The 60,948-nt window shown below is 41.9% G+C and overlaps 1 protein-coding gene across 1 annotated transcript; it reads left to right on the plus strand.

Annotated features, from left to right (window-relative positions):
- The first annotated feature begins 4,149 nt into the window (after positions 1-4,149).
- adcy1a (adenylate cyclase 1a) lies at positions 4,150-60,440 on the plus strand. Its single transcript, XM_079574616.1, has 20 exons — positions 4,150-5,379; positions 8,215-8,364; positions 10,808-10,926; positions 15,733-15,844; positions 30,514-30,641; positions 33,194-33,352; positions 35,450-35,591; positions 36,654-36,809; positions 44,580-44,774; positions 46,859-46,956; positions 47,102-47,186; positions 47,996-48,085; positions 49,125-49,405; positions 49,477-49,603; positions 50,568-50,684; positions 55,287-55,433; positions 55,916-56,014; positions 56,394-56,508; positions 57,747-57,871; positions 57,979-60,440. Exons 1-20 carry the CDS (start codon positions 4,789-4,791, stop codon positions 58,312-58,314), a joined length of 3,372 nt encoding a protein of 1,123 aa, XP_079430742.1. The 5' UTR covers positions 4,150-4,788; the 3' UTR covers positions 58,315-60,440.
- The last annotated feature ends 508 nt before the right edge of the window (positions 60,441-60,948 follow it).

Raw genomic sequence — 60,948 nt, forward strand, 5'->3', positions numbered from 1 at the left:
CTAAACGAGAAGCATGAAGCTAATTGTGTTTGTATGAATGGGAGCAGGCAGGTTTATTCATGAATGCTAACCACACTGCCACAGCCGCAACGGCAGAGGCAGCCGTCTGCTCAGCCCCAGCGGAAAGCTTCTATTCATGAATGTCCCGAGGAGCCCAGCCCGCTCTCTTATTTATCCGTGTCTCTGTGCCAGTTGGCTCACGCCAACAGGCTTTTCAAACAGGAAACCGCGTACAACCGCTGTCCACCTGAGCTGACCTTTACTGACTGTACACTGTCCTCAGCACGTTTTAGATGCTATTTTTAACATGGCAGTTCCTCATTTAAACAAAGCTGCTTGCTAGTCTGTTTGCTCTATTTGTGTTTGTTATGCTGTGCTTTTTGTTTGGTCATTCTGTTGACTCAGCAGACTCCATGTCATTGTTTAAGCTAACACCATTTTGGAAAAACATTGGATAACTTTTTTTTTCTGACAAGTACCGCAATTGTGATTAGATTTGCCATGTAGAATCAAGACTCAGCTCACATTCAGATCAGATGCAGTTTGAGTGCTGAAATAACCAGTCCGGTGAAACTGTTTAGGCATAAGAATGAAAACAGAAAAACTTATAGAGGATATTTCATACACGAATGAATGAAACTCTCTCCAGTAAGCTCTCTCCAAGGGGTATTGCCAAATTCGTTTTTTTTCCGTTTTTAGAGTTAACTAGAAAATTAAACTAGTAGAACTCCCACTTTTTTACATCGTGCCCCATGCCTCTCCCGCCCAAACGTCACCCGTGTATGTTGTCAAGATGAAAGAGCTGGAGAGGCAAGGCTTGCGTAGTTTTTGTCACCTCTGGGGCTTCCATCGGCACCACCCCGCTCCTTCATGTCAGAGCCTCAATTTGGAAAGAAATGTCAGTGAGCACAATGAGGCGGTAGGGCAGGGCAAACGATACAAACACATCAGCGCCGCTCATCATCTCCAAACCACCTGAAAGGCAAAAAAAAAAAAAAAAAGAAGAAGTCAGGCGGCAGCCAGACAAAAGAGCCCCGAATGGAAGCGCCATGGGTGTCGGATTGGGAAACACCTCGGCGGCATATCACTCACAACTGCTGGGCCTTTACTGCCTCTGTTGCCATGGCTACACTGTGGTGGTTTGGAAAGAGGGGTGGGGATAGGTTGGAGGGGTACTGTCTTGCATCCTAGAGGAAGGGATGGTCCAAAAAAAAGGAAAAAAGAAAAAATCTCCAACTGTCACTTGTAGCTTAGGAGCCGGTGCTGAGTGCTGCACATCAGCTCAGTTGGTTTCACTTCACAGCTGTGCTCCTAAAGAGTACAGAGGCGCAATTTATAGGTTTGACGCAATTTTATTTAGAGTCCCCACCAACTACAGACCTAAGTTGCAAAGTTGACCGTCAACTCACTTCACAAAAAAGATCAATTCTCCCTCATGGATGATCCTGGATTGTAGGAGGCCTAAAAGCTCACAGTAACGTAAAGAGGACTTGATGACCCCACTCCAGTGTCAATTTCGTCGACTAATATATTTAGTCTTAATTTTAGTCAAAGTGATATTTTTGACGACTAAAATTGGATTAAAACTGAATTAAAAGTTTTTCATGAGACTAAAACTGTGACTAAAATGTCCAGATATTTTAGACGACTAAAATAAGACTAAATAAAAATGAAAAAGAGAGACTAAAATCATCCAAACTTCTAGTGAGAGTTTGAAAGAGCCTCATATCATTTAAATTCACTGCCAAATGAACAGGTCTGAGCTTTATTCATGTGGAAGCAGCTCCATGAAGTCAAGGACCTTGATTAAATATGATTATAATGAATATTATAAATTCAAAGTCGACCAAATTAGTCTTAAATTTAGTCAACTAAATTGACATGCAATTTTAGTCGACTTAAGCTAGACTAAAATTGAAAAGCTTTTTTTGACTAAATCTCGACTAAAATTAAAGTACATTTTAGTCAAAAAACTAAAACTAAAATAAAATATGTTGTCAAAATTAACACTGCCCCACTCAGACTGAGTTAACACAAAGATGATCCTCAACCCGATTGCTGAAAGGTACAATCACCGCTCTTCCTCAGTATTGCTCTCTACATTCAGTAGATGCATTTGGACGTTAGAAATGTGTTCAGAAACTGCTCCTTAGATTGTTTACAAGTCAACAACCATTAAAAAAACAAGTTCTGAACCTTTAAAGATATGTTTTTTACAAACCGTATTCACCGCACCTAAAGAATTCTGTTGTTGCTTAACTTTTTTTTAAATGTTTCTTCACAGTCATCGGGACTGAACTTTATGACCATTGGTAAGCAACTTCAGAATCTCACACACGCTCTATACATATCTCGGAGAGCGGGAGTGTGAGGCACACGTCATCCACAGTTAATCGCATTCCAATTGAAAGAGCGATTTGCATGGTTGTAATGAGCAAATTTCTAAGACTGCAATTCAACCTGGATAGACTCAAACAGACAAAAGCAGTGATTAGGAAGATTTATTGACATTTATATTAGTTTTGGCGTTCAGACCCCGGCGTAGACATCGCTGTATGTATGAAAGTCAGTATGGATGAACAGTTTGGGGTTAGGGGATGTCTTCCCCTGGAGCCTGGACACTGGAGGTGGCATAGGAGACCCGTGAAGGATGCAGCAGCCGTGGGCAGAAGAGGTGGAGAGGGGGCGGAGGTGGGTCGCGGCGCAGCTGGGAAGTGAAAGAACAATGATTGCCGGGGCTTAAAAGCGGGACCGAGGGCGATGATTGGCTGCTACTGAGGTGCGGCTCTCACGCTGATGGGCTGAGGTGGAGGTGTGGCCCTCCCGGAAGCGATCATCGGCTGGAGGTCGGTGATGCTGAAATTAGTCTCCATCCATCCATCCATTTTCTTCCGCTTTATCCGGGGCAGGGTCGCGGGGGCAGCAGTCTCAGCAGAAATTAGTCTACCAGGTTGAATTACCGCATAGGCTTCATTTATCAAGGCAGCACAAAACCTTTTGCAGACAACTAAACATCCCATCCCCATGAGGTTTCCTTCAAACTCTATAGTTTAATTAGTCCAGCGTGAATGAAACTACAATAAGGTCCTTACAATAAATCGTATTAGTCTCCCCTCACACGGGTCAGAATGGTGTGAAGTTGACCAAGCAGCCTATTGATTTAAAACACACTGGACGCAAGTGGATATTGAGCACTAGTAATTGACTGTGTGCATGCAGACGCTTTTTCGTTAGGACGGCCCAGAGTGCTTCACATCGACTGGCTCATTGATGGGCTCCTCCATCGACTTGAAGAGATCGCAGCAAATAGCAGGCGTAAGAGTGACAAAGGCATGGTCATCATTCACACTACGGAAACAGCAGCGCAAGAGGCGCGCACTACAGGCAGACTGCTCCGGCGCAAAGGGTTCATCAATTAGAACAGGTAAAAAGGGAAATGATAAAGATCTTAAGTCCCTCCATCTTCAGATCAGCGGAAAGAGATACATTTGCCTGGGTCTGTCACTCACATTAGAAAGACTGCTGTAGTAGGCCTAATGAAACAAGTAATCCAAAGACAGGGAAAAAGTCACATATACAGTACGTAAATGCATAAACCTAAAACTTCGAAAGCCTTAGTGCCCCAAAAAGATCCTCTAGTAAAGATTAGGACTTTGTTAAGATGAAAGTCTTTATCAACAGAATCAAAAGACACAAAAACACAAGACATTCTCTGGTTAAAATGCCATACGGACTTTGTAAGCACAACAACTGAGAAAATGTGGTATGTATTTCAAACCAAGCATAGGGTTAAGATTGCTTTGTACTATCTGTCTGCCAGGTTTCAGATTTGTCCCAAGTTGATTACAGTCAAGTTGTTCTTTTCAAGACTCTCATTCTCAATCACCTGCTGTTGTGTTTTGTCACTTGGACAAGGTGATCACACGAGGATAGCTTAATTAATTGATTTTATGCATAAATCAGAAGCTAATTTGAAGCAATTACACCAAAATGTGTTTGTGATCAATTACCCTTTACCTGATTGGTGCATTTGATTAGGACACTTGACACGGGCTAAATGCATGCAAATAAGACAGACGCTGCCCTATACTGACAAAACAATGGTGCACCACGTCATCGTTCAACTGTTAGTTTGCTAAAGAGGCTGTTTGAGCTCGACTGTTGCCTCCACCTGTCCTCAATGTTTACATGTATTGCTGGGGAGACTGAGGAAGGCGTAACCTGCAGTGACACACACGAGGAAGCGAAAAGAGGGAAAGACCAAATTGTTGCTATATTGGACCATGCTTCGATGCAGCTGCGCTATTTTTAGCCGGGAACTACATCAGCTCTGACTGCAGACGCTACGGGGAAATCACCAGCCGCCGCTGTTCCGCCGCTGTCTCCGCCGCCGCGCGCATCTCTCTCTCATCTCTCACATCGCTCTGAGGCAGCGGTCACTGTTGACAGTGTCGCGGGGCGCGTGACACCGGGAGACAAAGGCACGCTATGGCTTTGGACGGAGCCTCGTAGTGGGTGTTTTGACGAGCATGCCATGCGGGCGGGATGCTGTTTGAGCGCATACGGGGGATCAGCGTTGATGGCGCGCGCCACTCGGCGGGTGGTCGCGCTCTTCTGAAAACAGCCCCTTGACAAGAGGCACCAGCCTTGTCCTGTGGCCACCCTCTCCCCTCCTCACACCAGTGCCGTGAGCGCGTGGATATCCAGGACGTGCACCCCGGGAGAGGGTGCCGGTTCAAGTGGGACACGCGTTAAAAAGTTGTGCCGTGTCCGTGCGCCCCCAGCTTTATGCATGGCCCGGACATGGAGCCGCATGACAGAGTTAAGAGCCATGGCACGAAGGGTCACTGCCCGGCCGGCTCGTGCGAGGACGAGTTCAACAGCCACGAGCTCGAGGCTTTGTTCCAGAACTACAACTTGAAGCTCGAGCAGACCGCCACGCTCAAGGCTCTTGCAGTGCTCATCGTAGCGGCGTCCTCGTTGTCCCTACTAGAGCTGTTGTCCAGCCCGCGCCTCACTTTGTCCAAGGGCTCGTGCCCCGTGCACTGTGTGATCTTCCTTTCGCTTTTCATTGTCACCAACGTCAAGTACCTTCACGTGACGCAGCTACAACAGATCGCCAAGCTCGCTCTACTCTTCAGCTTCACCTTCGCTTTGTTGTGTTGCCCTTTCCCACCTGCACTCAGCGGTGAGGGCCCCCTGAGCGCCGTGGGGCCCGAACAAGGCGTGTGGCAACTCATGCTGGTCACCCTCGTGGCCTATGTTCTGCTGCCTGTGCGCACGCTTTTGGCAGTTCTGTTCGGGGTCATGCTCGCTGCGTCCCACTTCATCGTCATCGCTACTTCTTTCAACTTCAAGAAGCAAAAGCTTTGGAGACCGGTAAGTCACGTGAGCGCGTGTCTGCTTGTTGTGCTACAGTTTTGGACAGTTTCTTAAGACGCTTGTGCAAGTCTTCTTAGCGACGCTCTGTGCAAAATCAGATAACTCAGTGTCAACAAGTTTAAACTCCCTGGCAGTCACGTCACCACTTCAAAAGACACTTGATTTATGCTAATACTACAGTTTCTCCAAGTGTAAACAATAATGTGATGCGCCTACAAAACGGCGCACTTCTCCAATCGACCTCTCCGCTGAGAAAAGGAAAGGTTGAAAACACAGTCAGCGATTGATTTTAGCCCTAGGATTCTGTGGTTGGAGGAGTGAAAACAAGTGCAACTTTTACCTGAAGCTGTAATGAAGCAACAGAGGAGCTGTCCGGTGCTGAAACTCACAGAGGTCAATGGAGCTTTTTAGCTTTGAGTTCTTTCTTTATGAGGTTCAGTACAATAACTTCAGTGTAAGCTGTCCCAAGAACTGATAGGGCTTGTAATGCAAAAGAAAAAAGAGAAAAAACATTAAAAAACAAAAAACTATTATATTATTATTACATTATCTATAGAGTAATGGTATTCCTAAAATGTTTACATAATGTGTGTGTGATCTCTGTGGAGTTGTCTTTGCTTCCACTGTCTTCTTTTATATCTCTTTGAGGAGAGTCAATAATAGAACACATGGCTATTGATTGCCTGGAATCATGGTTTACGCCGGAAGGACACTTCTCTGTCAGTGTGTGGATGTCAATCATCCTGTGTGCTTTGGAAATGTTGAATCACTCGGGATTGTTTAAAGTATATTGACTGATTTCAGTGCGTACACAGTCTGATCTCTTAGGTACTGTGCTAAAAAATCGAACGGGCAAAAACCCTTTCACTCAGTTGAAGTTTGAATAAATGAATACTGCATTACTTACTGTACTGTATAGGGTCTATTTGTAAACATATTACTTTTCAAAGCTGTACCATTTCTGTTGAGCAGTTTGGTTATTCCAGTGGGACTGGTGGTGTACGGAGGGGCCAATGGCAAATGGGCAGCCTCTCTTCCCTTAGTCTACTAGTATGCAGTGGATGAATAACGAGCGCTTTGAAAAACTTGTCAACCTAAGCTTGTAAAGTGCAGATTTAATTCATATAGTTTCTTTGTGTTGAAATATCATCTTGAGACTAGCTGGACTGAAGTTACTCAAGAGCCTGCAAAGACTAAGAAACTCTTTGTGATTTTTATTTCAGAAGTACTTCATGGGGGAGAGGTTGGACACCAATGATTCATTGCGTTCATTTATACTTTATGTGTCTCCCTTGGGGAAAAAAGTGGTCTCAGCCAGGGGATTGGCTGCACATTAAGACACCACAAATTAGGGCTGCACCTAACAATTATTTTGGTAATGGATTAATCTACAGATTTATTTGTTTTTGTTTGCTTGTCAAAGGCGCATGAAAGTTGTATTTTTGAAATCTTTTTCCCACATAAAGCTGCAGTGATGCTGCTTGAGGGCATGTTGATGGAGTAAATGTAAAATGAATGTTCGTAGGAGGCTCTTAGTGTTTTTAACAAACAAAATGAACTTGGTTTGCTAAAAGTTAAAGTGCTAAAACATAAACACAAGCACAAGTTTGTTTGAACCTCCAGAGTTCAGCCACTGAGCTTTAACGACTGGAGGCTGCGCTGGCACTTATTAGGACTTTATCGTGGGATTTAGGAAGTTTATTTCCAGACTAGTTTAAACTAGGATCTGGCAACAATACGATTGGAGCTTTTGCTTTCTGATTGGATAATGGTCTGAGATGCAGACAAATCATATTCATGATACTTACAATGTCCAACACACTCAACTTAACTTAACAGTTGAAACCCTAACTGTAAAAACAACGTTTTTTTCATCAAAAATACTACATTTTAATGTCATTTTTCAGCCCTAACACAAATACAGCGGCACAAAAGAAGAAACATGCAGTCCTCATGAATAGCAAAAAACCCTCAAAGTGCAGTACATTTACTCTGTGTAGTATGTTATGTACAAATAACATAAAAAGATGTGACTTTTATAAGCTGAGGTATGTTCACGGGTTGATGGCGATGATTGAATGGCCATGTGCCCATTAGAACTACACACTGCAATATACCTTGAATCAGGCACACTGCCGTTTTCACACAGAGTCAAAGGTCATGAAACCCCTTTTACTGAAGTGATCTCTTGAGTAAAGATCTCAGCTTTTCTTCACTAACAGCCACTGTGGGAGCTTTTTATAATACGTTTTTGCTTATCGTCTGCTCCAACACAGTACATAGCATCACCCATCTGGCCCTGTGATGGATTAACGTGTTTTATTGACCTTTGCACCCTAACCTTTGTGGAGAATTGTCAGCATAGTGTGTTTACAGAGTCCACCCTTAAATGAACCACTTAAATGAACGGCCTCTGATCATAAATCAATGGTGCATTTTGTTGGCCTTTCACAGTGGGCTTTGCTGTTCTTTAAGTCTCACCTATGGACTCGGTTCATGTCATAATAATCCACGTGTCGGCCCTGGCGACTGCCATTCAATCCGTCATATTTGGATTAAAGCGTGGATTGTAAAGTCTAATCTGTGCAGATACTTTGCTTGATATACCCATATGGATGTTTGTATCCCTTGTGTTCATATGCCACAAAAGAAAACAGACATAAATGAGAATTGATGGACAGTTTACCTGTTATCCTGAGCCCCATTCCAATCAGGAACTGAAACACCACAAAGGTTTCGGTTTTAACTGACCCCCGAGACATTCCTCTTTAGCAGTATAGCGCATAGGGCTCCTGCGTAACAACATGTCTGCTCTTGTTTGTCTGTGTGCAGCTGGTGGCCAACGCCGTGCTGTTCACCAGTGTCAACCTGTCGGGGGTGTTCGTGCGCATCCTCACCGAGCGCACTCAGAGGAAAGTCTTCTTGCAGGCGCGCAACTGCATCGAGGAGCGGCTCCGGCTGGAGGATGAGAATGAGAAGCAGGTGAGGCGCGAGAGCAACAAACTCTGCCGCTAGAGGCGAAGAAAACAGGAGTGTAAAAGCTGCCGCCCCCACCTTTCCATCCTCATAATATCCTCACAGCCCCCTGGGAAGAAGCTGTGTTATTTTTTTATTTTTTTATAAAGGTTTCAGGTGCCAATGTATTCTAACAACCTGCCCACAGGCACGCAGTAACTATGACAGCAGCTATTTCGGGAAAGAACAATTACTGTAGCACATGCACTGGCGCTCCCTCCCTCCTCCACTCCTACAGTACATGCAGCGATTTAACTAAAAGTGCATAACACAACTTTACACACTTGGTCCTGACTCCGCCCACTTCACCCTGGAGCCCATCTATGCCCAGCAGAAACGGAGTATTATTCCACGTATTTTTGCTTGTACACAAAAGACACTTAACACCTGTGCTTATAGATTAGATGTTGATATGCTGTGTTTTCCCAAGCAGTTCCAAGCTCCCGTCTGACAGGTAATTACGCAAGCAGATTGGTTTCATGGCCTCCATATTCCAGTAAAGGTCACGGTTTATCTGGGGGAAAGGAACACATGCAGGCCTCTGATTGGGATCTATCAACAGGCAGTCAACGGTCTGCACCCACGTCACAAATGTCCCAGGTTTGAATTTCAGCCTTCAAAGGGGCCTTCTCTTATCACTGTGGCATAGCTTTGAGTCACATCCTGCAGTCCGTTGATCAATGAACATGGGTATGCAACACGCAGTATTGCTGTTCAACTAATGTCACGTTTTATTTATAAAAGTTTTGTTTTAGTGACAGATTCCAAGTCTCTTCAGAAGTTGGTCATTCCTTGGTTATAAGTTACACTACTGATAAGATAATGGATAATTATTACGTCACTATTAGAGGAGCTGCAATCAAGCAGCACACAGTGAATTAAGCCTGGGACAGATCAGAGAAATGGGAATCATTACTGCACGATTATAAGACGCTTCCAGAGTGAACGTAGAGAGATTAATAACTCAGATAAATGGATTATCTCATTAAGCTCAGAGCACCTTCGCACTTAGCTGATTTACATAGGGCCTCAACACATACAACACTTTGAGTGCAGGCCCATATGGATGAGCATACATTTTCTCAGCCTACGTTGGAGGGTGTGAAGATGGTTCTAAATCCTGTGAGCAGTATTTTTTTTTATTGGCAGGTGAGGAGCAGCTGTGTGAATGGACGAAAATATGAGGAAGACACAGGAGAGCCCTCTCTGTTTTCATAACCTGCTTCTCAACAGATATTCAGCTGAGCCGCTGATGATTCATTGTGCATTCACAATCACTGGGCTTCCCACTAGTGGAAGGAGACTGTTCAAGCAGGCAAACAAAACACGCTGATGTGTGTGTAAATACTACTGCTATAATGAGTCCTCTTCAAATACATTTAACTGAAAATCACCCTCTTCTTATGAGACTCCCAAGTGAGTAACATCCAAAACTGCAAGTGCAGACAGTAGTGTCTTTTTATGCAATCGAGCAGAGAGAAAGGTTATCCAGCACACAGATGAAGATATCTCTGCTCAGACTTTATATAGGAAAGACCAAGGCTTCATCCTGTCACATGCCAAAGCCATCTCCACAAAGCTTTTTATAACCTCATGACCACGCTGCAGCAGCAGGTAATGGTTTATTGGAGGCAGAATGCTGCGCACATTACTTTTAATGTCAGTGTAAAACCTTCTAATCACGGCAGTTTCACTTGCCACAAATGATGATCATGCACATAAAAATAAATGGGCCGCATACGGGCTTTGGTTGTGACAGTGTGGATTTAACTTTACATGCAGAGCTATCGATGCAATTGGAGTATTAGTATTCTTGTGCATTGGCAAAGCATTCTATTTATTCTAAAAAATGACATTTCACAACAAATAATTTAGTGTAGCAAATTGACCAGTCCCCTCCTGGAACCGCCACCTTAACGTGGTGGAGGGGTTTGAGCACCCGAATGATCCTGGGGGCTCTGTTGTCGGGGGTTTCGTGCCCCTGGTAGGCTCTCTCATGGCAAACAGGTCCTAGGTGACGGGTCAGACAAAGAGCGGTTCAGAAGCCCCTTAAGAGAGACCAACAGGCCCGGTTAGAACCATGAGGCCGTCCTTCTGTGGACCCACCACCTGCAAGAGGAGCCATAAGGGGCTGGTGCAATGTGATTTGGGCAGATCCAACAGCTGCCCCCACGACCCGGCAACGGACAAGTGGAAGAAAATGGATAGATGGATGGAAATTGACCAGTATGTGGCACAGTGTGTGTCATCCGTGACTCCTTTTAACGGGCTGTAAGTTTGTAGTGGGCTGCTGATCAACTTTTTTTTTCTGGGATAATGTAGTGTATCTATTGGATTGGAAGAGAACACAACTCTTACTGTATGTCTTATGTCAATATCTTACTATTTAAAGTCCTGTGCCCCCTTTCAGGAGCGTCTGCTAATGAGCCTACTGCCCAGGAATGTTGCCATGGAGATGAAGGAGGACTTCCTGAAGCCGCCGGAGAGGATCTTTCATAAGATCTACATCCAACGTCATGACAATGTCAGGTATGGGGGTGTCATGACAACTGTGCCATTCCAAGGTGTGCGCATGGACCCGCTCTCTTTTGATTCAGGTGTCACTCGCAGTGACGTCAAGGTCAAGAATAGACGGGCCACAATTAAGATTAGCCAATAGCACCAGATAAAGGTGAGACGACAAGAACACGCTATAGGCCTTCTGTCAGGAGCTGATGTTGTTTTTGTGGCTTGTTTTGGCGTGCACCCCACTTTCGCAGAAATGTGCACAGACAGCCACCACTTTCTGGTAACTGTTAATTACATCAGCAACACAGCAGGGGCATCTTCTTTCTGCAACTTCCAAGATTTGTACATTTCCCCCAAGGGTTTCACTTAGCTCTCCAAACAGGAGTTAAGCTGGAAGCCATTATTCCTGACAGATATTAGAGCAAACGAGCCTCTCTCCTTCTTCAATATTTAAATTCCCTCATGCATACACTGTTGGAACTGAGTACAGTGCAGCTGTTTGTTTTGTCAGGAAACCAAGGAGTCTTTCTGACGTTTCATTTCCTTTTAAAAAATTAATGCCTTATACCAAAACAGTGGTGTTGCAGCAAACAGCTTGCATCATAGACAGAGTAACTCTGCATATGCGAACCATTCTGAAAAAGATACTTTGAATAAAATAAAATAAAATGAAAGAAATTCACTTGATGTGTAATGTTAGCTCTAGGAGGTATTTGCTTTGCCTTTATATGTCCATCAGACATTTTGCAAAACTGTTGTAACTTAAGAAATAAATAGCAATTTTCTGGATACAGAATTGTGGAGTCAATTCATAAGAGAGATGTATCAAAAGTAGGGTTTTAAAGTTCTGCAATTTTCCGAGGGAATTTATGGGAATTAATGTAGTCTTACACAATTAAAATTACTTACAAAATTAAGAATACTCAGGTAACTAACAGTACTGAAGGTTGCGTTGTTACAGATAGATATAAACTGCAGCATAAAAATCTGATTTGAAAGGTATACACTATCAAAGAAAAAAGGTTTAAAGAGGACAGTGTTTTAGCTGTGTGGCAAATACAGACAAGGGCGTGTATGCACCAAGTGTGTGCAGTGTTACAATGTTTTTTGTTTTAAGAGTTGGTGCCCTGTGTCAGTCTGTAGCGATTGTTTTATACAGCTTTATGTTAGACACAGCATCGGTCACTGTTTGTCATGGTATGAATTAGAGACAGGTGAATGTAACCAATCACAGTGTGATGAAACAAAAGCCCTTGCCTTCTCTCCCACCACTTATTAAAAAGAGAATTATGCAGAATTTAGGTTTAGCAAAGTTGTGTTCTGTTTTGGAGCCTCACATTCCGTGTATGGGTATGACATCACATGTATGCTTTATGGATCAAAAACATAATTAATGAGTAATGCCAATGATTTATTCACCAATTATAATGCTTATTTCATTGTTTTGAGAGTTTATAATTTTTTTAAATTCCCACATTTTCCAGGCTAATATTGAGCGTTTCTGGACATTTTCCAGAAATGTATTAAAAAATTGTCCTCCCCCTTGTAAACCTAAACAAAAGTGAAATTTGCCTTGTTTGTGTGACAGAAAACACGATTAGTCTTTTTGCCAGTGAGAGGGGGCACATTGCTGCTGAGTGTGAGAGTGTGATTAGCTTCCAACAAGGCAGTAAAGAGAAGAGAAGAGCTTTTGGCTGGTGGAGTGTGGGAGTGGAGGACCAGGTACCGTGTCAACAGCACTCGTGTCAAGAGACGATCCTCTCTCCACTCGCTCTCTGTCTGCTCTGCTCTTCGCTAAACATGCACTCTGTAAACGCTACCAAGAACAGAGTAGTCACATACATGACACTCTATAGTCCAGTGGTTCCCAAAGTGGGTTATGTGGCCCCTTAGAGGGCTTCAGAGGCACTACAGCCTCTGAAGCCCTCCCCCCCAAAAGCTTTAGCTGTGAAATAAAAATTACAAAGTTGCTTTGAATAGAGTCAACCTTTATTATTGGAGTCCCTGAGAGATTTTTGGATCGATATGGGGGCCAGGACTTTGGGAATGGCTGCTCTATACAAATCTGCAAATTTTTCATTGCAGAGGTATTTTTTGGAAAACATACCTCTGTTTCTGAATTCAATTTAACTCGTAATAAAAACAGCAGTCTGACATTGTTATAATATGTAAAATACAACAAAAATGAAATAGGTGAACTGTCACAAACTGGAAATGATCCCACAACCCACTTTGTTGTCCCAACCCCTGATGAGGACCATTTTCTCAACACTGCGGTCAATTAACTATACTATAACAGCCATTGGATAGAAATGGTAAAAGTGTGTTGTATGCAAAGGTTTTGTGTAATGAGTTGTGTTACCGTTAGTAATCGCATATTTGTAGCAATAGGAGTAGTAACGTTCCAATACTTTGATTCTTCATGGTGTTCATTTCTTGCAGCAGGCTCTTGATTGTGGTCTTTTCTATTAGCGTTTCTGTTATTAAGTTTCAAAAACAGTTCTCTTCAAAGCAACTTATTCTTTGCATCTGTTCTTTGTGTCAGTTGCTCTGGGGTTATCCTTTTTGCAAACATTTAAACAAATAAAACCGTAGCCTCGCAGAATAATAAAGAAACTTCAAAAAGGGGTTTCGCTTGGGAAGCTAACAATGTGTCCCCTTTCGTGTGAAAAGCCAAATACAAAATGCATGAAGCGCGTGAGAAGCTCGGGATGCCCCACATATGCGCGTGTTTAATATATTTATTTGGGTTTGCTTGGGAACATTTTGGCAAATGCATCACCATCTTAATGCAATAAAAATAAATCTCAAACTCTGTCACCAAACAAGGGCGGGACTTCTCCCTCCTCTGACCCTTTTTGAAGTGAGCTCCTCTACTATAAACTCCCCCCTGCGCTGCCCCCACCAACCCTGCATGCGCCCACTCACCGCGCACACCGCCAGCACGACCCATTCAAAGACAAATCACACAACAGAGCACAACTCTTCTGTCGAGCAGCAGTCGTGATCCCAGCTTTGCATACATAAGGCTTCTGAGCAGGCTATACTGCACTGCCAAAAAAAGAGCAACTCCGTCACGAAGCACAGGCTGGCTATTGAAGCACTTGCAGTTGGTGAAAAATAAGAAGCATTTGGGAAACAATTGCTCCGGGGCTGAAAGACAAAGACTGACATTGCTTTCAATGACGACAGTATAGCATGTGGGACGCTATGAAGTGCACTGTTGGTTACAAAACGTGAGACACATGAGGATGTTTGTAAAGTATGCAACTAATGCGATAAACAACAAGGTTTTATTGTCTGATCATCTATGCATTTGACTCCAGTTGTCAATGTTACTGGGGCAGTTGTCATGAGCTGCACCGGTCTACAGTGGGCAGGTGCAGTATAGTAGTGCAATTTCTTATAGATCTAGGTCAGAAGTATCAATGAGTCAATTTTACCTCGTATTAGCCACAGGTATCTGGAGAGAACCCTCCCAAATATGGGCGAGAAATGGCAGAAGATACAGTATGGGAATGGGAGCGCTTCACTGGGTCAGACAGTGTGATGAAAAAGTTTCCTGTTTCTTGATAGGTGTAAGTTTATAAGTCTGTTTCACAACTTCTAGGGGGCAAAGCGAGCTGTGCTATTGCATAAGATAACAACAACAACAACAACAACAGTACATGCAACTTCCAGATTTGTGATTGCTAAAAATAATTCCGAATACTACATAATGATAGGCACAGGCCTTTTAATCATATTTGTTTTGGAAATTGATTGATCATATTTTGGCTTTTCCATTACAATAAACACCACCTTTTAAAGTTACACATTCATCACAGTGAATTCTGCTGATGCACAAACACAAACACTGGAGTGAGGAGCAGCTGGTGCTGGATGTCACTGAGATCCATAACACCTTGTTTGTACCATGTGGCCTGCCTTAGAGCAAATAAGTAAGGAGCTAAGTGTCTTTCAACACCTTCCTCAACACCCCATGATAACTGCCCAGCAGTGGGCAATTTAGCTCTGTAATTGATTTAGTGCCTGGACTAAAGATGTTCTTTCCTTCGAGGCAAGGCATTAGTACACTTGTTGAGTTCCATTATTTAGTTTTGCAAGTTCAAGTTGCTTTTCCTACAACTTTAATTCTAAAATATGCTTTAGAAACACTTTATAATAAGGGTACATCAATGAATCAGTACATCATGCCTTAATCTCCTAATCCTCACCTGAAACGATCACATTTTCTCCAGTTTGGCATTACCCAAATCTATAAGCTTCTTGAAAAAAGCATCATAATAACGACACAATAACATGGCAATAAAAGCAACAAAACCATGACAAAAAAGCGATGAAAAAGTGACAAAAATGCAACGATAAAGTGACATAAACGTGACAAAAACATTACAAAAAAGCAATAAAAAAAAAGTGATGAAAGCGCAACAAAAAACAAAACAGAGTGATGATAAGAAAAAGTTTTTTAAAAAAAGTGACAGCAACATGAGGCGTTACTCTGGCCCAAAGGCTGCAAGCTTTTAGATTTGGGTAAAGCAGGGGGTAAGGGGTTAATTAACTGTGTTCATTCATGAGAAAGTTTAAGAAAAAATATCATGAACTCCAGTTAATACATGATGAAGCCAAAATGAGTTCAGACTGTGTAGTTGTAGCAGTAGAAAAAATGAACTGCAACAATTTAAGCAGTTTTATCAACCAATGTGTTTTTTTGTTGAGCATTTCTTTGTTTTTGTAGGGGTTATTGATTTGTATTTGGAGGCATCGTCGAAATGAATAGTTCATTCACGTTTCTGTTTTGTGCCTTCCCTGTGTGCTCCCTCGCAGCATCCTTTTCGCTGATATCGTGGGATTCACCAGCTTGGCTTCGCAGTGCACCGCTCAGGAACTGGTCAAACTGCTCAACGAACTCTTCGGGAAGTTTGATGAGCTGGCAACAGTAAGTATGCAACTCCACTCCCACACTGCATGCTGTCAAGTTCACATTCTCGCTTGTTTAATGAAAAAGAAGAATAAATCACAGCCCAATATCCTCCTACCACTTTCTGTAGGCTGCTCAAATGATCTCCTCTGCTGTGAGCTTTCTGGTTTCCTTAGACCTCCTGCACAACACACTAGGCTTAACCAGAGATTGGTAATTAGCTTTAAATAACATCATTTGATCAGGAATTGGCTTCTCGAGCATATTTGTACCTGGTGTTCACACAGACAAGCCCTCTTTGACAACAGGCGAGAGTTTGAATCTGATTACAAAATGGTTTTACATCTTGATAATGATTTTTCCTGTGCTGCTTGTGTTCCATAATTGTGTCTGATAAAGTATTAATACAGTTACATGAGCTCTTAATCTTCTCCTCCATGTTGCACCGCGCTCGCCTACTGACGCAGTCGACAAAGTTCTGCCTCGGCTGCACACTTTTCTTTATCAAACTCTGGAGTCCCAAAAGTCTCAATGCACCACTCTATCCGCCCGCGCTTATCTCGGCTCTGTCAAAAAAATCGCTTCTCTCGGCTTCCCCAATCTCCCGCACCCACTTCCTCCTCTGTCCTGACCTTCGCCCATCTCCCTTCTCTTTATCAGCCTGCCTCCAGCTTTAGTTACACACTCTCCGATCGATACATTGCTTGGGCATAATAAATCAGCTCACAAATAATGCAAATTCGGAGGCGTTCTGCGGTGGTGAGATCCCACAGGCTGTAACATGAACTGGCCAACTGTTCCGCCACTCGCGCTGTTTCATAACATGCATCTTGTATTTTTAACCAAGGGCTGTGGAGCTTTCTATAACGAAGAAGTGGAAAAATGAATCTGTTGTTTATTTAGTGTACTTGTAGTAATATTTGTCTCCTTTGGGGTGTTTTTAACTTTTTAGCCCTGTGGTCTGACATGCACGTCATACTCAAATGTTTTTGCTCCTGGATGTGTGTAAAATCTGCTTCGCGATCAGAATTTGGATTTTAAACCATAAAACATGAATCCAGTCTTGTCAGAAAGATCGCACTTAGATGTTATTTTGAGATCATTCGCCCCAACCACGAGCTGTTGGTAAATGATCAAAGCATTCATTTGTGTGAAGGCCAACTAAACAGTTGTTCTCAACTGGTGGGTCGCAAGTCTTTTCTAGAGAGGCTTTCTTTTCATATTTCACGACTGAAAAAGTATGAAAACGCTACTTAGGTCCGTTGAAATGACTGTGCCAAGTTATTTTGATCACGATGTCAGCTTTATACTTTGATTCAATGCAAAAATCGAAGACGGATACAGTTTTTGCATTCTATTTTACTGATTCAAAAGCCACCGCTTGTCCGACTGAAATTGTGTTCTTACCTGAGCTTAGACGAGTTCATACGTACCTGTCTGGTCTTTGTGCGTGCGTTCAGTCACGCAAAAAGACCAGAGATGTTGTTAGCATTTAGCCTCTCCTCCTCTCCTCTATGGACCCAAACGGGGTGAAGTTCTTCCATGTTTTCATTAAGATATTTCGTGAGTAGTTACACAATCCAACTTTAATATATACGTGTTTTTGCTGTGAGTGGCTCAGCTCTCCTACGACATGATCCTCACTTTGCCGGGAGAGGGGACGTCTCCAGCTCGTCTCTATGGAGATGTGGCTAAAGTCAGCAGCATTTGAGATTCCAATAGGTTAAGTTCTCATCCAAATCCATTCTTTGATTACCCACTGCAGTAATGTCCCGAGCTGGACATTAGGAGCTTTTCATTTAAATATTCTGGGAGGTTTTGTCCCTTGAAGAGCACCTGATCCTCATTTTAACGGGATCCACTGATGCACTCGTTGTATGGATATAAAACATGTTTTAAAGGGGGGGTGTTATGCAAAATTGACTTTTTCAAGCTTTCCATCATGTTATTATGTCATTCCCTCATTAAAAACATGCCTGAAGTGTTGCCCATTTGTTTTTTGAATGTACACACTCTAGAGATATGTGGTCCAAATTGGAAACACTAGTACTACAGAAAACATCCTTTAAAATTCACTTCAATTGTGGCGACATAATAACTTACTTCAAACATCGGAATAGGAATTCAGAATACATCGTAGGCCTGCTTATATTGGTAGGGAAAAGCCATATCCATAAATTAAAGTTTGGAAATGGGAAGCCTCGTTTAAATTCAGTGATAATGGAAATTAAAAGTTACTTAACTTGTTTAAAAAATGTCTCAAATAAGAAATCTGCCAAAACACTTAATTTACTACAATCACTCAACTTGTCTGTGTAATCATAATACATGATAAAGATATAACCATAAAAAAAAAAAAAATCCCCCCTATTTTCCCCCTATGTTTATGTTGTCAGCGGGGAGGACATACAGGCAATTTCCATGCCTGCCTGTCCATTCGGCTTGTGACAATACCTGTGTGTGCCCATGGGCTCCGCCGCACCTCGGTGCCGGTCCCATGGGTGTGTGCACAATAAGGTTCTCTGTATGAGGTAGAACTATGTATGCATTCGATGCCCTATATTTTATATATATATATATATATATATATATATATATATATATATATATATATATATATAGAGAGAGAGAGAGAGAGAGAGACTAGAGAAATACCAGGGGCTCAGAGAAGAGCTGGAGAAAACCTGGAGGGTGAAGGCATCAGTGGTGCCCGTGGTCGTTGGGGCACTCGGGGCAGTGACCCCCAAACTGGAGGAGTGGCTCCAGCAGATCCCAGGAAATACATCAGACATCTCGGTCCAGGAAAGTGCAGCAAAAGATACTTTGCTGTTCCTAGATATATATATATATATATATATATATATATATATATATATATATATATATATATATATATATATATATATATATATATATAAAAAAAAACTCTTCCTCACCCTCCGCGGGCGGTCTCTTTTTCCTCCTGCTCGGGTCCTCTACCAGAGGCCTGGGAGCTTGAGGGTTCTGCGCAGTATCTTTGCTGTTCCTAGAACTGCACTTTTCTGGACCGAGATGTCTGATGTATTTCCTGGGATCTGCTGGAGCCACTCCTCCAGTTTGGGGGTCACTGACTCGAGTGCCCCAACGACCACGGGCTCCACTGATGCCTTGATGATATATTTATATTTATATATATTTTTTTTGTGTGTAATAGAACCTCTGTAAAGGAATTGTTTTCTATGCTTCGTTAGAAAAAAAAACGCCTATGTAAACCAATTTTCAGCATGTGTGCCGTACGGCTTGTTTTCTTTCTTTAAATCGGAGAAAGCTATATTCGTTGTAATCATGAACAAAGATTTCATAAGAAAAAAAAAAAGAAGTGTTGCCTTGGCACATTCACGTATTTTTGAGTAATCTGTAAGAACTCTGATTACTCTGGCCATTTTAGGGATAGGTTTGCCTGGGTCCTCCTAGGAACGCCCCCACCTCCTGGAGACGCCTCCGAGCTTTCGTCACCAGCCGAGTAACCAACCACTGCTCCTCAGCAGAACCCCCTCCCCGCTGATGCCACAGACAGCGTGTGGAGGGGGCGTGTCGGAAAGAGTCAGAGGTTCTTAAAGAGACAGAGGCCTATTTCAAGACATTCGCTACAGCCATTTTGAGAGAGACATTTTATACAAGGCAGTTATTCAAATTGACTGCATTTACAGACCAACAGAAGGTTTGGTCATCATTGTAGTGTGATATAGACTGGTGCTATGTGACTGAAAAAGGCACAATACCCCCTCTTTAACCTCTTGACCCCACCATACCTGAGTGCATGCTCCTCTTACAGCTATTATGGGAGATGGATGTGAAGGGGCATGACGATACTTCAGACCCGAATTAACAACTTTTTGAGTGACCGAAAAATAGCCAACTCCTATTTCTACTGTCCCGTGTTAGTGAACAAATGACACAGGATGGCGATGCTTGCGACATCTGGGGTGATTGTTAGCTCACAACAGAACTGCATCTTTCAGCAGCGTGTTTCCAAATCTCCGCCAAAACGTCATCTTTAGACCTTTATTTTTGGAGCAATAAAAAGAACAGGCATCAAAACAGTGTCTGGTTACAAAAAATCTGCCAGAAAAGCAACAATAATACAAGAAAAGGGTGACTGAAGAGCGACAAAACCACGACAAAAAAAGGCACAAAAAATGACGAAAAAGGGACAAAAACACGGCAACAACAAAAAAGTGACAAAAACATGAAAAATAAAAAAAGCGCGCACGTGAATGCTACTTTTAGTGAGTCCACGTCGGAGAGCCACAGTCTGGAGTGTCTGGAGTGATGTCATCATTGTGAAATGTGCGCTCAAGTTTGAAATGCTTTATTTAAACCACAAACAGAGACAATCCTGCAATCAATATCAAAGGTGTAGCGGTCAGTCTTCAGTGCTCTTTAACTGAAACTATTGTGTCCACACTATTCACGTGTATTTATTGATTTTATTTACTTTTGAAATATTTTAATGATTGTAATTTTACCTAGCCCATTTTTAAATTGGGCTACGCGACAAAAATGTGCCAGAAAAGCAACAGAAAATGACAAAAAAGCCACAAAAAAATGATGAAAAAGGGACAAAAACACGAGAAGAAAAACAACAAAAAAGTGACAAAAACATGAATAGAAAAAGAAAAGAAAAGAGCACAAGAGCAAGTGAATGCTAAGTGTTTATTGGCCGTAGCCTGGTCATGTGACTCTATCTCCTGCGATTTCCCTTTTGGCGCCTTGTCCGCGCCTGCTGACGGCGGGGGCGGCGGCGGTTGCCGCCGGGGGCCTTGCCTTCGGGGTTGTGCTTCGCGGCGCCGCGCCTGCGCCTCTTTGGGCGCTTGCGTCTGCCTGCGGATCCACGTTGGGGAGTCATAGTAACCAGTGCCATGGCAACGGCACATGACAACGCTAGCTGTATCTGGAGTGATGTCATCATCGTGAAATGTGCGCTCAAGTTTGAAACACTTTATTTAAACCACAAACAAACAGAGACAATCCTGCAATCAATGTCAAAGGTGTAGCGGTCAGTCTTCAGTGCTTTAACTGAAACTATTGTGTCAATAAATACAGTGCCTCTCGAAAGTATTCATACACCTTGGACTTTTAAAGATTTTATTTAGATTTTTTTACTGAACGTTCACACACAAGTAACAGACAACTGTGAAGTGAAAGCAAAATGATACATGAGTCCGTTATTTAAAAAAAAATAGAAAAGTGAAAAGTGGGGCGTGCATAAGTATTCATACAGCATTTTCTGAGTGCATTAAATTGCCTTTAGAACATTCCTCATGACTCCAGAATGTTCACACCTTGGTCTAACCATTAAATAGAGGTCACCTGTGTGTAATCTACTCTCATTTCAGCTGTTCTTTAAGGCCCTCAGAGCTATGGTCGGAGTGTATTGGTCACTAAACAACATCATGAAGGCCAAGGAGAACACCAGAGAGGTCAGGGATAAAGTTCTGGAGAGAAGTTTAAAGCAGCATTAAGCTATACAAAGATGTCCCAAGATTTAAACATCTCCCGGAGCACTGTTCAATCCATCATTCAGAAATGGAAAGAGTAAAGCACCACTGCAGACATACCAAGACACGGTCGTTCACCTAAACTAACAAACTGAACAAGGAGAGCACTGGTAAGAAATACAACCAAGTGCCCCAAGATAACTCTGGAGGAGCTGTGAAGTCCTGCCGCTGAGCTGGGGGAATCTGTACATGGGACAACTATAAGTCGTATCTACACAAATCTGGCCTTCATGGATGAGTGGAAGAAGAAAGCCATTATTGAAAGGAGGCCATAAGAAATCCCGTTTGAAGTTTGCTAGAAGTCAAATGGAGGACACAGCTCCATGTGGAAGAAGGAGCTTTGGTCAGATGAGACAAAGATGTAACTTTTTGGCCCAAATGCAAAACGTTATGTATGGAGCAAACCTGACACTGCCCATCGTCCTGAGTGCACCATCCCCAGTGTCAAATATACGAGGGGGTGCATCATGCTGTGGGGCTGCTTTTCCTCAGCAGGGACTGGGGAGATTGTAAGAATAGTTGGGAACATAGATGGAGCCAAATATGGGAAAAGTTTGGAGGAAAACCTGCTGGAGTCAGCAAGAGAACTGAGGCTGGGGCAGAGATTCACCTTCCAGCAGGACAATGACCCGGAGCACAAAGCTAAATGGAATGGTTCAATAAAAACCTATTAATGTGTTAGAATGGCCCAGTCACAGTCCTGACCTAAATCCTATTGAAAATCTGTGGAATAATCTGAAAACTGCTGTTCACAAACGTTCTCCTTCTAATGTGACAGAGCTAGAGGAATGGGCTAAAACGTCAGTCTCTACATGTGCAAATCTTGTAGAGTCAAACCCCAAAAGACTTTCAGCTGTTATTGCAGTAAAAGGGGGTTCCACAAAGTATTCATTCATGCTGTATGAATACTTATGCACGCCCCACTTTTCACTTTTCTATTTTTTGAAAAATAACGGAATCATGTATCATTTTGCTTTCACTTCACAGTTGTCGGTTACTTGTGTGTGAACGTTCAGTAAAAAAAGTAAAAAATTAAATCTTTATGTTTTGGGTTGTAAATATGACAAAATGTGCAAACGTTCAAGGTGCATGAATACTTTCGAGAGGCACTTGTTTATGACATTTTTTTACATTGAGGAGGTGGACAGTTTCAAGTACCTGGGTGTTTACCTCAACAATAAACTGGACTGGTCCCACAACACCAACTCCCTGTACAAGAAGGGCCAAAGTGGTCTCCACCTTCTGAGGAGACTGAGGTCCTTCGGAGTGAGCAGGCCTCTGCTCAGGACTTTTTATGACTGTGTAGTAGCCTCTGCTCTCCACTACGCTGCCGTGTGCTGGGCCCCGAGCAGCACAGAGCGGGACAAGAACAGACTAAACAAGCTGGTCTGGAGGGCCAGCTCCGTCCTGGGCTGCCCCCTGGACTCTGTGGAGGAGGTGAGGGACAGGAGGGTGTTAGCCAAGCTCACCTCCATCATGGACAACACCTCCCACCCACTGCACGGGACTGTAGAAGAGCTGAGCAGCTCTCTCAGTGGCAGACTGAGACACCCTCAGTGCAGGACGGAGCGCTACCGCAAAGCCTTCATCCCCACTGCTGTCAGACTGTACAATAAGACTGTAAAGTAACATGTGCAATAATCTCTGTATCAGCTGCACTTTATTAACTCTGAGTGATCTTCTTGAACGCCGACTGTAACAAGTGAATTTCTCCTTTGTGAGATCAATAAAGGTTTATCTTATCTTATCTTATCTTATCTTATCTTATCTTATCTTATCTTATCTTATCTTATCTTATCTTATCTTATCTTATCTTATCTTATCTTATCTTATCTTATCTTATCTTATCTTATCTTATCTTATCTTATCTTATCTTATCTTATCTTATTTATTTCAGGATATAAACATCATGTTATAGCCATGTGGTAAATGGTCAGTCTGCCCCAGGGCGGCTGTGGCTACAACACTAACTTACTGAGTGTGGAGTGAATGAAAAATGGCTTTATAGCACTTTGAGAAACATGTTCCACAGGCTGATAAAGCACAATAAGTGTTAACTGTTGTTCTTTATGAGGCCACAGTCCTATAGACGAGTGCAGTGCCACATTTGAAAGCTAAGACCTTGTAGTTTCTGAAAAAACGTGTAAGATTTGTGTGAGTAAAACACAGCTTACAGGTGGTGGACGGCAGGTAACTGGTTAAATAATCAGTTTCAAATGGATTATTATGAGAGCGCTCTAGAGGAGTGCGCAGAACGAAGATCCCCCCTTGTAGTGTGATATAGACTGGTGCTATGTGATTGAAAAAAGCATAATACCCTCTCTTTAAAGCCACACTGTGTAGAATTTAATCCAATAAATAAAATTGAAATTCTAGCATTTATTTTATGACTGATATTTTCATCATTGAAAACTACTATCCAATGTTTAATTTTGTGTGACTATACTTGGATCGTGTAACTACTCATGTAACCGTATGTAAATCGGAACCCCCATTTGGGTCCATAGGAATATCCTGGGAGAGGCTAAATGCTAGCAACATTGTTGGTCTTTTTGCGTGACTGAGCGCACGCACAAAGACCAGACAGGTACTCATCAACTCGTCAAAGCTCAGGTAAGAACATATCTCAGCATGGAAAAACGGTGGTCTGTTCCTTTAAGGATTGGAATTTTTGTCATCTCATTATGGCTGATTGTGGATCTAGTTGAACTCAATTATAGGAATAGGCCTGAACTAGAAGCTGCCTTGTTCCTAACTCCAACAAGTCACACAGCTACTGCATATCAACACATGTTGCATATCTCCCGTTGCAACAAAGGCTAATGCCTTCGCTGTGATCGGAACTCATAAGAGAGCATGTAATGTATCTCAGAACTGTAAACTTGTTCTCGAAACCTCGAAGTGACTCTGTAAGTGATAGCAACACCTTTTCTATTATCTCACAATCTCTTCTAAATATATCTACTTGAACAAAGCTTGTTTCTGAGGCAGATCAGAGTCGGTTCAGGACAAAATGTACTGTACATGTTAAAGGAATTGTTAAAGGTATTATTAAACGTCACAAAATAGTGCCCCTTTTTATCCACTTAGAAAATCGATGTAGTGTTTAATTTTTTAAAACTATACTTAGATTGTGTAACTCTTCATGTAACCATATTTTAATAGGGAAAACGTGGAAGAGCTTGGTTGCTTCTAACTTCACCCCTGTTTGGAGCTATAGGAATACGCTGGTAGAGGCTAAATGCTAACAACATCTTTGGTCTGTTCGCATGCACAAAGACCAGACAGGTACGCATCAACTTGTCTAAGGTAAGAACAGATCTCAGTCTGTAAAAGCGGTGGCCTATTCCTTTAATGTTGTCTCAACAAGACTTGGCAACATGTCCAGACTGCAGTGCACACAGTAAACAAACGTAACAAATTGCCAAGGAGGGCATTGCGCGTGAGCACACTCGCGTACACAATCCTTGTAAAGTCATTGTTTATACACCGTGCACTCCTGTCATTTTTATTCAATGCAACAATTACGCAGCGATTTATTGTAAAGCATTTGTGTCCACTATAATGAGACGTTCAATTAGATGCTGCTTGCCGTCCCCCTTCCTTGTCCATGCGGTGGAATCTTGACCCCTTCTCCCAGGCGTCCAGGGAGATCTCCTCAGGCAGTTCACTCTTGCGTTCTTTTTGCTCCCGCACTCAGTCACACACATACACACATGCACACTGAAAAGTCACATGATCAGCCGGATTATCCCTTTCTGCATCTCAGCAATCAGTCATGGCTTAACGCGGAAGAGAGCGGCGCGAGGAGAGAACGATCCAAGATGATATGTAGCCTGCTATCAAGCTCTCGCTAAGCTACTATATGGAAATCTGGTGATGAGGATATATTGTGTGTGTGCGTGTGTGTGTGTGTGTGTGTAAGACAGAAGGCTACGCTGATGTGTGTGTGCGTGTGTGTGGTTACAGCTGCACCCTAATTGAGATTTATATCCTGTCGTGTTCGTGAGGGTAAAATTCACTTTCAAACGGGCCTCTCTTCTGCCACAGCTGCTGAGCCTATCTCACTCCTGTATGCCACCGCACTACTCACCTCTATCCCCCCGGGGCGCTCTACGGGCTATATGTGCTATTTTTCACATGGAAATAGTCTCAATTATGTCCCCCCCCCAAAAATATTATATTATAACATTAAAGCCTTAAAGATGTGCCAAAATGATCAAACAGATCAACAGGAGAGTAGAACAAAATATGGAAAAAATATGCAATTGTTCTGACAAATATTAAAATTGCAGTCGATGTGAGATTTGTGTGGAATTGTGTGGAATATGGGATCATTTTCAATGCAAGAGAGTAAACCAAAACATGAAGCACATGTATTTAAGAACCTATCTGCACCCTGCGCGTGCTGTTGTCGGGCCACCCCCCACAAATGTATCAAAACATGAAAAAAATTGCTAATCAGTATTTCTTTCAAACAAATAAACTGAAATTGGGCAGTTTAATGTAGTCCTTACTCAGTCATATTTGATCATTTTAGACCATTTATTTTGCTCAAGTAATATCATTTATGACCTGACCCTCTGACCAGGGAAAACTCTGGGCCCCCCCTGCAATCCCAGGTGCCCCCCAGGTTGGGAACCACTGCTTTAAACTACACAATATCGCCCAGTTAATATTGTCACAGAATTAGGTGACGCAATCTCCATATCACAAAACCATGGGTTCAGATTTGTCCAATTTGATTTTGAGTTTTTTCAAAGATTGTCCTCAATCATCCAGGTAGAAGTATAAAAGATTAAAAGTTCAAAACATTTCAACTGGACATTTACTTCATAGCTGCCCGAGATATTTTGTGTTTCAAAGAAATGTTTTTACAAGAACAATACATTTTTTTTTATTTTGAAAAAGTAACTTTATACAATAGCTTAGAGATGAATAGATGACATTGAACAGATGCAGTCGCCATAATGATAATGTCCATTGCTGTAAATCAGGCTTTACATTTCCGTACACTTTTTGCACAGTGCACATGTGTCTGATATATGTCATCCATACTCATAAACTTGAAAAATGGACATTACAAGAGACTGTGATTGTGTAATAGGCAAGTGGTGAGTCAGGAAATTAAATTTAAAAAATGGGTCTTAGAACTGTTTTCAGTGGGTGGTGAGTTTTTTATCTAATATTTATCAGTACCTGACTTCAAATGACTGGTAGTTTTTATCATGATTTAAACTTTCTAAGCATATTTGTGGGTGAAGTACAGTACTTTTACAAATTCAGTTATTTTTATGGATAGACACATCCTATGGTAATGGTGGGTATTTGTTAACCATGTGAATGATCTGATATTATATTTCTCTCATCCTTGGTTGTGAAGCGGGGGAGGAGGGGTGGGAAGGGAGGGCAAGGAGTTCAGCTTCCCGATGGCCTTGAGTATGAAACTGTTCTCCAGTCGACTGGAACTGACCCATAGATTCCGCAGTCTCCTCCCTGAAGGCATTACCTTGAAGAGACTGGGTGATGGGTGCGAAGGGTCCCTGGCGTTTTGATGGTTTTGCGGGTGAGACGGGTGGAGTACATCTCCTTAATAGAGGGGAGAGAGGCTCCGCAGGTCTTCTCCGCTGCTCTCACGATGCACTAGAGGCTCCTTCGGCAGTGCTGGAGCCGTGCCACACAGTGATGGAGCTGATCAGGATGCTCTCTATAGTCCCTCTGTAGAAGTTGCACCTAACAGAGGCTCGGACTCTGGCTCTTCTTAACTTGCGGAGAAAGTAGAGATGCTGATTACTTTTCTTGACTAGTGATGTAGTTTGCATGGTCCAGGAGAGCCAGTACGCCAGGCGCCGTAACAGTTAAGAACCACTGTAATAGACAATAAAGTTACTTAAATTCATAAATAAATCATCCTGTTGTAGGCCATAGATCTTCATCAAACATGGATAATACCACCATTAATACTGAGACTTATGCACTAACGCGTGAATACTGTTCAATTCCATCCAGGCGACCGTCGTAAGTATCTTCTCAGTAAAACTGAAGCTATTCTCAGTAAAACTGTAAGACTGTTTTCGAACAACACTTTATACATAATACATCCCCATACAAGCGGAATTATTATACCAACATAATTGCACTCTGTGTAACTTGCTAATTGCAGTTTCGATCCAGTTGGGATAAGTTTTGCAGCCTTTGCCTGTGAAGGAAAATATAGTTGTCAGCCAGTGCATGATTGAGCAATGGTCGGGCGCGATTGCTTTACAGTTCTGTTAGTCACCCTTCAGTGGCGGGGCATGGGGCATAAGTGTAATGAATACATAATTGATGAGTATAATGAATAAAAGAGTGACTCATGATAAAGGGCACTGGGGCTAATGGCGGCTCATGACAGCACTGTAAACAAAAGCACAACATGGAAAGTTATTCAGCCACCACCAGCAAGTCTATGCTCGGCTAGAGACATTAATCGCCGTCAAATCCAATTATTTCTTTTTATGTTTTTGCAATTTTCAAATCCTAGAGGCTGGAAATGTTTTAGTATTATCGTAACATCCTCCTCCAACTACAAAAATGAGTCTCCTGGTCTTTTTGAGACTGTGGTTCAACTGGAAATCAGATAAATCACACATTACAAGCTTTGTGCCTCCAATGTTTTAGATTTGTCTTCCAAAATCATGTTAACCAGCATCTTTTTGTCTTGAAATTTACCACACTGCTGCCAGAGACATTCTCACGTGCTCTTTTATTTCTCTCCTTCCTTCCACATTCTAGTGCAGTTGTGATTCTCATCCGCTTTCGGAATTCTCATATCCTCCTACATCCGAATTTTTCTGCTTCCATGAGCGGGAAACCAAGGCCCCTCATCCCCACCCCCCCCACTCTCATCTGCCGACTGCTTCCTACCCTGCAGTTGTCATGTGTGTGTGTGTGTGCGTCTGTCTCTCAAAGGCTGCCTGCAGGGGAAGCTTTGTTGACTCTACCAATACAATATTTGATCAGCACGTGTCATCCTGCACTAACTGGTTCTCCCCATGCAGTCGTTAAGCTCTTATATACCGGGCTGTGTGCATCGGTCATCTCGGTGTGGGCAGTTTTGCACGTGTTTGCATTGCATTTGTGCTGGGATCACCATCTTTGAGTTTGTGCACCGTGCACGCAGTGACAAATAGCTGATCTGTCAGAGAAGGTGTGGGCGGGATTCTACTTCAACGGCGTGTCGGAGCAATTAGAGCTGGCCCCAGCAAGAAGCGCACACTGCTGCACACACATCAGCGCGGACTCACCGCTCCGGTAACAAGGGCAGCTGTACACAAGTACTGTGGCGCAAATAAACCTCCCGCACCTGACTTATTTTCTTGTTGTAGAGTAAGTTTTATGCTTATTAATACAGTTAAGTTCAGTGTAGTTTTCTGATTTGATTGAGGCCTGGCGGAGCTTGACAGTCAAAGATTTAACCTCTCATCCCCCGCCTTAACAAAGCACATTTTCTGTGGCATTACCCAAATAAAAACTTCTTGGAAAAAACATCAAAATGACGACAAAAACAAGGATGAAAACGCAACAAAAACGATTTAAAAAAGTGATGAAAAAGTGATAAAAATGTGACGAAACCGCAAAAAAGTGACGACAACACGGCAAAAACGCAATGAAAAAGATCCACAAATGAGGCACTGGCCTATAGGCTGTAGGAAGCTTTTAGATTTGAGTACAGCCGAACTGGAGAAAATGTGCTCAGCGTTAAAGGAATAGTTTACCGTTTTTCCGTGTTCTTACCTCCATATGTTCTTACCTGAGCTTAGACGAGTTGATACGTACCTGTATAGTCTTTGTGTGTGCCCGTTGACTTCAAACAACATCTTTGGTCTTTTTGAGTCACTGAGGGCACGCACAAAGACCAGACAGTTGTGCATCAACTCGTCTAAGCTCAGGTAAGAACATATCTCAGAATGGAAAAACGGTGAACTATTCCTTTAACCGGATTAAGAGGTTAATGTTGTCATGCTTGGTGTGGAAGGCTTGAGAACCACTGCCATAGAGGATATTGTTAATGTGTGAGACAAACAAACTTCCAATGAATTAGTCAATCTCGAACCTCGAGTTTGTGTGTCAATACGAGCGATTGCTGTCATTGTTTACTTCTGCAATTTTCGCTGGATGTTTTGGTGAATGGTAGGCAACAGCTGATGCAACCAGGTCTCTAACTCGGTTTTATGAAATGATAGATCTGCTACAGCGCAAGAGAAGCAATGCCCTGTTTATGGACATTGTTTTTGCCGATCATAGGATTTTTATCACATTTTTATAAAATGTGAAAATGTAAAATGCCTACCGCGGCCAACGGATGTGACGACATTGCGATCGCTCGTATTAAATGCCAAGGCATTCCACCCTCGGTCACTTTGGTCTCACAAAACTGTAAAGCTCCATATAATAAGTACACGTAGCATGTTAGGACCACGATTAACGATTTAACTTCCACTACCTCCATTCTTTGACAATGAGAGGAAAATGGGTTCAGAATCTTTACCAAATCCTGCGGCTGCGCTGGTGTTTTGTTGCTTTGGTGCTTGGACGGTTTGTGTGAAGTTTGTTTTTTTAAGCTGTAAAAGGGCCACATTGACATTTGTAGTTTTCAATAAAAGGAGCAAACGCAGAGTTGAAGTCGCAGTCAGAGCAGATTGAGGATCAAGACACTTCTCCGTACTCCTTGTCATTATGAGTGTGTGCTTGAGGCTGGAGAGGCTAGAGTGGCGGCTGCAGTAATGAGCGCAAAAGTAGTTTACTCCACATGGGGCACTGCGGTAAATAAATAAAACACATGCAAAATCATTAATAAATGAGTCTAGCGCACCTATTCCCTTTTCCTTTACCGACGTATTGTGAATGTGTCACTGATGATAGAACCTTTGAGCTGTAACTTGAGAAATAGCAAATATTAGTCTACTTTACTTCACTTTGAGCCTTTATTCAAATCCAGGTGAATCCCTGTGTATCTACATTACAGTACAGCATAAGTAAATACTGTATGTAGTAGTCATCATGAAGAAAACTGGAGATAACGTGTTTGACTGGACTTATCCATAACTTATACTCTTCTCTGTTATTTTCTGGTTGAAGCTTTATTTCATGCGCTCTTTCTTTCAGGAAAACCACTGCAGGAGAATCAAGATCCTCGGAGACTGTTACTACTGTGTGTCAGGACTGACCCAGCCCAAAGCTGACCACGCTCACTGCTGCGTGGAGATGGGCCTGGACATGATCGACACCATTGCGTAAGTCACACGGCGCGTGCTTTACGGAATTCTCGGAGGAAATCACAGCAGCCGCATTGGCTCCGTCTCTTCCTCCAGGCATACGGTACTTTCATTGTGTCCTTTGGCACTTCACCCCCGACCTTGCCTACGAACGTGGTGCGTGATTGAGCGATTGGTAATTGTTGTCGGCATACTGGCAAGGGCAGACAGGTTTCCGTCCGGGCTGTGCAGGTGGGTTTTGTGTGGATCTTGAAGGTTGTTCTGGTGTCTTGTGTCTGGGTGGGTTTCCTCCGGTTGCTCCAGTTTTTCCTTGTCAACCTCAAAATTGCACAATATCTGTCCTAGGTACTCATGACCAAACCAAGCTCTACATCTGGAGACAGATTCCAGGGTATGGCAGCTTGGTTGCCTAATCTTGACAGGAGAAGCAGAGTGCTAGTTTCTAGTTTACTGGGACAATAAAGTACTCCTCAGCCTTTTCCTGTTTTTTTTGTTTTGTTATTCATGCAGTCCTCATATTTGAAGAGTTTAGTGGTACTAGGCTATTGCTAGGCTGGCGCATGTCTATGGTAACTAGTAGCCTGCATTAAAAACCTCTTCAAAATCATTGGGCCGTCCTCCAAACGTTGCCATATCTGATTTGTAGAAAGCTCCTTTGTGAATTCCACGTGTAGTAATTCCGGCCACAGGTAAACAAACGAACGTAGAACCGGTAACCTACCAGATCAATCCGCCGCTGCCTAGCTTGCAACCAGGAAGCTGATGCTGCTCAAATGTAAGTTATTTTAAATGCAAGATGGTTATATTTCAAAAATTATTCAGTCAACACAGACATTTATATAGGTAGTCTGGTGTTATAAGTGATTTGCCTCAGGTGCCCTGTGCTTGGGTCAGACTGTTTTTAATGCAGGCTACTAGTTACCATAGCAATGCACTAGCTTAGCACTAGCCTGGCATCACTAAACTCTTCAAATATAAGGACTGCATCAGTAAAAAAAAAATATATATATATCTCCAGAAATCAACAACACTCTGGATAACTAGGAAATGAGGCACTATGTCAAAAATCCTGAAATCTCCCTTAAACCTCTGCCTTAAAGAGCGCATTTTCTCCAATTCAGTTTTACCCAAAGTCTAAAAGTTTCTCGATCAGCCTCTAGGCAAGTGTAACACCTCATTTGAAAGCTAAGACCTACACAACACTTTGTAACTTTTCATCACTTTTTTTATCGCTCTTTTGTGGCTCTTCTTTTGCATTTTCATCACTTTTTCATAATGTTTTTTTTCCGCTTGATTATTTTGTTTTTGTCACTCTTTTGTTGCGTTTTCATCCTCGTTTCTGTTTCTATTCTGATGCTGTTTTCAAGAAGCTTTAAGATTTGGGTAAAGCCAAACTGGAGATAATGTGCTCGGTTTCCGGCGGGGGTTAAGAGGTTAATGTATGATATTGACTGTGTTGAAGAGGCAGATGAGAGGCAGATTTGCTCACCACTATGTCAGGTCCTTTTGTTATGAAGAAATACAACACTATACCCTGTCTGATATTAGGAGTACCAACCCAAAACCACCAAAAGCATACTGTTATCATGTCTTTACTTGATTGCCAATTTAGACGTGCTTTACCCTGATCACGACGTTCCCGCTCCAGCTGCTTTTGCACACACAGTTCTATTTCCCCTAGACTTGCCTCAGTCAGTTGTGTGGAGCAGGAGACTGTCATGTTGCCCTGTCTGTGAGGATGGATGCCACAGGAAGGGCCCTTTATCTCGGAGGACAGGTGCTGCTCGCCGAGACGCGTCCTGTCTGCAGGCTGATGGCGCGGCTCATATCTTCTCACATGTCCCATGAACTCAAAGTACTGTGTGTACGTATGTATATCATCCACCACATCCTTGACACCTCTGGCCGTGACTGCCCCGAGAAGTGGCTGACCTCCCGCTAAGGCCACAACGGTTACAATTAACTGGAAATAAAATGATGGCAAATGTCCTGTTTTATCGTCTGCACACGGTGCTGTGGAGGTGTTTGTGCCAAGGGCAGTCATATTTTTTTCTTTGTCTTTTATGACCTCAGACATGAGAATAATGTTAAAATCAAATGGTTGATGACGCTGGTAACAATTGTAATGTTGAGTTATTCACAAAAACGTTTTACATGATGCAAAAGTTTACATTACATTTTTTGTTTTGTTTGTGAAATGCACTCTCTCCCTCAAAATCCCAGTACATGTTCTGAATCAAGTCCTAAAACGCAGTGACTTGTTTCTGGAGGTTCTTAGCTTTCAAATGAAGGATGGCATGGTCAAAACAGTCAAAACTGGAATCGTGTCTTCACATGCAGCAATATAGTATGCAAGTAAACTTCAACACATCGTTCTTGTTTTCTACATGATTTTAGGTTGATGCATGCAAGAATCCTCACACTTATTTCCTGCCCTGGTTTCACATTTGCAAAAGTAGTGGGTCGAATGTATTTCACTGAGAACAGCCTCCACATAGCCATGTTTTTTTCCTCAGCCGATGACACTTTGTTTTGCCCGTGTTTGAGTGTGTCCTCTGTGCCCCCTGCAGCTCGGTGGTCGAGGCCACAGAGGTGGACCTGAACATGCGGGTGGGGCTGCACACTGGCCGGGTGCTGTGCGGCGTGCTGGGCCTGAGGAAGTGGCAGTATGACGTCTGGTCAAACGATGTCACACTCGCAAATGTGATGGAGGCCGGAGGGCTGCCCGGGTCAGTCCTGACTCTCGCACATGCACAACAACACACGGAACACGCAATGTAACACACACAGCGCGCACAGGCATCCACTATACAGGCTTGTGTGATTGTGATTGGGCTCAGACGCTATATTTATCTTATGTTAAAGTTTTTTCAACCGACAGCAGTTGTGCCACCATTGGTGAAGTTGCCACTGATTTTTATGGTAAAATTATAGAAACTTTTGTTAGAACTTTTTTTTTCTGTCTTCTTTGGATAAATGTGTTTGTGTGTGTGTGTGTGTGTGTGTGTGTGTGTGTGTGTGTGTGTGTGTGTGTGTGTGTGTGTGTGTGTGTGTGTGTGTGTGTGTGTGTGTGTGTGTGTGTAGCACGGTCCTACTCAGCATTGTGCACATTGTCAATAGCTCTTTTGTTATTCGTCATGTGCTATATCTGCTTTTTATAGGCCAAAGAGTATTTTATTATGTGTTACACTTGCACATCACACTCATTCAAATGGAATGAAAATGTTAACAGTGCAGTTTACATTACCCATTTCTATTTACTCACAATAGGGTTTTTTCAAATGTTGAAATAAATCTGCCTGCTCAAGATCATGAAATTACCTTTTTTTTTTTTTTTCATTCAGTTTAAGATGCGCTTTTGACTATTTCCATCTTGGGCGACAAAGCTGTATTTAAATGCATGTACAGTAAGAGACTAATTTGCACTGAAAAACCATGAAATGAGGCCAACCCATGAGCCCAATTCCAGCTTGTTCGAGTGAAGCGGCGAGATTTTAAGACGTGCTCACAGATTAAACAAGTCGTGAGGATTCTTCTTTTTTTCTTCTTCTTTGAGGAATTTTGAGAAGGCTAAAGGACTGTTAGGCTGATAAAAATAATGAGTTGGATAATAACCGTTGACTTAAGTGCATACAGTTTCTCTGCATCTTGCACTACGCCTGCAAGCCGGGGGATGTACAGTGTAGAGCTGAATATCTCAAAGCCGTCCAACTCATTTAGCAATTTTTTTTTTCAAAGTTTTATAGTCTCACTTTAGCAACATTACATGATCAAAGAATGAGGTCAGCTGACTGCCTGACTGTTCTGAATGACCAGGTTATTCTATCAGTGTTTTTTTTTTTTCATGGCACGGGATCATAATGCTTGGAAGAACGCCTTAACCCCCGCCTTAACCAAGCACATTTCAGCTTTAGATCTACAAAACATGGTCTCAGATTTTTTCTCACGTTGTTGTCACTTTTTTATGTTTTTGTTGCTTAGATTTTTTCATCGCCTGCTTTTTTTGCATCACTTTTTTGCCGCTGTTTTGCTGCGTTTTTGACGCTTTTTGTTGCCTTTTCATCACTTTTTCATCAGTTTTTGGTTGCCTGTTTTGCCGCGTTTTTGATGCTTTTTTGTTGCTTTTTTTGTTGCTTTTTTGTTGCTTTGTCATCACTTTTTCATGACTATTTGGTTGCCTGTTTTTTCCGCGTTTTCAATGCTTTTTTGTTGCTTTTTCACTGCTATTCTATTGACTGTTTTTCTGCGTTTTTTGCTGCTTTTTTGTTGCCTTTTCATCACTTTTTCATCAGTTTTTGGTTGCCTGTTTTGCTGCGTTTTTGACGCTTTTTGTTGCTTTTTTGTTGCTTTTTCATCACTTTTTCATCACTTTTTCATCACTTTTTGGTTGCCTGTTTTTTCCGCGTTTTCAATGCTTTTTTGTTGCTTTTTTGTTGCTTTTTCATCACTTTTTCATCACTTTTTCATCACTTTTTGGTTGCCTGTTTTTTCCGTGTTTTCAACGCTTTTTTGTTGCTTTTTCACTGCTATTCTCTTGCCTGTTTTGCCGCGTGTTTGCTGCTTTTTTGTTGCTTTTTCATCACTTTTTCATCAGTTTTTGGTCGCCTGTTTTGCTGCGTTTTTTGGCGCTTTTTGGTTGCTTTTTTGCTGCGTTTTCATCCTTACTTACATCTCGTTGTTCTTGCTATTGTGAACCTTTTTTTCAAGAAGCTTTTAGATTTGGGTAAAGTTACACTGGAGAATATGTGCTGGGTTAAGGCGCGGGGTCAGGCTCTAATTGTGGCCCGGCAGTAACTTAGCATCTGTACTTTACATTTCACTCTCAGGAAGGTACACATTACCAGGACCACATTGGAGTGTCTGAACGGAGACTACGAGGTGGAACCGGGCTTTGGCCACGAGAGACACGCCTTCCTCCAGAAGCATCACATCGAGACGTTTTTCATCGTGCCATCTCATCGACGCAAGGTATGACATGTTTTCCGTGACGGACGGCCGCTGTCAAAGTGTCGGTTTTGTAATAGTTAATCCTCTGGCCTTGTGTTAAGCTCACACACACACACACACACACACACACACACGCACACACACGCACGCACACGGAGAAGCCAGTATTTCACAGTAACTTGACATGTGCACAGGAGCAACTCACGACTCCTTCACCACAATGACTGCTGCGTTCCAGGTTCCTCATATGTAGCAAAATAAAAAGAAATAAATCCAAACCAGAAGCTTATTTTTCATCCCACGAATGAGGTGAATCGGCAAAGTGCTTTAAAATTCAGTCTTTCATCTTAAAAAATGTCACGTCATCCTTTTCTCTACCTCATTTACAGAGTTTGTGGGGAATTTGTTCTCAGGAGAATTAACTGGTAGACTTAAGATAAATGAAGGTCGCAGAGATGAGTTTAAAGTTTAATGGATTAAGTTTTGGGGAAAGGACGGCGCAGTCTTTTGATGTGAAGTTTTAGAATCCTCTTATCCTTTTATCACGCTGACCTGTCAAAATACAGGTAGTGGGAGATGTAGAAAAGTCTCGTGCAATGACTTGAAGCCATACAGTGTCATATTTTACCCAGAAAAGATATATAGTAAAGCACATTCAATTCATTTTGGGTTATTTCATTGGTGAAAATGATCTGTCTATATCTCGAAAAGGCTGCCATTGCTTGCATTTGCTTTATTTTGATAATTCATTGCAAAAACAGCATTTGTTTTACACCATGAATGTTCCGCAATGTGGCTTTAAGCCCCCCCCCACACCTTCAACATGGTGTTCAACATGGATCATAGAGAAACAAAAAGTTTGTCAAACACAGCCAAACAAACCCCATTTGCTAACTGCTTAGCTTAAATAAAGCATGTAATTTATTGTTTATTGTTTATCTTGTTTAGACATGTCTTACATATTTTTTCTGTTCTCTCTTGACCTAGACCTGCTGGTACTTGGAAGGTCAATGTTCTGTGAGGTGGTTCTCGACGTCTTGTGCTCTCCATATCAAGCTCAACACTGTACTGTGCTTGTTTCAGATCTTCCCTGGAATAATTCTATCCGACATCAAGCCAGCCAAGAGGATGAAATTCAAGACGGTGTGCTACCTACTCGTGCAGCTGATGCACTGCAGGAAGATGTTTAAGGCCGAGATCCCCTTCTCCAATGTCATGACCTGCGAGGATGATGACAAGGTAAGCCCCACAAGCATCCACGCACAGCTGGTTTACACGGCGCTTCACTTTCCTGTGTCGACGGTGCCGAATCACACTCTTTGTGAGCATAATGAGTATATCCTCATTGCCAAGTTCAAGTGTTCTCGATTTTATTGATGTAATGGTTTTAATTTGCTCTGCATCTGAAGGAAAAAATATACTTACATCCACACAGTCACTGTACTCGTATATAGTAGTGTTGTTGAATGACTAAAGTAATTCATAGTATTAGTTTAGGGCAAAATAAAGTGGGGGATTATGCTAAATCGACTTTTTAGAGCGCTACCTTGTTACACAGTTGTTTTCTCCTCAAAAATATACCCCTGTCTCCAGCTGCTAGAGCATCTTTGAGTAATCTTTGGATCTTCTACTCAAGTGGTTATTCTTAGCATCAATACGACAGCTCCCAAAATGCTCCTCCTGAGGTATTTATTAAGTAATTATTTTCTTAATCTCTTATCTATAATCTCAACCGCTAACCTGAGCCGAGCATATTTTGTCCAGTTTGGTAATACCAAAATCTAAAAGCTCCTTGAAAAAAGCTTAAAAATAGTGATGAAAACGTGACAAAAGAGCAACAAAAAATGATGTGATCAGTTCAGTAGGCCTTAGCTTTAAAATGAGGCGTTACACTGGCCAGTAGGTTGTAAACTCTCCAGTCGAGAAGCTTTTAAATTTGGGTAGTGCCGGGAGGTAAGAGGTTAACTCTCAAGTTCTTGCTGGAGTTAATCCTCTCATCGCGAAGTGAAAACTGTCGCCATGGTTTCACTGAAGCCACGCGTGCTGCTGTACAGACAACGTTTTACTTTTCTTTCTTTTTTATTTACTTCTTAAAACAGCTGCGCAGCGAAGGGGAGAAAGAGAAGGCGGGTGTTAAGGGCTTCTGGACATGAAACTACTGCATACTTTGTTCACAATGGCATTTTCTAACAAATGAAGTGGAAGATGTGATAAAGATGTGTTTGAGATTATTACCAAATACCTGCAAAAGGCACAATACCTCCTCTCTGATCAAAGTTCAATCAAAATTATCATTTGAGTCTACATAATCGGTCATCTGCAAACAGCAAGATATCCTGCTTCCATTCGCCTTCTATATTGCTGTAGCTGTTCATATTCAGTCATCTCTACACTGGACATTTTTGGATATTTTACCAATAAGTGTCCTGCCCTGATTGGTGCTGTCTCCCAAATAAAATGTATTTATCCGAGCCGCAACTATTATTGTTACGATTAACGGTTTGGTTAATTTACTAATGAAGACTAGGAAAGGATTAAAACCTAAGATATTTCGATTAGAAACATTGCTAGCTGCAGAAGGGTAAGGTGTTTACTTTCGTGTCTGGACTTCAGATTAAAAGTCCAGTCTTCATAACAAAACTACTCCATATATACTTACAGTCACAGATTATCACAGTATAATCCGTATCTTTAGATGACTATCATAAGCACTACTGTATGAATGCATTACTGGTTTTAAAAGTAAGCCAGTGGGATAGATATTATGAGGCAGCGGTGACGTAAATCCACCTCTAGTTCATCCGTGTGTGTGTATCATGCTTTTTCTCCATGTGCCAGAGCCGGGCTTGTTGTCTGTTGGCTGGATGGGTTTACGTTCCGCTTCTCAAGCTGTGGTGACGCCGCGTTGAGTCAGAGCGCCGCCGGTTGGTTCGCGCGCCCTCTCCTTCCCCCTGCCGCTCGGTGATTGGTGGCGGCACTGTCGGCTCTGGCTGTCAGAAATAGGTTACTAGCTTGTAATCCAGGCGCGGTCAAGCATTAGCGCTGCGTAGTTTCTGATGAGGTAGCGCCAGGGTTGGTGATCGCACCGCGGCCGGTTAACATCTGGCCTAATAGCATTACAGCATTGTTGCCCGATTATGTCAGTGGCCAACTTCAAGCATTGTGTCACATGTTGTAATACACTTCCATAATAGAATTAAGCGGCGTCGCCAAAAGGTCGCGTCCGGCCTCTTTTTACAAACAAGGAATTAGCCGCGTGTGCTTTTGTAATGGGTATTTTTGTCATGTGCATAAATACAACCTAATCCGTATGTTATGTTAATATTTGTGCAAAACAGAGCCGTGCCCTGCAGTGATTTGCAACTAGCAGACTGAAGAAATATGCGAACAGCCATCTGGGACTTAATTGGTTTGCTTTTAGTTTGACATAACAAGCGAAGTGCAGGCTGGGAAGGAGTGCTCAGAAATGTGTGTCTGTAAATGTCTTGTCAATTCAAAATAAGTTAGAAGTGTCAAGGCAAATATTTAATCAAGTAGAAAAATGCTACTGCTACTCAACTACTATGACAACAGCAAATTATTTTTTACCACTACTAGTAGTACTTGTTACTAGTCGTATTTTCGCTAATGTGTTAAAATAGCTCAGTTAAAAGGTTTTTGAGATTTTCTCCGCTATATCAAAAATACTTTTGTAGGAGTTTGTTTATGACACAAAATATAGGACGTTAATAGTGTTAATCTAGTTTAAATTGATGGCTTAAAGCAGTACTAAGTAACATGTTTACCTTAATAAATCCTTTTCGTGGTCCCTGTGGGGGTAATACAAGTGTTTATGGGATGATTGGAGGGTCTTTCATCTCCCCCTGGGGTCTCTGACCAGAAAACCATGTTTGCAACTTGACTGCCACCGGACCGGAGCAAGCAATACACACTAATGGAATCACGAAGAAGAAGCCAACATGCTAACGGGCAAAGCTAACTGCGGGCTAACGTCACTTTAAACAGTATTTACAGCCAGGGTTGAGTGAAAAAAAAGATTTCCATTGTATAATTGGATGCACAGTAACCCTCTGTCCCTTCGCCTTTTCTGTCAGCGTAGTATTTACTCTCCAAGACAATTAATAAGTTAAAAAATAGTAACTTGCTACTACACCTGCAGTTGCGCTTATGGCCTCTAGGGGGAAGAGTTACTTAGTACTGCTTTAATCAATCAGGGGCTAGATGCAAATTAGTCATTTTATACTCACTACTGCCACCTCAGGTCACATTTAGGGGGATGAACATACTTAGTTTTAACATTTTTAAACTCTGTATAGTCCCTTTAATACCAATCTCCCTCTAAAGTAACTACTAAACATAATCATACAGCCCCCCCTGCTGTCACAGTTCAACACTGACACATTTAGAAGCTTCATACACAGAATATTTTCTCTCGTTCTCCGTTTAAATGAACGGGCTTCGCGCTTGACCGGAAGTGGCAGTACAACGGAAGTGCCGACAAAGCAAAAAGTGGCAAAAGTGGGTGGGGCGGAATAAGGTGAATAGACAGTTCTACAATTTGGCCGAAAATATCAATGGTGCATGCTGGCATCGGCCAATCAAAATACACCATAATTGTTTGGTAGTTTAGTTTAGTTTATTGAATGGACAGTGTGCAGTTACATTAAAAAGATGGGTGCACCAGATTTAGCACTATGCTAATTTCCATCTGTCGACCGATATTTCTTTATATTACTATGATAGAATTCTTTACTATAATAATAAATGCTTAACTTTAGGCTATTTGAGAGATTAAAAAAAAACAAACCTCAAATTATATTACTTAAAATATCGCCCTTTATATCGGCTATTGGCCATGCCAATCCCCTTCATATCGGTATCGGTACCTGAAAATCCATATCAGTCGGGCCCTATACTTAATGCATTTGATTACTTCAAAAAGTGACTTTTATATTTGTTAGTTCAAACACATTATTTGTCAGTCTCTTATCAACTGTTAAGTTAATAAAAATACTTCTGAATTTGCAACATCTATTCTTACTAGGGTGACCAGAAATTACCCGGGACAGTCCTAGTTTTCAGCCCTTTGTCCCATGTCCCAGTAGATTTCTCCAAAATCATTGATTTGTCCCAGTTTTACACAAGCTCTGTCCCAGTTGCAGGACTTGCTACCGTTAAACGACACCAGTATGGTGTCAAGAAAAAAAGTTTAGGTTCTCTTGATATCGAGAAAATAAAAGTATCAAAAGCAGGTACCGACAAAAGATTTTATCTTTAGACCAAGTTTTGACGCTGTTGGTCCAGGGACAGCTGTAAAGGAAATGACTTGGTTGTTTCAGCTCAAATAAATGATTCAGATTCAGAAAACTTTACTGATTGCAAAGAGCAATTCATTTGAACAATAAACAAATACATCACAAACAGTCACAGTGTGTCACTCCCAACAATTCAGACAAGAGTAGAGGCTCAAGAAAACAATAGGAAGTCCATGACAGTTAAAATAGAGCACATTTCAAAAGGTTTATGTTAACTTAATAAACACACTCCCTTCAGAATTCAACAGTTCAGTGACAGAGGGGACGAAAGAGTTGGAGAAACGATACGTTTTCCAAGGTGTACATAAAAACTACGTCCTGAAGGCATGACCCAAGATACATTTAGCCTTCTTTAGCGACTGCTCCTTCCATAGACACTGTAGGTCTCTTTGTTTAACTCCAATGAGTTTAGAGCAAATATTGACAATGTTTTGCAGTTTGTGGATGAAAAAAGTCAAAATTTGCCTCTCCCCCCACAAACTCCCATCGTGTCCCAGTTTTCAATGTGGAAAATCTGGTCACCCTAAATCTTACGCAAGTCAAAATAGTACATTGCTGCAGTGAGCGTTTAGGAATCGTTTTAATAATCGTTTTAATAATCGTTTTAATAATCGTTTTAATAATCGTTTTAATAATCGTTTTAATCGTTTTTTGGCCAGTAACGCCGAAATGTTTATGGGGTTAATATTGTTTTGATAATTGACTTATCGTCGCTGCTCTAAGACTTGTTGTGGGTAGATCATTTTGACTTAATCGCTACAACAACAGCAAAAAAAATAAAATAACCTTCGCCGCGGGAGGGTGGAACGATCTCCCCGCGGTGCCATTCTTGTCGCAAACGGCTTCCCAATTTGAAGGGCTGAATGTAAGATGAAGCTAGCTGTTCAGCTCACTGAGGAAGCTGCGTGGGAACAGAATCATATCACCATCTCCCCCTGCACCTCCAGGGAGAGTGTATGATGGAGTGAGAGGAGAGCTGCTGCGTTTTAATTGACATAAGCAGCAACAGATGCAAATTTAGACTACATTTCATCTGCTATTTTTAACCTGTGCTTTTTGATGATCTTAAAATAGCTCTGACAGCTAACACTTCGAAACACTTCTTCCTCAAAGCCAATGTTTATAAATAAAATCATTTCTACACGGAGGGTTAACAAAGTGTTTTTCTTGTGGAAGTAAATCAGCCAAGCATTCGACAATGTACTCCAGAGCAGAGCTGTGATAATCCAGGTTTATTTTTAACCCAGGCCTCATTTCTCTCGTTTAGAGCAGACTATAAATACTAATTTGTTGCAAGCAGCTCGGCAGGACGCGCTCAGTGGCTAGTTACGATGTAAAAGGCAATGTAACATGCGCTAAATTGAAACAAAGGCTTTTCAGTGGAGAGGAGAATATATTATTTGTCTGACATTGTTTTTAGTTTATTGACAATTCCAGCCTAAATGGCCTTGGTACATTGTTTTCTCATGTTTTATATCTTCTGAAAATTACAAAGTGAGTGGTGTTTATAGGGCTCACAGGGGCACGGGGGCTTCTTAGCACAACTAGAAGGTCCTGGGCTCGATACTTGGGCTGGGTGGGGACTATTTTTTGTGTGGTTTGCATGTTCTCCCTGAAGGACAAGGACAAGCACAGTATTGCTAATAAAAGTAATGATGTTTGATTGTCGTACCATAATGTGTGAACAGAAAATAATTATTGATGTTCCTCAAATGGAAAACGTAAGTGACTTTTGGGAGTTATAATTGATAGTAAATTCTCCAAAAGTCTTAGCCTGGCTAACACCAGACTAAAATCACAAGTGATATTTAGTCTGGGGACCACCAATTCATTTTCTCATAGGAGAGGTGTGGTTTACGATCGTCCATAGTCGTTTATTGGGCGATACGAAGAAAAAAAAAAGTCTATCATGCGTCTGCACGTAGCCATAGCCAATCGTATCATCGTATGAGATGACGTATGACGTACCCGCTGTAAACCTTTGAGCTAAACTATTTAGAACAAGATCTTGATCGAAAAGCTTGATCGAAAAATACCATCGTGTCTGCTGCTGTCAAACTTTTTTTTTTAAATACGTAAATAAACTTCCGTATGTCGAATAGCTTCCGTATGTCGAATAGCGCGTCATTGTCTTGCCGTCCCTCCTCGCTCTGTGATTGGTTCCCAAATTTTGGCCATGGTCCCCAGGCTGTTGTGCAGTTCGAAATGATTCGAGCGCTAACAGCAGCATGGTGTTAGCCAGGTTACAAAAGCCTCTCAATTATAAATAAAGCAAAACTATACCTTTTATTTATTGCTCCTAAATGTTTTTGTGTGTCTGTATGCGGAGTAAAAACTCTGGAACAAACTGGATATACAACTCAGGCAATGCCAAACTATTTATAGACTCAAACTGTACTACAAACATCGTGTCTTGTCAAAATATATAGAGGAGGGTCTTTAAATTAAAATGGCTGTTACACTGGCTGATACTCTGTCTTAACACGTGTTTGTCGTTTCCTTACCATTGTTGGTATACGACGTATACATAACAATCTCTGAACAGAGTAACAGTAAAGGTCTATATGGTAATTACTGAATGGGAAATGGGGTGGGATTAAATAAATTCTTCTTCCCACTCCCTTTCAGGCAGAAAGGGAGTTATACTGTATTTTCCGGAGTATAAGTCGCTCTGGAGTATAAGTCGCTCCAGCTACCCTGGTGTACCGTTGACTAGCCTCTCGCGATTAACCTTTTTGTTTTCTTCATTGCTGTAAGTGTAGCCTCCGCTTTTCGCCATTCCCTCACAAGTTTCTCGCTCACTGAAAGCGCTTCTATCTGCTGCTCCATACGAATATGATATGATTTTCTTTTTAGGGGCATTTGGGTTCAGAGTAGCAGATACTGGCACACAAGCCTAGAGTGCCCTCTAGCGGCTGTCAGTATGAAAATAGCAAATGTGTGAAATTATATAATTTGATATATAAGTCACACCTGAGTATAAGTCGCACCCCCCGCCAAACTATGAAAAAGTTGCGACTTAAAATAACGGTATATTGTTGTTCATTCTACATGACATAGAAATTTAAAGGAAAAGTTGCCATTATGGTGGTAAGAAGTGGTCCCTGTAACCAGTTGCAGTTGTATTAGTGATCGGATGTGCCGTCTACCCAAGTAAACCTTTTTCTGCAATATTTTTTACAAGAAAATTGAGCATTTCCTCTGGTCCGCCGAAAAAAAAACCTCACTAAACAAACTTAGACTCTGCTTTTGCCACTGTACCTCAAAGTCGCTGTAAATACAGCCTATTAAGGTATGTCACCCACTGTTCTGTGAGCATATCACCACTAACAACAAAGAAGGAAAATATGTGGGCAGCTCCATATAAACTTTGCTTGCCTCATGTAAACTTCAAAAGCGCTGTGTGGTCACTTTTATATATCGGACAATTAGCCGTGTGTCCCCACCGCTGATCGGGCGAGTCGGGAGAAAGTTACCGTCTTTGTTGCGAGCATAATGATCCTAACTGCCTGACCAGAATTCCTCCTCCTGTTTACTGTATCTTTGCCATGTCCTTTAAGGCCATGTGACGATGAGTGTGTTCACAGCCCCACACACACACACACGGACACACTCACTCATGCGCTGGGCATCAGTTGGCTGCAGCGCGGGCCTATGCCGAGACAGATTGTGTTGTCTTTGTGCTGTCTGACAGAGAAGGGCCCTGCGGACGGCGTCAGAGAAGCTGAGGAGCCGCACGTCCTTCTCAGCCACGGCGGTGCAGCACTCCCCGGGAACGCGCGTCAACCGCTACATCGGTCGGCTCATCGAGGCGCGCCAAACCGAGTCCGGGACCTCTGACCTCAACTTCATCACGCTGTGCTACAGGAGCAGAGACAGGGAGCGGCGGGTGAGAGAGAGAGAGAGCACACTGTTCGATTGTTTTCGGTTTCTAGAATATCCTTTTCTTGCTCTGTAGGAAATAACTAAAAGGAAAATCCCCCTATGTTCTTTTGCAGAGGAGTATGCAAAATTGCTAACCACTGTTTCCCCAAAAAGTGCTGTTCATCTTGTGTATCCCCTTGTATATATCTTACACACTCTTAAGTTTAACCAAATTTTGGCATTCAGGGACCAAACGCTCAAATGTTGTGCAAAACAGGAAACATTTGGCCTCGCAAGTCAAAAGTTTTGGGTCCAACTAATCATTTTATAACTGCGAAATAAACTACTGCCAAACTCACAGCTCCATCTGAACCAGAGCCATGGTCGGTCTAAAAAAAAACCAAAACTATAAAACTCCCTCTAAACCAACACCAAGATTAAATACATGCCCGTATCACGAAAGATCTTCGCAGCCTGTGGTCACAGAGGTCACGTACAGTAGCCGACAAAAAGCTTCTGATTGTAGCCCACACATATGGCCTCCCTCATTAAACAAAAGGGAAACATGCATCGTGACTCGGTCCTCTCTCCCCTCTGTCTTCTTCTTCTTCTACTACACCCTTCCAACGCAACATTCTCTTCCTGCTCCCACGCTCCCACGCTCCCAGGCCTTGTGTCTGTGATGTGCATGTATGAGCAAGAGATATCCGCCCACCGGCTCACGAGGGGGCGCAGATAATGATTTGGGAATGTCTGCGCGGCACACGTGATATCTTCCCCCTATGCGTGCGTGGGCCGGGGCTATAAAGGAGACACATCGCCGCCAAGAGTTTGTGTGTGCGTGTGCGTGTGTGTGGTTGAGTTTGCTACAACGAGGGCTACATTAATATGTTGAAAAGTAAAAGACTGGCAGTGGACACTTATGGGAATGAAGATGTTTTGGACAAGTTTTATAGTTGACAATAGGAAATAATAATATAAGGGGACATGGAGTTGGAGGTATCTGGGCTGTAATGCACTGATTTAGACACCAATCTTTGACCAATGAATCTGCACAGAAGCAAGCAATTTAAAATATTGATCCAGCTAGTTTCCAGAAAGCATGACTCACAGTTCTTTAAAAGCAATCAGGCACATTATGACACCAACTCGAGTGGATCTAATGACGTACATATGAATATTCTTTTCTTAAGATGTAACTTTGACTGCTACTTTTACAGAAGCAATTTGCATCCGATATAGAGCGTTTGTATTTTAAGCCAGATATGTTAGATATGCCCTGAGTGTTTACTCCTTCTATCCTTTTTCTTCCACGTTATCCAGGACAGGGTTGCGGAGGCAGCAGTCTCAGCAGAGATGCGTCCACTTTTGTATCCACACACACGCATGTCTTAGGTGATTTCACGTAGGCTCCCATCCAATGGGACATGCCCAGAACACATCTCCAGGGCAGTGGTTTAAGAGATGCAACTGACTACATTCAAGAAAGATCTTTTCAATCATGACCCAAAGCCCATGGCCATAAGTGAAAGAAACGCAGATTGACTAGCAAATTGAGCTTTTTGTCCACAACAGTCCGATATAACGACTGCAGAGGCTGCTCCATCCTTCCCCCACTCTTACACAAAGCCCTGAGATACTTGATCTTACTTGTACTTGCAGGTACTCTCCACCAACCTGGAGAGGACAAACCACCTTTTTTTGGTAAAGAGCGTGGCCTCGGATTTGGAGGTGCTGATTTTCGTCCTGGTTGCTTCACACTTCACAGTTGAAAACCTATTCTGCGCACCCTGTAGAGGCTTCACCTGGAAATTCTGCCCATAAAGGAATAAACAGAGCCAGTAACAAAGGGTGGCCTTAGCCAATACGCACTGGGAACAGCTCGGACTAAAGTCTGCAAATGGTTTAATTAAAATGAACATAAGTGTAATACATTTTGGTTGGTTATAGTATCAGATAACCTTAAATGGGTTGCAGGGTCTGTTCTTCTGTGCACCCTCACTTTCCTTGGTTCTAAGTCTCAGTGAGACTGTCCTGGTCAAAACACGAAGAATAAAAAGAGTAAGAATAAAAAAGTAATGCTTGTATTGATTGGTTGTTTCTCTTTAGTATCACCAGGTTTATGACGACCATTACATCAGCGCAGTGGTGCTGTCTCTGATCCTCGCCGCTCTGTTTGGCCTTATCTATCTCCTAATGATCCCACAGTACGTACGCACAGCCTGCCTCTTCCTGCTTTAGAATTGAATCGATCTTGTCCTGGTCTAGAGAGACCATTTAAGTCAAAGTGCTGTTGACTGCAGGGAAGATGGAGGAAGGCCTCCTGACAGTGTTCTCTCCATGGCTGTGTAGGGGGGTGCTGGTGCTGCTGCTGCTCGTGCTTTGTGTCTGCTTCCATGTGACCTGTGTCATGTATCTACACCTCACCAAGATCCAGGTAAGACTTTCTAATACAGAGTTCTACAGCCCGCCCTTTCCAAGTAGCTCCCAAAAGGCTTTCTTCACTCTCATAAACCTACACAAGCTGCTGCAACATTTTGGTGAGAATAATGAATTATTAAGAGCAAACTAAAATAATTGTTTGGAGATCTCCATTCTAACTCTCGTCTTGCTGTGGCTTTCCTTTGAGGGAGATGAAGACCTGAACTCAGAGCATTTATGGGCACAGGATTGTGGCAGAAGTAGTTTTGTATAGTGGTACTAAGTGGCTAAAAGTAATTAAACTAGCAATAGTAGTACTTTTAATAATATTTATGGTGCTTATTGAAAGAAAAGTAAAGAAATAGTTTTAGTTTTAGTTTTGTTTATTGGAGTGTGATTGTGTGAATCAAAGAATACTGTTAAAAACTTAAAAAACAGTCAATTTGAAAAATGTTTAACCCAGTCCGCTTATAAATAATCAGTTAAACAATACTTAGAAACCAGCTAACTTAGAAACTAGCTAACTTACACACTTAATGACCTAACTATAACAATTAAAAAGAAAAGTGTTGTATGACATAATTAGCAATGCGAGATTACTGGAACTAAATACTCCTATCTCCACTGCCGCTTGTTCACGCTACGATGAACAGTCATCATTTGCCATAAGTGTCTCCGAGAGCAGACCTGCACATTACGAGCCAGCGCGTTTCATTTCCATCTCGTGGCTAATGATGTGTCCACAATGATGTTTGGGCGCTATATAAACAGGTGCTTCATGTGCTCACTGTAATGCCCTTCCTCTCTGCTTATTTGTGCTGACAGTGTCAACCAGGCTGCCTCACCATCCAGATCCGAACAGTCCTGTGCATTTTCCTCGTCCTGCTCACCTACTCCGCCGCCCAGGCCTGTGTGGTGAGTGACGCCCGTAAGCAGCTTCATGGGTCCACAGATGCACAGTAGATCTTTCTCCTCCATCTTTTCAATACTTTTAATACTACTAATTAATACTTTTAAGATTACTTACTGTACTTTGATTGCACCTTGCTCAATAAGAATCTACAGTAATGGTAAATCAGGGCCTAAGCAGGAATGTTTTATGGTGATAAATATATATTTTTTTTATAAGAGGTAAGGTATTAAGTTTGACTCTTTGCAACTTTAACAATTATGTAATTGTTCAAGCTTCATTAACAGTTTCATGATTAGTTTTATAACTGAGAGCACAGTTTGAACACTGACTTTCTGCCATGGAAAAGTACAGTGTCATCATTTCGTTGCTAATCCCACTGACGTTGCCAGTGTTTGACTGTGTGGAGCATTTGTTTGCAGAGAGAAGCATGACAGTGCAGCAGATGGTACTGCTGAGTCTCCAAAGAAAAAAGCATTTACTGTTCAAGTGTAAAATAGCCATTAAAATATTTTAAACTCAAATCAGGCTGAGACTCTAATGGACAATATGCTGCAGTCAATCTGTTCGCTATGAATCACACAGTCACATGTGGGACTCCTGGGTGAGGCGTAGGCCAGGACCATTAAGTTGAGTTAGAGTCGTTTTAATAATGCTGCAGTAGCATTACTGTGATTCTAACAAAAGACATTTGCAGTATGCTTATATTGCCAAATATGCATATAGTGTATACTTTATTTTTTTTACAGGATGATATTATTTATTTTACTTGTTAGAATTAATAGCTGAACAAAATTAACTTAACTGATTAACTAACAAATTGGGTACTGTCTAGAATGTGCCTGCCTTAACACTGATTGGACAAATTGTTGCCAAGGTATCAGTCACCTGCAACTATAACAACTCTAGAAGTTTGTTGTAAAAGTTACAAACAACTTCAAGGCCCAAACAGACAATAATTAAAACAGCATGCTGATATTATTGTTTTCATCCTGCTTCATGCTTTGCCCATTCCTTCTGGTTTCCACTGTGACCCTTCTCTAGGCAGGATGTGTTCCTTGGGGCCTTGTGGCGGCGGGGGCCAACTCCAGTCTCTCTGTGGAGCATGTCCCAGCAGCGTCACAAGGGATAAGGCCAGGCAACATGACAGTGGGGGGTAAAAACTGTCCCAACATGGCATACGCCCTGCTGTCCTGTGTGTCAGGCACCCTCACCATTGTGCCCTACCTACGTGTCTCCTCGCTCCTCAAGATCTTACTGCTCTTCATCCTCTCTGTCACCTACTCTGTTGTCATGGAGACCAGTGGCTACCGGCAAGCAGTGGGGTAAGCCTAGCCTGTTTGATTTCGCAAAGCCTTGTGAATCTAAATAAATCACATTGTGCTGTGTATTTCAGTGGCGGGTTTCTGCACACCCGCGGTTATGATCCAGTGTTGGCTGTGTTGTTGTTTGCTGGGGCTTTGGCTCTTCATTCTCGACAACTAGATCTCAAACTGCGGCTTGACTATCTCTGGGCTACTCAGGTATTTTTATAAGTGACATCCCTAGTCACATGTATAGCAAATTGAATGACTAGCTGTTTTCATCTTTGAATTGACACATATAGACTCATCCTCCATCATTAGGTTTTGAATGCTTCCTCTGCCACTAAAGCATATACAAACATATACAACAGGGCCAGGACTCTATTGAAAATGAGATTCTGAACTTTTGCGCTTTAATAAAGGTCAGATAAAATGAAAATTTTTAAAAAGAGTACTTGACAAAAAAAAATTGCAAAGTGGCAATTAGCCTATTCAAAGATGCCAAAGAAATGCAAAACGAAACAAGCTGTTTGCTATTTTTGTTGCCTATTGTTGGTTCGCAAGTGACACTGTTGCCATAGTAACACAGGTCTCAGGTCTAAGTTAACCTAGGCGTAAGGTGCCACAAACGTGTCAGGTGTTATTTTAGGAAACTGCCTCAGTTGCACAAACCATATCAAATACATCTATCTGTATGTTCTGACTGCTCATAAGACACACATAAACTGATAAACATTACTACTGCACAAGAATTAACACACCTTATACTTAAGCGACTAACTAAAAAAGATAACGCGCAAGTGACAATAGCATTACACTTTTGTGCCACCATGAAGCTTAAAATGTGTTGTTATTCATTTGTGATATTTTCCTGTTAACCAACTGCAGCTATTTGCACAAAACCAACGGAAACATTTGTGTGATAGACCGAGAGTATGTCTGAGTAAGACTGAATTGTTGCATTGCCAAAAATATTCTGTGCACATTTTCCTCCTGGTGTGTGATTGGTTCGCTTCTGTCACAGTGGATCATGACAATATGTATGTCTATTTTCGGGAAGACAGTGCCCCAGTGAGTGAAGCATTATCTCCCTCTAGTGATAGAGATAAGACATTACAGCGGGGGGTTTGCGGATGTACCAGCCTGACCTGTCCCCTGTGCTCTTCTCTATCTCATCCCTTAGGCGGAGGAGGAGAGAGACGACATGGAGAAGGTGAAGCTGGACAACAAACGGATCCTGTTCAACCTGCTGCCGGCGCATGTGGCCCAGCACTTCCTCATGTCCAACCCCAGAAACATGGTGAGCATAACTTTTTCCACTGCAAGATCAGGCCTGTCCAGTTGTCAGCCGACAGTGCGTCACTTGTTCACTGGGAGCAGGTCCAAACTGCACTGCTGTGGAAAATGCTGTGTTTCTGAGCTCCCTCTCTTCATTCCATCACACACGTGCTCTCTGTTCGGGTGGGCTGTTCAAGCAGGTGTAAATGCCCTGTAGGTCATTTTAACATTCCAGCTGGCATCGAAACGAAGATCAAGGCAGTTCTGAATTATGAGTGACACCTCAATGTTGCCCCCGAAACTGTGAACCAAAACTATGTAGAATGAATAAAGTAGACGCATGAGAACAAATTACAACAGTATGACAAATGGAAGCACCGTCCAAAAACCTAGAAAGACAGCCAGCTTAAAAGCATGCAATAATTGTCCATCAACTTGGCTTCATGTGCAGACTGAATAATGCATAACAAAGGTGATGAAAGAGGAATGTGAGTCAAGAAATAATTGTGGGGTGCATTTTCTATGTGAACAATGAAGCAAGGAGAAGATGACATGATCTCCAAAAAGGCATGAAGTTTCAGATGAGGCGATGGGGAGACAACGGCTCAAATGGTAGAACTCTGATTGGCAGCTGGAATCCCGGCTGCCGCAGGTACACACTGCCATTGTGTCCTTGGGCAAGACACTTCAGCCACCTTGCCTCCAGTGTCGTGCATGCATGGGTGTATGAATGAGAGTGCGGAGGGGCGATAGAAATTGAAACCCTTTAACATGTCCCATAACAAAACAAACAAAAATCGTCTTTTTCATTTTTAAAAGAGCATAAAGGGGAATAAGTTTGGGCGCCCTGCAGAGTTAATACCTAATCAACATGCATGTGGCTCTAAATGTTGTGCCTAAACTTTTGCATCGGGTGAGAAAAGGTGCGTTTGGAGAAGAAGGTGCACAGAATATTAATGCAAAATCGACTTTTTCAAGCTTTACATCATGTTATTATGTCACTCCCTCATTAAAAACACGCCTGAAGTGTTGCCTTGGCACATTCACGTATTTTTGAGTCATCTGTAAAAACTCTGATGGCAGCCATTTTAGGGATGGCTTTGCCTGAGTCCTCCTAGGAATGCCCCCACCTCCTGGAGACGCCTCCGAACTTTCGTTACCAGCCGAGTAACCAACCACTGCTCCTCAGTGTCGGAAAGGATCAGAGGTTCTTAAAGAGACAGCGGCCTATTTCAAGACATTCGCTGCAGCCATTTTGAGAGAGCAATTTTATACAAGGCACGTATTCTAATTTACTGCATTGACAGACCAACAGAAGGTTTCATCATCATTGTAGTGTGATATAGACTGGTGTTATGTGATTGAAAAAAGCATAATACCCCCTCTTTAAGAAAGAATGGGCAAAAAAATCCTCAAACTACAACTGAAAGATCAGTACTTGCCATATTGGGAGGTATGGTGCATTAACTCCGCAGGGTGCAAAAGATTGTTTAAACTGTCATGGGAATGTCACATCTGTATCTTTATTTTGGAGATCATTTCAAATTCCCCTTGCTTCGTTGTTCACATTAATAGAAATTTTGCGCCTACATTTTTTCACTCCGCTGTTTCACTTCTAAATGATTTGGAAATAGTTGATTAAGCAGTTGTTTTTTGTAAGAAATGAAAAATAACGACTGTACACAGCTCCCATAGGTTTATGTAATAATTCCCTGGCGGCTGTAACTCCTTATGTGCTTTGTGGTGACTTGTGTGTTTGTTTTCCTCGGTTGTGTTCAATCATTGCTTAGAAACAAGGTCATAAGTGCAGCGTTAATAGATGGCTTGCAGTTGTGACTGATAGTCCTGAGTACATTTTGAAAGCGCCGGAGGAAACCTTGTTAAAGTGTTTCCTTTTCACCGAGAAAGACCCATCCCTACACGAGATCTGATGTTGTAACAGGTAGCGTCTGGAATGAAAATCACTGTTATTTGCAGTCTCAATGAAACGCATTAAACACGGCTCACGCCTTTCGAAAGTACTCTGCATTCTTTGAATTGCACTGTAGTATCACATTGTCATGGTACATTTCGATCCACAATTTTGGACGCCTGGGACCACGGGACCCTGGCAACAGACTGATTGAATGTTATAAATTGAATGTCACGGCCAAAAGCTGCCATGTGTGTTAGAGATGATACTGTAGCGATTTAAAAAAGCAAACAAGAGAGGGGTGTTCATGTAGTGCTGTCACGATAAGTATTATATCAACTTATCGTTCAATAAATAACAGATAAACGATATATTTTTGGGCTCGATATTTATCGTCTGTACATTTCTTAGCATTTCCACCATTTTTTCTTTGTTTAACTTTGATTTTTAACTGAAGCAAATTGAGTTTCATTATATTTCATGTTTATTGCATCTTGTGTGGTATTTTATGATTGTGAACAAAGGTTTACTGTCGTTTTTTTTTGCCTGAGAGTTGACAGTATCTAGTATCGTTGGAATCAATAATATCATTTATCGCGATACTTTCCTGCCTCAAGATATTGAACTTCAAATTTGTTTTCGTGACAAGCCTTTGTACAAGTTATCCCACTGCAGTGTCACAGGTGAACACACTGTAGTGTCCAAATGCTTTCACAAGAACGATAACTCTAGTATTTTACATTATAAAGTAGCCATTTTCACAACACTAACTCCAGGTCTAGTGCTCGTGTAATAGTTGTATTGGCTTTTTAATTCTGTGTGGAGTTTGCATGTTCTCCCTATGAGTTTCCTCCGGGCACTCCAGTTCCAAACATTAAGCCAAAAAATGCACAATAGATGAATTCTCCCGCCTATTCTAGCGAAACATCTCGATGGCGTCAATGGATGGTTAAATGAGGAGGATTTCCCTTTGGAGACAAGAAAGTACACCTTAAACTGACCTTTACCTTTACAGATTGTCACTTTATTATCAAAACAAGTTGTGAAATCAAATATCCTAGAAACAATGGGAAAAAGCGACAATGAAAAGACGTTCACTTTTTATAAGAGCCACTGCAGAGCCAATTATAGTCATCAGTGCTCTGCTTGCATCGAAAAACAAAACATATTTAACAATACGGTGTGCTTTGTTTATTGTCCATAAGGCCGAATTTGTGGTGCTGCAAGAATGGTCCAAGGGTTTGTAAATGCTGGAGGCAGGAAGGGAGCCCAGTGGGTTTCCGGCGCATGGCTGATCCTCATAGAAACGGTGTATGGAGTGACTTCCTGTCCTTCCTTTGGGCTAAAGTTCACCCTCACACTGTATTCATAACACACACAGTAGGAATCTGTTGTAGTCAGCTTCCATTTGTTTTTGTTCCATCCAGGCTACAGTAGTGACACGCACACGGGCTTTGTCTTCGGACGTATTTCGAGCATTATTTGTTTGTTCCTTGGGAATCAGAAAACAACCACTTGACGTTCAAATCATGGTTGTTTTTTGTTAATTGGAGAATCTATACATGTAGTGTTCATTTATGTTTTGACTCAGTGCTTGCATTTTATATTAACCCTTTATCGGGCACGCGTTGTAATACTTTGAAATAAATAATTTCAACCTTAGAGTGAAATTGCGGGGACAGCACAAGTTTATTTCTGTTGTAACATTTTTCAGAAAATGTTATTATCATGCAGAAAATCAATGTGAGCAAAGTTACCATATTTAGTTCATTGCCCTTTAAAGGGTAAAGAAATTACAAAGGTTTATATGTAAAATATACTTTCAGGTCTCGGGGGGTGCTGGTATTCAGGAGACGTGTTTTGTGATATTGATGTTTGAATGATCGCACTTGTCATAGGTGAGAACTTTTGTAATGTGACTGTGCTTTACATGCAGTGCAGTGCATGCACCTCCAATATTGTTTGACTGAAAATTGTACTAAAAATTACTTTTAAAACATAAAAACATAGTTCTAGGGTTTGTTGGTTCTTTTGTCAAGAAAATACTGTAAGTATGAATACTAGGCGCAAGTCCAAATAAGGACAACACTATTTAATTTTAGGTTTAATTTAATTTAATGTATTGGTTTATTTGGTCGAGACAGGGCATGGGTCCCATGCATGTAAACACTCCACACCAAATTGTAGCCTTGGGCTAATTTCCATCCGTCGTCCATGCGCACTCTCAAATACGCTCTCATTCATCCTGGCCTATTGTACATGTTTTTTGTGGTAGTGGTAATCGGAGTGCCCAGGGTAAACAGGGCGTATAATCAAATATGGTGCCTGCCTTTTTCATGCTGTAATTTCACTTATTTCACTACGTCTAGGGTGAGCTCTTCTGATTGGCTGAGTGAGGACTATATGCTTCTTTACCTTATACTGATGTGCAGCAGGGAGGCCATATGTAAAATTACCAAAATTACCAAAAATAGTCACTTGCCCTATAAAGGGTTAAAGCGTATAGACCACATTTGTATTTGTTTTTCTTTTCATTGTTATGTGAATGACTTTTTAGGAATTCTATTATCCTATTTACTTTTTGAGCTGGGTGCAGATTTACATGTTGCAAAATGTTAATCTTTGTTTAGTCCTTTATTTTAGGTAGCATTGGATTAGCAGATTAGCTGAGTTAATTATGCCATGTTGCACATCTCTCGTTCTGTGATGCAGGACCTATACTACCAGTCATATGCCCAGGTCGGAGTTCTGTTCGCCTCTATTGCCAACTTCAACGACTTCTACATTGAGCTGGATGGGAACAACATGGGAGTCGAGTGTCTGAGGCTGCTCAATGAGATCATCGCCGACTTCGATGAGGTGGGTACTTAGTGGCTTCCACGGAAACATAAATCTGAGCGAAGATGATGAAGATGAAACCGTAATCATGACTCAGAGTTTTATCAACACTGTGTTTATTGACGCAATATAATAAGCAATGGTCGCGGCTGGGAAAGTTCGCTGCATTGAGGAATTACTTGCAGATGACTTTTGGGAAGGATCAATCTATAATCAGCAGCGACAAGCAGTCATTTGCTCAAGACAAATGTAATTTATCATTTCGATCATGTGCATATTTGAATATAACATGTCAACTTGTAAACTAGACCAACATTTTCAGTGGGTAGTGAGCCAAAATGTAAGTTCCAATGCTTGAATCAACAGGAAGAACTATTGTTTTATGTTATTATTAACTGAAACAGGATCAATCGGCCTAATGTTGTTTTCATAAGTTGGATTGAAGTGTGGGGTTGAAGGAAGGTTTCAAAGCAACACCAGTCGACTTTCTTTTTTCTTTCCAGCTGATGGATAAGGAGTGCTACAGAGACATTGAGAAAATCAAAACCATTGGCAGTACTTACATGGCTGCTGTAGGGCTGGTTCCTACAACTGCTTCCAAGGTACACACAGTGACTGCATCTAGATCACATGTTTGTGTGCTGCATATTAGCATGTTTCCAAAGCATCCCAGGCTTTTTAAGTGGCCCAGTATTTCTGCCGTTTGCAGTGTGTGATGCTATTTTCATTTCTTTTTATAAATCCGCTCTGTGGGATTATCAACGCCCTGTTGTCTTGGAATATTAAGTATTCATTTGCGACTGTGATTCATTTGCACAAGTTAGTTAGTTAATTATAACAGCCACAGCAAAAATCTCTCAGCTTTATGATTTTTGTGAAACATTAAAAAGAGTGAGTGAGAACCCAAGACTCAATATTACTTTTACTGGTCTTAAAATGTAACATTAATTGTACCCTTAATTTCTTTTGTGCCAAATTTAGGTAAAGAAGTCAATTACTTCCCATCTATGCACAGTGTCAGATTTTGCCATTGAGATGTTTGATGTACTGGATGCCATTAACTACCAGTCTTACAACGACTTTGTTCTGAGAGTGGGTAAGTAATATCATGCGAGCACTTCCATACATGCACTGATTTGTTTATTTATTAATTTATATTTTGCAAGGACAGTGCATATTAACACAACAGCTTAACTGTAAAACATGCCAGAGTTAGCCAAAAGGGTAGTTTTCATCTGTAGTCCTAGGCCAGATGTAGGCACCCTGGAAATAGGTAAAACAAGCTGATTATCACGTGGCAAAAGACAATAAACATCACATTTGCAGCAGCAGCAGGAAAAGACGCTACAACGAACATGCAACAAAGAGTTCATGCACGACAGAGCTTAAGTGAGAATGCAGTAGGTGCAACATGACATGAAGCACACAAGCAGGAGTTCATGAACAACTAGAATCAGTATTAAAAGATACAGTCAATAACATTAGTCAGTTACAGAGGGCGAAAAAAAAGAAAGTAATCATTAAAATGCAGCAGTATTGAGATTAGATGAGAAGAACATGCAAGACGACTCAAGGAAGCGGCACTGATGCTATTCTAGATTGATAATATCAGTGACCTGCAGCGCTGGACCCTATTGCTGCTCACTGCCGGTAAGTTTGAGGGAAATGCATCACAGAGAGCGCGGAGAGTATGCAGGAAGCTCGTCACACAGACCTGAGCTGGTGGCCTCCATTGTGTTGGTATCCTGTGGGGAGCCTGTGACAGGAGCACCCTGGTCAGTCACAACACCGCCTGGTGTACACAGTGCCATCCTGTCGCCACACTCTGGCCTCTATTTCAAGAGGCTTTTAACTTTAGCTTTTATTAGATCCCCATAGTCGTGTGATGGATAGATGCTGTTTTTACTCAAAACAACTATGCTCTTTTTTGTGTGATATCAAACCATGAAATTTAACAAACTCACCAACTGATGTAACAATAGGCCTTAGTCTGGTTATGTTGTCAAGAGTTTCTGCAGACAGACAATTGTTCACACTCATAACTTGAAGGAATGAAGTGCTCCAATTCTCTCAATACAAATCATGATGATCCTACTTACCACCTTTGACAGACTGAGGTGCTCACTGCTCTGCATCATTCATACATCTTTTAAACCGTTTTGAAGAGTTCATTTACAAAAAACATTTGTTTTTTTAATTTTTATTGTTACCTTCTTGAACGCCGACTGTAACAAGTGAATTTCTCCTTTGTGAGATCAATAAAGGATTATCTTATCTTATCTTATAAAACAGATTTGGTAAAGATATCACTTAAGGTCTGTCTTTGTTTTTTAGGCATCAATGCTGGTCCAGTGGTGGCTGGAGTGATTGGAGCCAGGAGACCTCAGTATGACATCTGGGGGAACACAGTAAACGTGGCCAGCAGGATGGACAGCACTGGAGTCCAGGGAAAGATACAGGCATGTTCTCCCTTTGTTGCCCCAAAATTACAGATGGAAAATGTCTTGTGGCTGAGTCAGGTGCAGTGTTTGGTGATAAATATTGTTGTTGCATGTGTGCTCTACAGGTGACGGAGGATGTGTATCGTCTCATCACAGACCACTACGACTTTGAGTGTCGGGGTCAGGTCAGTGTAAAGGGCAAAGGTCAAATGCTAACGTACTTCCTGAAAGGGCGGAGGCCGGGCAGCAGGCCAGCTCATTCACAGCAGCAGAAGCAGCAAACAAACCCTGAGCGACGATCCAGCGCCTTCAGTCATGGCAGTGTGTGCACCAGGCTAAGCCCCGCCCCCACGGTCACCACATATGCCACCATGAGAACTGCCAGCCCTGGCACCACAAAACCCACCACCTCCACCAGCACCACCAGGTACCTGCCCTCTGCGCCCATGGCCATGGTGTGACTTCTGTAAAGATCTTCACTTGGAGACTTGGTCCAATAGGAAGCTAGTATTGGACACTGGTTTTCATGGACTGAACACGGGCAATTGAGGTGGACTCGAAGCCCCTCTCGCCTAAGCCCTGCTTGTTTCTTTACTCTGCAGGGTGTTGTGGACAGGATACAGGATGCTTTAGCCACGTTACTTTGTAACCAATCAAAGGCCAAGGACATCACCAGGAATTCAAACTGTATCCACCACTTAAAGAAACTAAATCTCCAAACAATGCACAATTGATTGTGTAGCACACAAGCCTCCACTACTGGAAAGTCCTTTAATCACTTTAACGTACCCTTTCTCTCAGTATTAAACCAAATCAGTGTTGTTGCCTTAGCAACCACTCCTCAAAGCGCCATTTTATGTTGCCTTTCAGATTGTTCATTAATTAACTGAAGACCAATTAGCACAGATGAAGTAGTTACTGGAGCCTTGTCATCAGATGTAATATTTCTTTTTGGGGATGAAGCCAAATGTGTGAGTACATGGCAGTCAGTAGTAAAACCTGCCAAACACTGCAGGGCATTGCCTGTAGTCATTGCCGGTTCGGTGACGTGGTATTTTTGTGGCACATGGCCCTTTACGATTACCCTCAAATGGCACATGAGGTGAACTCTGTTTTCTGAGCTACAGCTCAGTGTTTTTAAGTGCATGAGGCCACTGCTGCATTATGGTCATGTTTGCTGTCTGTTTCCCTGTGATGCTTGACTTCCAGATTCTTCCTTGTCAAAGTGTAGCAATAACTTGGTTTGTCTCTTCAGCCTGTTCCCTACTTGCATGCAGTAGCCAGCTGGACCCTATTTTGACCTGATAGTGTATGTAGCCAATAGAGTGTGCATAGCTAGCCACACAATCTGTATCTCTGTGGATCTGAAGCATGACTTAAAAAAACTTATTTTCTGTATAGTGGGATTGAGTGTGATTCCTTCCTTCTAATGTTATATTTTAATAGACATTTTCTGCGTGCTTGTTTATTATTAAGAAATATTTTCTATGGTTGAAATGGTCTGTTATTATCTACTATTTTTATGAAAAACTACTAAAAGCTGCTTTGGTACAAAAGAAAAACTGCTGTTTATGAGGAGACACCCAAACCTCTGTTTCTGACTTCCTCGAACAACACAGATGATTTATTTTACAGTGACGCAGACTACTTACATTACGGCTAACCACAGCCTCAGCTCTCCTCTAATCTGCTCAGCAGGCATTGCCCTTGAGCCTGCGGCTCTGCATGCTTTGATGAGACAGACACAGCCCAGGCAGCGACAGTGTGGCTCTTCTTATGTAGTTCTCATGCATGCGCTCAAGGTAGCAGTCCTCCTTGAATGTCAGGTGCTTTTTGACTGTGTCTTCTTCATAAGCTTGGTGTGTTTTGAGGACTTTTCAGGACAGATTGACATCAGGCAAGGGGCGGGACTTCTCCTCTCCCTTTCTTCCTGTTGGAGTCAACAGGTAGCTGGTTTTCAAATGTGCCAACCTATTTTCATAAACATATCAAGTTTATCGTGTTGAGCTGTAGCACAACAGAGTGTGTGGCTACAGCTGTTGTGTATTTTCTTTGTTGAATGCCTGTATTTTTGATGTTCAAGCTGTTTTAAGATTCTTGCTGGGTTTTTAACAGAAACAGTGGCAAGTGCTGATTTTGGATTGATTTATTTGGAAGCTTGAACTTGTAACTAAATTTATGATATTGTGTAGTCACGTTAGCATAAATGCTTTGAGTTTTTATGAAGTTCAAATGAGGATTTTTATACACTTGCTTTAACAGTCAGTTACATTGATGGAAAGGATTATGTACAATATTTTTCCTGTAAATTGAATATTTTCTTACTGTATAATACGGGTTTCAATTGTCATATGTAGGTATTACTAACTATTATTGTATAATGTCTTTTTCAGAGATATATGAATGACCAGATCTTTGTCAAGTTTTTTTGTTGGCGATGTATTTATGGAGATGTTTTATGTGAATGTACATTTTAAAGTCAAAGATAATATTTTATACAGTGTTTGCACTGCAATGATATTGCCGTATTACAAAATAAAGCCAGTGGGGCACGACTCCTGGATTGGGACCTTGTGTTACTTGTTTTCCTGGTGTGTTGAGGAGGGGCATATCAAACATTGATGAAGTTATGCAAGCAAAGGAAAACAGAGCCACTGATGTAAGACAGTGGGAGTAATAGTGGGGTCAAGGCTTGTGTTTTTCAGCCTGGGCCTCGTGGTAATGTTATGGACACACGGACTATCAGCGCAACATGACGGCGCTGTTTCTTCATATGATATGATATGCTTGGAATGTGGTGGAGGACAAAAACACAGTGCATTTTAGGTCAAGAAACAAAAGGCTCAATAACAAGTCATGTTGTTTTACGGTCTACTATTAGGAAACGGCTTAGCCTTTTGGTACAAATACAATTGATGTTTACAATTTAAAACAAAAAAAAAGAATCTTTGCTTAATCTAAATCCTTCAAGCATAGTTCTTGTTTTTTCATTGAAAAAAAAAGCGTGTTTATTTTTTTGTACAAAAAAAAACGTTTCACCGTTTGTGAAACGGTGGTGAAGAGTGGGGAGTCCAGACTCGAACCCATGACACTGA

This window comes from Gobius niger (assembly GCF_951799975.1).
Source record: "Gobius niger genome assembly, chromosome: 17".
In the NCBI taxonomy this organism is placed as follows: Eukaryota; Metazoa; Chordata; class Actinopteri; order Gobiiformes; family Gobiidae; genus Gobius; species Gobius niger.

Excerpts from the sequence above, each read along its gene's own strand:
- adcy1a (XM_079574616.1), top strand. The coding sequence starts at position 4,789 with ATGCATGGCCCGGACATGGAGCCGCATGACAGAGTTAAGAGCCATGGC. Across the intron at positions 10,927-15,732 it reads CAACGTCATGACAATGTCAG|CATCCTTTTCGCTGATATCG; the intron begins GTATGGGGGTGT and ends GCTCCCTCGCAG. Across the intron at positions 50,685-55,286 it reads TGTCCAACCCCAGAAACATG|GACCTATACTACCAGTCATA; the intron begins GTGAGCATAACT and ends TCTGTGATGCAG.